The sequence below is a fragment of the Mytilus californianus genome, unplaced genomic scaffold, assembly GCF_021869535.1.
Source record: "Mytilus californianus isolate M0D057914Y unplaced genomic scaffold, xbMytCali1.0.p SCAF_1, whole genome shotgun sequence".
In the NCBI taxonomy this organism is placed as follows: Eukaryota; Metazoa; Mollusca; class Bivalvia; order Mytilida; family Mytilidae; genus Mytilus; species Mytilus californianus.
Window position 1 is genome coordinate 57,370,091 of NW_026262581.1, and position 60,948 is coordinate 57,431,038.

A 60,948-nucleotide genomic window follows, 5' to 3' on the forward strand; every position below is an offset into this window, starting at 1 on the left:
AGTCATCTTAAATTATGTTTGAATTCTTTACAAATTGTTGTTACAAATTAGCAAATACGTGATTGCAAGAATATATGGCCATATTAAATACATTTTATTGTTACATATGTAAATAGTTCTATCATGCCCACGGGGTATAACCGCCGTACGATTGATTCCGGAAGTTAATCGCTGCATCGCGAGGTTGGCAGATAGACCATCCTAAAATTTTCACCGAACTTCAAGACTAATTGACGTACTGTTCAGTTAAGTATTAAATTTTTATAAAAACATAGTTTGCTGATCCTGACAGCATTCTATATTACTAGAAGATACCCGCAAAATCGCAGTACAATTAGGCAAGAGTTGAAACAAAGCAAAACTCAATTTTCGCGGGTAGTACGCCGACTGAGCATACACGAAAGCGTATAAGACACGGATTGATAAAGGTCTTCGAATTTTGATATTTACTAAATAAAATTGTCGTTTTCTGTAGAAAGAAGATTGTTTCAAAGAAAAATAAGTTCTACAAAACACTATATGTATACGTCATGTCACAAATATTTCCGACTTTGTATGGTTTCAGAGGAGTTGCTGCTCAATGAAATCAGTCTCTTCCTTGAGTAGTATAGATTTATATTACACGAATACAATGTGACTTTTTTTAAATATTACTTGTAATGATCGTAGGCTATGCGTACCCGCAACCGATTTTAAATAAATCGTGTGTCATGCAAAAATAAATCGTGTGTCATGTGAAAATTTTCAATTAATCTAGGACTTGCATGAATTATTCTGTAATAAATAGGAAACAATTTTATTAAGTCTACCTCGTTGGAGGAAACATTTAAAATTGGAATTTCTTGTACTTGGAGTCTTTTTTTACTCTCAGTCGTTTACTAGCATACTTTTCTCCAACGACAAAGAGTGCGATATCCGGGGATTCCCGTTCTAAAAATAAATAGCGATTGTCTAACGATCGAAAAATCTAACGATTCGTCTACGTATGCTTTATGAAACGCACGTAAACGTAATCGTTATGTAGTCGTTAGTCGCACGCTAATATTAACGTTAGTCGTTATTAGCGATTGTTTTATGAAACGGCAGCCTGGTGACGCACAAAATGTAGAAAAACATTTGGACACAAAACTTGGTCGATATACAGATCAGTTGTTACTTCTTTTCCTCTTCGTTGAACAATAGTCTTGGAGACAGATTAAAATAAGCAATGTTGCTTGTTTCTGAATCCCATTGTTTATACTGTATTATATTATATAGCATGATTTGACTTATCGAATAAAATATTGTTTAAACCAATAATCTTCAAGATCAATTCCTCCTTTGAACTCACCATGCGTCAAATTTCATCATGCAGTTTCACCATATCATGTGCTGCGTTTCAACTAGATTTGTGTCCCGCCACATATAGATAAATTGCATTATCTCTTTTAATCTGAGAAAATGATGGTCCTCCATTGCGCAGAGTGTGGAATTGCTTTCATTGACAATTTCGACGGAAACAATGTGTCAGGACAGGACCCCTGACTGGAGGACGATATATCATGTAATTATTGCCCAGTTGACGGTTTATAGTATTGGCAAATATCTGTCGGTGATAGGTTCCAATGATATGTTGAGCAAATTAATTTTGCAAATACTGAGAAGGGCGTACATAGAAATAAGAAGATGTGGTATGAGTGCCAATGAGACAACTCTCCATCCAAGTCACAATGTGTAAAAGGTAAACATTTATAGGTCAAAGTACGGCCTTCAACACGGAGCCTTGTCTCACACCAAACAGCAAGCTATAAAGGGCACCAAAATGTCTAGTGTTAAACAATTCAAACAGGAAAACCAACGGTCTAATCTATATAAAAAGCGAGAAACCAGAAACCAGAAACACTTATGAACCACATCAACAAACTACAACCACTGAACAACAGGTTCCTGACTTAGGATATGCGCAATAAAATGCAACGGGTTTAAACAATTTAATACGCGCCAACCTTCACCCTAACCTGAAATAGTAGTGACATAGAAAAAAACGTAAAATAACAAAAATAACTGAAAGACACACTATAAAATACCAAAATGGCTTAACCCAATCAAAAAGACATATTAACAAAAATAAGAAACATACGTACACTGAACGAATAAATTTGATCTATGACACAATATAAATACAATATTGATAATAAAAGGGGAGATGTAAAACAATGTCAAAAAGACAACTATAACCTTGGACAAATTGACGTTAAATAAAATAATGTACACAGGTAAATTTTAATATAATAATTTTGTTGTTAGAGGTACAGAAATATTTTTTACAAAATAAATAAATTTGTTGTTCATAGTACGAGAACAGTACATATCCTGACATTGCATGCTAACCCCGGTCGTACATTGCGTGGACGGTCATGATATTTGTGGCGTTGGTTCGTTCTCGTAAACATTCAATGATGTGAATAGTTAGTTGATTGAAAATCTAAATAATTAAATATCTTTTTTTTGCAATCCACTTTCATGTTGTTGATGCATTTGAAATATACTCAGAATTAGTTTTGAATACAAGAATTGACGCCCTTGCTAACAAAACCTATAAAAAATTAATTTTAGCGGATCAAATAGAAAAGGAAATAGGTGGGTTCCATCTGTAAAAGTGAAGAAGGGTTTAAAGCTCAGATTTTGTACTATTGTTATGTGATTGGAAAACATTTTTCGCAGAAAAAAGGGGGTTCATCAAAGAGACCCACTTGCCTTTATCCGCGTATTTAGAAGCTCAGATATCTAAGCTCAAGTATATTGATTATGTAAGAATGAAAATCACAGCTGAAATATACACACTAAAGAAACTTTGTCGATACTGTATCTGAGATTCTAATTAGTTGTTCTAAAATCATGCAACTGTTTTATATAATCATTTATGTTGGGTTTTTTTTTGTTTTTCTTATCGTTTTGGTGAGAGTTTTGGAAATACATTTCTAATTAATTTTGGAAATGTTGGCAGAATGTGGTCAAGCAATTGAGAGATGAAAAGACTGAACAGCAGCAACTAAGTTACCAGCAGTGCTTGAATTATGATTTGGTATAGACCACACTTACCTATAACATCTTTTTTTTCTTCACCGTTTGATGGGAATAAAAGCAAAACGATTTAATGAAGCCGTCCTATCGTATGTCCGTCATTTACTTGATAATTACATTGCCACGATTGCCCCGAGACAAAATTGCAAATATAACAACAAACAGTTTCTTGGAATAAAATGCACTTATCATGTGTGCAAATTGGAACGACACTTTTTAAACGGTAGAATCATCAAATTTGGCAATAATTAACCTCTGGGGATAGGTAAAACAATTCAAAAAATTGTTGGTCTAGCTCTCCTGGTTCGGCATTACGAGTGACAAAATCCTGTAGGATATTATTTTCTCCCATAGGATTTATAAAAATAATCCTACAAGATTTTAAGAAATCATATAGGATAAAGTCATAATCCCGTAGGATATTTGTAATATCCTATGGGATATTAAAACCCCTTAGGACTTTTTTTATCATATAGGAGAATTTATCTCCTATGGGATAAAATTAATATCCTACGGGATTCAAAATCCTGTAGGATATTCAAAAATAATGTTAAATCCGATGGGATTTTGTTTTATCCTATAAGATTATCATGAAAGACTTAATCTCAGATTCAAATTCCCTTAGGATTATTTTTTTTACTAAGGGATTTATTTTGTCCTGTGGGATTTTTTTCTCTCCCATAGGATAATTTTTCTCCTATCGGATTTTTTTCTCTTCCTTCGGATAAATTTTCTCCTGTAGGATTATTGTTTTCCCTTAGGATAAACTTTGGATACATTTGTCCTCTAAGACAGTTTTGTCAGTTTAGTTGGTATTTTAAAAAATATATTTATGACTCCGTTTGTCCCAGTGTTTCTATATTTGATTTTAAAATAGTACCTTAAAATAATGCATCATGCACTCCAAATGTTAACAATACTGTGATGCTTGTCAATACAAAAAGTTTGTGTGGTCCAGAAAATGGAGCATCAAACATCAATACACATATTTAGGTTAAACAATTTCAAAGACATAGTAATGAACACTAAAAAATCAAAAAAAAAGATATTCAACAATAAATAATTAAAGAAACAAAAACACATCAATAACACCATAAGTCTAAGCGTACATCACCCCGAGCAAGCCAACATTTGAATGTTCACAGAGTCTGATAGACTACAAAAGTCTTGTGATTTACGTACTACTTAGATATTAAAAAGGACCATTAAATAAAGCACATTACACTGCTATTACATTCATGTTCAATTAGTTAAATAGATTAGACATGTTACAGTTTTTCTGTTATTTAAAAAAAGTGGAAATATTCTTAATTTATCGAAAGATACCAAATTGTGCATAAAGAACATATAAAACCCACAGCTTCATGATTTATTTCATCCAGTTTGAATTCTTAAAGTCAATAGTCAATAGATGAGAATTATACAAAGAATAAATTCCGTTCGTGGACAAAAAAATCAGAAAATAGACAAGTCGAACTAATCTACATGATGCGAAAAAATGAATTTAGTAGTATGAAATGAATCAAAAGACATTACAGGACAATATAAACCAACGATCAGTCGAGGAAAACAGGTGCTCCGAAAATTATATTTGTTCCTGCGCCATACATGTTAATAAAAATTAGGATACATGTACATTCATTGGTGATACATCGCATTCAGTGATGTAATTAAATAGCAAAAAGTTGCAGAACTGTATCTCCACAATTGAGCATAATCCTTTAAACATGCATCTTTGTTAAGTTGTAGTCATTTATACTCACCTATTCGGATGAGAAGTGCATTTTGCCATGTTTCTGTCGTTGGGGTGCAGTCGGAATCCATCATGCATTCTTTTGCGAAATTATCATAACTTGCTGTGACACAATATGTATTGCTTGTACAAAGGCTAGAACATGCTACAGGAGAATCTGTTCTAGTTTTAATTGTTGAAATACTTGAAACAATTCTCTTTCCCGATTCTACTGTAAATTTCTTTTTATTTTCCGATATTCCATAGCATACTGGGTTTATTATAACGGCACCATAAATAAGTATGATGAGAATCATGCCAACCTTTTCCATCGGTAGTCGAGGCAGAATTAATTTCTTTTTGTATGTTTTTTTGCATCATGCGCAGTACATGTATTGATTTTTTGTCATGGATGGATACCCCATATTCTTTGTTGTTTCTATTACAATTATTTCAAGTAATTAAACTAACCAAATAAAAAGCAGTATAAGTAATTATATATCTATTTACATAAAAGATTTTCAACTGGATAAAAGAATATTTAGTAGATTATTTGAATATTGACATTGACAGATTAAATCGGTTTAAGATGCAAAATTGCTACAAATTGCGAAGAAAACGGCAGTCCTGAAAAATATTAACGCTCTCCAATTAGACAAATTTTATGAACGTTTATGAAAAGGGATATAATAGGTTTATATGTAATTATTCCGTTTCATAGGATCAATACCTTTGTAAAGCACATTTTTAAAATTACAATAAATTTGCAGGATAATAAGAATCCAAACTGAACATTGTTTTTATCGTTCAAACAGTCATTGCAATTATAACCAAGATTTTTGTTGTTTTTGCTGTTTATAAAATGAAGATTCAGGTCGGGATAAAGTTTTACAATTTAAGTAGCCTTTCACATATCAACAATGTAATTTTTGAAGTGATACACCACAAAAACGGTTGATTTTTATATTGTACTAATTGTCGAACATTGTGAAATTGATAACAATTCTTCCAATACTGCTAGATCATGAAACAAAATTGATTTCATATCTACATGAATATCCAAGATCATGGAGATATTTCCCCTTTCAAACTTTTCATAGTGCTATTAATATAATTTATAACTTCAATAGCCATGGGTAAAAGTAGAGGTTATGTGGTTGTTTTAAATATAATTTTGCAAAAATAAAAATATGTAGGCTTTTACCTATAAATCTTTTTTTGCTCATTCGTAGGTAGATTGGTATTTTATAAACGGTCCAAATAGAATGTATGAGATGTAACAATATTAGGTTTGGTGTTAGCGGTTAAAGTTTGTTTCCAAACTGAATTTAAATCATTTATTTGGAAGTATGTAAAGCATAATAAAAGATCAATTGTTAGTGGAGGTCCTTCTCGACGTTCTCGGATGATTTGTTATTGATTTGAGGTTGGTTTTGTTGGTTGGACCAACCAACCTAGTCACATTTGCTACATATCGATTGGTTGGTTGGTTTGGATGGATGATAGTTGTGTTGATTTTTTTACGATCATCGATAGAATTCAACTTTTTAATTACTTTTCAAAGTTATAGTTTCTTAATATTTCAATAATCAATAAACGGACAATTTAGAAAAGGTATGTTATATATCTTGACAGTACCGAAACACTGAATATTGAGCTGATGATTTGCGACTAACAAACATCCGGCACAGGTATCTACCGTGTGCTATAATAACGAAAAGAACACTTATGTTATGCGTCCGAAGCACTCTTCTAGAATTACCTTCATCAGGAAAGCTCCAAGCATACTGTTCGTTATGCATTCTATATATCATAAGGATTGTTTGAGGGTCAGCAGAAGCCCGCCTCCGGATGTGGGATTTTCTCGACCCATTGGCGAGCTTGGGCTGTTTTCTGCTCTATGGTCGGGTTGTTGTCTCTTTGACACATTCCCCGTTTCCATTTTCTATTCTAGTCTTATTATGATATCTACTGCACGCCACCAATTTTACTACACCAGTTATGCATTCGACACTATATGTCTCTTAATTGATAAATATTTAATTTTACAATTTATTTTATTAGACGTCCTGGTCTGAAAACGTAATTGTGATGTTAACTAAAAAAAAGTACAATCATCATCTTCCTATCTCGTTCTTGTTGAACAGAAATAATTATAATTTGGTACAATAAACAAAAAATAATAATGAAAAGGTAAACAAAGCATTCCAACCTGCATGGCGGCATTGAACTTTGTTGCCTCTTGTTAAAACAAAAATAAGTACCAGAGCCCGACAGACAGTGATGTATTCAACTATAGGTCCCCGTATGGCCTTCTACTATGAGCAAACCCCATACCGTATAGTAAGCTATAAAAAGCCGCGGCATGACAAAATGGAAACATTTCAAAAGAGAAAATCAATGGTCTGGTGTATTTAAAAAAACAAACAATAAACATAACATAACACAACTATGGCAGACAGCAACCAACGACAACCAATCAATTACGAATTCCTGACATTGGACAGGCACATAATGAAAGTGATGGGATTAACTGTCATGTTTTGAGCGCTAAACCCTCTTCTCTCCCTGAACAGATGCGTAATAGCAAGACCTAAGTGTTAAAATCAGTTGGAATGGGATTGACACCTATGATCGTCACGAAGCACAAAAAAAAAATAACAAACAGAGAAAAGGCACAAACTTCAAATCTAAGAGCACTCGTAGTTACTGAAAGCTAGCTATAGTTCAACCATATAATTGAAATTTATTAATTAACTGTGTTACCTAGACTTAAATATGTCCAATTTTATTGAGGAAAACAGGATGGGGGATTGATTGGAGGGGCAGTTATTGGCTGCGGAGAAGAAAGAGAAAACAATCGGTTAAGAAGAAATGAGAATTTCGAAACCGGGGCAGCAAAAAAGGAGAAATATAAAACCCAAGTTTGTCCAACCTTACCAAATTAACATAATGAACTAGTTTCACAACTTGTTTGATTCCTTCATGTAATTTTAATGAAAATTTGATTTGATAAATAAATGATATATATTAGAAATTCGGGATTTATAATGATACAGGGGGAGGGACTATGGGGGCTCAACATGGGTCCTGTCCTCAAGCACCTATGATAGTAGTTTCTGGTAATTCATATCACTGTTGCAAGATTTTCTGTCGTTTTTTTTTCCTTTGTTGATATCAAACCACAGGAAAAAAACAACATCAAGTTCATGCCAAATGCACAAGGCTTATATCGATTAACAAGATATTATATACAACTTTACTTTTTATATTTCTTTTAATTATTTCATAGTAATCTATAAAAAAAACATTATTCAATTAAAGATGAGTCTTACATTTTATCCAACTAGATTTCCGTTTGGTCCAATTTTAACATATGGAGATGAACATGTTTTTGCTGTATCATTCCAAATAAGATTAGTTGGACAATTGTTGACAAAAACATCTCCCCAAAGATCGCATTGATAAAACTTGTGTGGATCTGGATGTGGGTGGAATAAATCATCTAAGCTGTTTGCATTTACTCTGCAAAGACTAGCTGGATTTCCGGTACCAGTGCCAGTTCCGGTTCCGGTTCCGGTGCCTGTTCCAGTTCCGCTCGTTACTGGGGCCATTGTGGTGGTAATAACTCCTCCTGGTTTCAAGTCATACACGCAAGATAATCTTTGTTGATTCCATACCAACCCGATGTTACATTGTAAAATCATTGCTTTTCCGAGTAGATCGCATTCGATAAATTTAGTTGTATCAAGAGGATAAGAAAAATATATAAGTCCTTGTGCGAGGTTTGCATTTGAGCATGGATTAATAGCCCCTGTTTGTGGTGCTCTTGTGGTGGTTGTTGGGGTTGTTATAACTGGCTGTATAACAACAGTTGGTAATACATTGCCACGGGTACAGGAAGCAGTAGATCTGTCGTATGATTCTCCTTTTGGACACTGAATAATGTACATTCTCCCGAACAGGTCGCATTGTATGAATTTAGTACCGTCTGTTGGATGAGGTAGATAGATTGCTTTCTGAGGATTATTTTGGCATGGGTTTGGAATATTTGTCCATTGATCTGCAAAACAAAACATGAATTAAAAAAAACTTTTCTTACTCTCTTTTATTTTATTAATATGTAAGTTGTCGGGTGGTTTATTTTCAAGTTCAGTTGAACTGACGATTGGTATACCAAATAATGTCCTAATTTGTTATCTAGCTTATTATACGAATATAAGAAGGCTGTTGCTAATAAAAGAGTAACCGAACAATAAAACATTGAGACATCTGGAAGTCACCACAAAGGTGCATGCAACATTTGACAAGCATGGACAAAAGAATATTTGGGGGTACGCCAATGAGACATCAACCAATGGACATAAAAAAAACAAGCAAAAGAGAAATAACGACAACTGGTCTTCAACAATTAAAGTAAGATGTATATGTTACAGTGAATTTGTATAATTAGAGATTATGTAGAATCCAATAGTAAAGTCAATAGTAATAACAAGTATATATAATCCCTGACAATGACCAGTGATTATACATAATCACTGAAAATTTTATGAATTATTTTACAAATTCCCTGATATTATTTCAGGGATTATCAGTAATACAATTAAACAAAAAAAAATCCTTTGTTTAATAAAAATAAATCATCTTTTGATTATTGCCTACCCTTTTAAATCTTAAGAGGACAATTTTCATTCCCTGATCATTTATCGAATCTGAAAGGAACAGTTTTTCCAGTGATATGGTATTTAACTGTGTTGAACCACATTAACTTATAAACAAACATGTATTAAACATTGAAATTACTAATACCAACATTCTCAATAATATTAATAGTGACATGCATTTATTGTTTGTCCAAAACAACGTCAAATGCACATTCATGTGATGAAGGCATCTGTTTTATGTTTTCTATGTTACCAATGAACAAGAAATTCAAACTTAGCAATATGTCACTAAATGAACAAATAGAGGAGGCAAACATTGGTTGTAAAGATTTGATACCGATTCCGCATATTGATCACGGAATGGAAGACAAAAAAAATAATGACCCTTGTACATGTATAGACTAAAAAGGATATTGCCTGGCTACGAAGCAAAGAACTTTGCTCAGATCTCACACAATAAATTAATTGGAGGTGGATGATTCACATTTTTGTTCTCTTCAACGTACAAATGTACAGTAAATCAGATTCAATATATGAAGGACAGGTTTTTTTTATAAAGTGGATATCGTTGCGAAAAAACAGAAAAGCAGAGCATGAAAATGGTTGATTGTTAAATCTGCAATAGAAGTTGTCATCTAAATTTTCAATGCGATTTATATCAGAGTATTGTGCTTAACATTTTAATATTTATACTTCTAAAAATGTTTAAATATGATTTTATAGAATGAATTATTTTACTTTTATGAACTATCTCTTCATTCCAGTTATTATGTATAATCCCTGACATTTTTTTCTAGTGATTATGCATAATTCCTGAAAATTTTATTGATTATATATAATCACTTAAGTTACCAGTGATTATACATAATCCCTGAAAATTTCAGGGATTATACATAATTCCTAATTATACACATTTACTGTAACATATATACAATACAGCAAAAATTATAACGCCTTCGCGTTTAGACAAGAGGTGAATAAGTTTAACAGAAGCTACGATAGATCTAGCATAGCACAAATTCCACAAGGTACGAACATATAAAGAAACAACCACTGTCACAGTGTTCTTCATTTTTTGTTTTTTAACATTGGTTTTCTCTTTTGAATTGTTCAACATTTTTCATGCGAGGACCTTTTATACCTTACTATATTGTATGAGTTTTGCTCATTGTTGAATACCGTACGGTAACCTTTAGTTGTTTATATCCTCGTGATTCGGTCTCTGTTTGATAGTTGTCTAATTGACAATCATACTGGTCTCTGTTTGATAGTTGTCTAATTGACAATCAGAATGGTCTCTGTTTGATAGTTGTCTAATTGACAATCATACTGGTCTCTGTTTGATAGTTGTCTAATTGACAATCGTACCACATCTCGTTAATTTTATGCTGACGCGTTTCTCGGAACCTCTTTTTGTAGAAGCACTTCAAATTTGGCATCCTTCACCTAGGTCGACTCATTTTTAAGAGATTCTTCATTGATATATTCTTGTTCACCTCATTAATATACATGAAAGATTTGCCACTTAAAGTTAAGCAAACAGTCAATTAGGAACCATTCATTTGTTCTTTGCAATCACGAGATTTTAATTTAGTTTGCATCATAGATTACTTCGTAGATTTCTAGGCAACGAACAGGAAGTAGGACTAAGCTAGTTAAATTGTCATAAGGCTTAGACAAGAGTCTGAGAGTGAAACTTCAGACAGTGGATATTCCAATAAAGGTTTTGGAAATTTTGAAAACTATCACAAAGTCAAGTTTGTAGTTATCCTTCATGCTTAATATCATTCAGGTTGCACAGTTAGACGTTTTGGACGAAAAATATTTTAAACGGCAAAAACACGAAGATCATACAAGTAAGTGTTCAATTTAGAAAAAAACGTAATTCTTAATTGTGAAGATTATACATTGTAACAACTGTTTTTATTTTAACATATACTAGATTTCGATTATTTTTTTGTTGTTCAGGCGTATGTAAAGTCCGAGAATTGAAAACAGTAAACTGCAATTGTGATTGTAAATAAATAGATCAAGAATCCCTCAAATTTCACATTTTATTTCTTGTCCTTTTTTTTTTAACCATAAACAAAGCTTGAGTCAGGGCAATTGTGTCAAAGATAAGCCAGATAATATCACAACCATCAAAATAGACTAAATCCTCAAATGAATAAAATGAAACTTTGTTAGGACTTAAAGAGTAATATGGTAATCAAATCACACTGATTTTTAGGAAGCAATTCAAACAGAAGAAAAAATCAAAGTACATGTATGTATGTAAAACGGAATGCTTGATTAAAAACACCGTTTAATATTTGGAAAAAAGAGAAACATCCAAAATTCATACAAATAGCAGATATATTTCATGATTTTATTACCATCTAAATCCTGTCAGACTTTAATATAACATTTTATTTAGATGTTCTCAAAAGAATTTGCTAGCCGACTGAAACCTATTTATACTTTTTCTCTATATAATGTCAGTTGTTTCTAACACGGGAACTCTAGTCACCGACCATACGTGGTCCTGTTAAGAATATGAAATACTCGATAATCACTGTTAAGTCGAAAAAGAGAGGCTTATCTTTGGTCATGATACCCATTCTACTTGCAGTCAAAACATGTTGACAATATATGTTCGTCCTTATGTTTATTTGTATGGTTAAACTTTTTAAAGTTCTAAAAATCCAGGAATTACTTTTTGTACTAGATGAAGTATAAAAATAAGAAGATGTGGTATGATTGCAATAAGACAGCTCCCCACAAGAGACCAAATGACGTAGACCAAATATAGGTCACCGTACGCCCTTCAACTATGAGCAAAACCCATTTCGCATGGTAAGCTAAAAAAAAGACCCCGAAATAACAAATGTAAAAAATTCAAACGAGAAAACTAATGGCTAGATGTATGTACAAAACAATAAACAAAAAGCAAATATGATATACAGCAACAAACGACAACCACTGAATTACAGGGTCCTGACTTGGGACAGGAACATATAGAATGTAGCGGAGTTAAACATGTTTGCTGGCGCCAACCACCTATATAATTAATGCAAATAATGAAGACAAATGTGTATTTTGTCGCCAAATAAACCAAATAAATTAAAATTTTTAATAAAAATTAATAAAAATATACATCTATTTCAATCTACTGTAAACTCTCAGATATAAGTGGATTTTTTGTTATAGTTGTTACTGAAATGCTAATGCTTTATTTACCAAATTTGATCGATAAAGACAGGAAGAGTCGTGGAGAAAATGAAGAAACTAACAAGCAAAAATGACATAGTTTAACAGACAAGTTGCTACCGTAAACGTCATTTCACATGGAAGGTGTAACTACACATACCCGTGAAGATACTTGAAGCTAACTAGCAACAAGTCAGAGAGATGCCCTCTTTTAGATTTTCTGTTAAGAAATACAAATAAAATGAATTACTTACCAATGCAGTTTAGCTGTCTTTTAGCTAAAACAAAACAAAAATATACGGTTAGAATATAATCTAATTTCCATTAGTCAGATACCGATTTGTAAGGGAAAAAAATGCCATATTAAAGAAACTGTTCCTCCATGGCAGTTTTCAATCTTAAATGTGGCAAAATGATATTTTCAGAATATATATCGAACTATAAATTGCTTGCTATTGCATTATAGTTTTGCTTGTTTGAACGAACATATGCAAATACAAGGCATTTATTTTTTTAATATTATTTTTTTATTTATGATAGTGAAAACTCTTTGCAATATCCAGAGGTGCGTAATTCTGTTTTACATAAAATGTATTCGTTATTTATATGCTAAATCTCAAGACGTTCTAGCATTTCTAGTAAAGTTTGATATTAAATGTGTAGAATTGAAAAAAAGTAAAATGCAATTTGTTTTATAATGCTTAGAAATTATGACTCAATGTAGTTTGCAAATCAGCAAACACAGAATTGCCCTCTTAATTAAAACAATAACTCGTTTGTTTTCTATTTGATTAGTTTGATGATGTTTTAACATTAGCAAGAAATATTATAAACATTAAAAAAGCCTACCTCTGATTGCTAGAGACCCCGCAACAAGTCCCAGCAGGAGGACTACAGCCTTGAGTGAAACCATACTGATGTGAGCCGTTCAGGAGATGGACCTAGTGGACAGATGAAAGGAGAATACCCAGTATTTAACAGGGTAACGTGACAGTTCATGAGATTGCTTATCAGGAGCTCTCGCTGCAACACGTCATACAATGGACAGACGGATATAGGAAACAAACTTATCTTATTTTAATGTTAGCATAGTTAAAATTGTTAGCTGTTGTCATTTCCACCCTGTAGATATAAAGTAAGTGGTAAATAAATTAAGATAAAAACTTTGATGTAATTGGTAAATTTTTGATACGATTAAAGTTAAATTTATCTAGAATAAGTCGAATAACAGGTGCGGTAACGTTAAATTTCTCATTCTTTAAAATCCTTCCGGAGCTCGGTTGTCAACTATCGCTATTATTTTTCATTAACACGGACATAAATTCTACGAATAATTGAAATAAATTCGATCTTTTTTTTTCGAGAATTGTTTTTTGATGCAAAGCTTTCATTTCCAAAACAAACTGATAGGTTGAACGGAGTTCCGATTCTTTCGAATACTTTGATGGGAGGTTGCATAACTTGCTAATGGGTATAAAATTGACCTATTCTAGTTCGGTTTAGAATTTTATTTGTTTAACAATTAAGATTTTTTGACGTATAAGTTGGCTCTTTTTTCCAAAACAAATTGTCCGTGACTAAAATTGACCTAATAGTTATAATGAAATTTTCATAAATTAATACGAGTATTTTCATTATAGGATATTTTTAAAAGACTCAAAGAAATATATGTTAAGCATATATAATAATGATGGTCTACTTTCACGATTCCCAATTTCCAGCAAAAAAAAATCCAAAAACAGACAGAAGTTCATTTAGAGGCCGCGTATAATGAATCAAGGGTGTAGGTTTTTTGCAGTTGATTTTGTTTTTACATTTAAACAAACACGTGGGTGACATTTTCAAATCGCTTTGTGTCTTAACCTGTCATCTATTAACTTTGTTACAACTTCTGAAAGTTTTCGTGGGAAGATCACCGTTTCTGTGATTTCTAAAACTAAAGGCTTATAAAGAGTGCATGACTGCTCATCATGATTTATTCCCCATGCCAACAATGTCCACTTTTCAATCCTGTTATCCCTAAGGTTTTCCACGATTGGAACGGAATGAGATTAATTTTAACAAATCTAAAGACCAACAAATAATTATAAATAAACTAGAGGCTCTCAAGAGCCTGTGTCGCTCACCTGTATTTACTGATGCTTGGAAATCATGTAAAATAAGGTTAAAATCATAATTAATAGTATTAGATATTAGATATTATAATGATATCTAAGATAATAACAAAAAACAGCAAAATTTTTGCCAAATTACTAACTCAGGGGCAGCAACCCAACAACGGGTTGTCGGATTCGTCTGAAAATTTCAGGGCAGATAAATCTAAATCTGATGAACATTTTTCCCACCTGTCAGATTTGCTCTAAATGATTTAGTTTCAGAGATATAAACCAAAAACTGCATTTTACCCCTATTGTCTATTTTTAACCACGTCGGCCATGATGGTTGGAAGGCGGGGTCATCGGACATATTTTTTAAACTAGATACCCTAATAATGATTATGGCCAAGTATGGTTAAATTTGTCTCAGTAGTTTCAGAGAAGAAGATTTTTGTAAAAGATTACAAAAATTTATGAAAAATTGTTAAAAATTGACTATTAAGGGCAATAACTCTCAAAGGGGTCGACTGATAATTTTGGTCATGGCGACTTATTTGTAGATCTTACTTTACTGAACATTATTGCTGTTTACAGTTTATCTCTATCTATAATAATATTCAAGATAATAACCAAAAACTGCAAAATTTCCTTAAAATTACCAATTCGGGGGCAGCAACCCAACAACAGATTGTCAGATTTGTCTGAAAATTTCAGGGCAGATAGATCTTGACCTGATAATCAGTTTTACTTATGTCAGATTTACTCTAAATGCTTTGGTTTCAGAGATATAAGCCAAAATCTACATTTTACCCCTATGTTCTATTTTTAGCCATGGCGGCCATCTTGGTTGGTTGGCAGGGTCATCGGACATATTTTTTAAACTAGATACCCTAATGATGATTGTAGCCAAGTTTGGTTAAATTTGGCCCAGTGGTTTCAGAGGAGAAGATTTTTGTAAAAGTTTACGGACGACGGACGACGGACGCAGGACGACGAACGACGGACACAAAGTGATGAGAAAAGCTCACTTGACCTTTCAGGTCAGGTGAGCTAAAAATAAGGAAATATGTTGTATGATTGCCAATGAGACAACTATCCACCAAAGTTCAAATGAAGTGGATGTAAGCAATTATAGGCAACTGTACGGCCTTCAACAGTGAGAAAAAGTTTGGTTCAAACTGGTAATACAAAAAAATTTATTATGAATGTGATTTCAAAGGAACATAATAAAAGTCACTGTTAAAAGGTTTTAAAAATTTTGTAGATCTATGCAATTATCTTGGTCAGATCATATCAATTATGTTGCCATTGAAATTGTTTCTCCATTAGCATGATTAGCGTCACTTTAGAGAATCGAGAAATATCTAAATCATTATGCAAAAATTCTTTTTTACTATGCATATATTCGGTGTAAAGACTTTTTTTTTAAATATCCCTAAATATTTTACATCGATTTGAAATTGTAAATTCAAAGAAGATTCATGATTTCTTTATTGGTTGGTTTTTACTTTAACGTCTACTGGCAAATAGTTTATGCAAATTCATTTGAGCCATACTAGAAACAGGTGCAAATGAATATCCCATAAGGAAGGACACCCCCACCCCTCCTCCAATACCGTTACTATGATAACTCTTTTTCTTCATAAGATGTTATTTTCTTAAGTATCGATCGGATGGGCTTAGTCCTAATACATTTTCTATGAAGAGACGTGACAAATTTATCTTTGAAACTATTGTAATTGATTTTCCAGATATTAACAGTAATATACCGTGTTTAATCTGCATACAGAGTATATGTGTCACGAGAATATGTGACCTGACTATTAGAAAAGAACTTTATAATAAAGAATAATTATGTAAATTTTGGAAATAATCAAATTTGGAGTGCAAAAATACTCGTTAGATGGTTTAAATAAATTACAGACTACTAATGGAACTTTAAATTCGGGGGGCCTCGGTGGCCGAGTGGTCTAAGTAGTTACTTCTGTAATCACTAGCCAGTCAACACCGAGGTTGTGAGTTCGAACCCCGCTTGTGCGGGTGCACTCGACTCCAATCTTAATTGACTAGGATTGTCAGTTTTCCTATCGAAGGTCGGTGGTTTTCTCCGGGCACTCCTCCACCAACAAAAACTGGCCGCCACGAAATAGCCTAAAAGCGGTGCTTAAAAGTGGCGTTAAAACACCAAAATCAATTAAATCCGGTTGAAAGTTATGACTTTTCGACTCTCTATGCTTCACTTTCATGCCATTTTATCAAACAAGAGTTTTATTAATTTATTAGATAGTCCAAATGTTGCAACTCATATAAAGCCTTCTTCTGTAAAGAAAAAAGATGAATATGTAAGATATCCTTTCTTGAACTATGATGAGATGATTTCAGCTGCACATTTTCTCCTTTATAACATCTACGCGCGATTTTTTTTTTTTTTTTTGGCAATACATTTATCCATAAGTTGGAGGTAATCCTATGGGAACCATTTGCATCCCTTTAATAGCAGACTTGTTCCTGTATTGTTATGAAACTAAGTTGAATTTGAATGTCCTTTTGGTATCTTTCGCCTCTCTTTTATGGCAAAATTTAGCAAAGATTTGCCTTAATCAATTTACAGTGACTTACTTTGTACTATTTCTATCCACATATTGCACTCAACTCAAAATTATCCCCCAAGTGCTGCATGTTTCATCAAATCATCCCTAATTTCAACTTGTTTCATCAAATCAGTCTCAATTGCAATTTGTTTCATCAAATCAACCCAAATTGCAATTTGTTTCATCACATCTCTTCAACTGGTCAGTAATTTTACAAAAGCTGCTGTAAACAACAATAATAAATATTTGTAAGCAATCTTCGCTAGTCCATGCCGCGAATCTTTCTTAATCGGCGGGCAGACCATCAACAATGGGCATTCTTTCGGTAAAGAACCAAATTGACGACGAAAGAGATTTTTTTATTCACTGTTGTTAATATTCCTTTTTTGAACACTGATTTTCCTATTACGTCGTGTATATTTTTCAACTCGGTTGCTATGCCCATGTCCATGAGAAATTATAAGCCAGAATTATCGTTACCACAAATTACTTAAATTTGTAGCAATAGTTGTTTATTGATGTTCAAATCTCGTAAACTAATTAGAAGATACAAACCAAAATAAAAAAAACCCACAGTTTTGACATGAAGTCAAAACAAAGCAATACCTGATTTGACGAGTGGATAAGCGACCCCTTCTATACATGCATCACACGCCATGTGAATCCACACTCAGTCAAAATTCTCTGACAGATACAACTATTTGGGGAAACCACATCCTTCTTTTTTAACGGTGATGTTTTTTAAAGAGCTTGTAAACAATGAAAAGATAAGATCCATAATTACATATTGATTCTTTTGAATAAACGTATTTCTAAAGGTTATATTGATGTATCACTAATATTGTAGTAAGATTTTTTTAATAAAGATCTTATAGGTACGAAAGTTGATTTATTTAGATAACGCAATTCAAAATTAAACATGTATTTCTATTCAGTTGTTAACACTTATGGTCCAAAATAATATCGATACTTACGGTTTTGCATCACTAATATTGTAGTAAGATTTTTTAATAAAGTTCTTATAGGTACGAAAGTTGATTTATTTTTGATAAGGCAATTCATAACTAAACATGTATTTCTATTCAGTTGTTAACACTTATGGTCCTAAATAATATCGATACTTACGGTTTTGCATCACACAAGTTCATTTTCTTCTCAAACTGACTAAGCCATCTTTACATCAAATCCATGGTAGCGTTGTTGATGTACTGATTGATAAATAGTCTGGGAAAATTGGTTTATTTATCGGTTGACATTGGGCTTTGAACTAGCTTTCCGTATCTGTGAATACTCTTAAATGGGTATTATGTATCGGTTGTCTTTGTTATGTTATATGACCTGTCTAGTTATGTTTTTTGTTCGATGTTGTTACACTATATCATGTTCTGTTCAAAGTAACGGGGAGGGTTGAGAACTCACAAACATACTAGTATTAAATTCAGCCACATTTTGTATGTGCCTCTACCAAGCAAGGAGTCTGAAATCCAGTGATTTTCTATGGTTGCAGTCCACCCCAATGTTTTTTTTTCATTATTATTGAAGTATAAATCAGGCTGTCGGTTTTCTCTTTGGAATTATTCTTCACTTCATCATACAAGGGCCTGTACTAGCTTCGGTTGCTCTGCGGTATGGGTTTTACTTTTTGTCAAAGGCCGTACGATGACCTGTAATTGTTCACATCTGTCCCCTTTAGTCTTTGATGGATAGTTGTCTCTTTGGCAATCATACCACATCTCCTTATTTTTATATTCATATACAAAAAAATGTATGTTAAAGCTTGCAGTGATTATGCAGACTTAAATATACCTCTCAAAAGAGCTAAATCAAGGATTTATCTCATTATATTTCGTGTTTGACTGGTTACCGATCTATAAATACGCGGACATTATCGAGTGCAAAATAACATCCCTTATCGCTTGTTATAAATTCATTTCTTGAATGAATACTCATAAAAATATTGTTTTTAGAACATAAATTAATAATATGAAAATGTTTTGTCGTTAGAAATATATGTATAAGTAGAAAATTAATAATATGAAAATGTTTTGTCGTTAGAAATATATGTATAAGTAGAAAATTAATAATAGCTATGCATACGTACAGAAAAATTGTGTTAACGCATGCGGAAGAATATCTCAAGAACGTTTTGCGGGAAAATATAAATGCCTGCTCAAATCCAATCTATTATAAAAATCGAATTATTACAGAAGAGTGTTCACCATGCACTTGCATTGCACTATTATTAGAATAGTAGAATAGAATGATATACAAATGGATGAAAACTATATATACATGTAGCTGTTATATACAAATATTAATATAATATTACTACAATATTATACTGGTTATTACGGTGAGGTTGAATTCCCTGTCATTTATTCATCATCCACGCACGAACTTGTCTCAGAAAAGAATATATCTCTGTACATTAACCTCACTTTCAGGTATAGTGATGTGATTTACTTTCTGAGACAAGTGCTTGTGATCATCCACAATCAGCCAGCTATTGTACAAATAACAGGACTGAGGTTACCAATAAGTTTTGAATTATTTGTACTTGTTCAATTGGATAAAGTGTTCATAGTGTAAAGATTCAAAATTAGGATAAAACAATATAAGAAATAAGTACATTGTCGGAAAATAAGAATATGAATCAGGTGAAAATCTAGGTTGGTCTCGCTTTTCTTTCTTTTTTCTAAAATCCGTACAAATAAATATTATATTTTCCAACAATGTATATATGGTACTTTTATGTAATAACCTTAAAATGGCAGTTTTTAACCATTTTTGCTGCAATGTCAGAAAAAATATCAACCTTTTGGTATGAAATTATTAAAAGGCAAAGTAAACCTCGCCTTTCTAGTTCTAAGCCTTAAACTATGATGTTATTTTTTTCTGGCATTAACCTTATATTGTTTAATACATTTATTTGTATATAGTAACAATTGACAATGTCCCTGGATTTTTTATTTTAACAACTTTCATAATAAATCCTGCCAGAATATTTTATTTTGAAATATTACATTAATACCTTCCTGCATTCGTCAGTTTTGTTATTGAAATAACTTTTTTGGTCTTTTGGAAAATGTTGTTTGTGCTGTATTTAGACCCCTCTACCAAGAAATTTGTTTTGCATGCACACGTATAAAAATTGCGGTTTTTATCCAACGCAATCATAGGTTTGAACGTTGTTTTCAATTTAGACTTGTATATAATTATATATATATCCGTCAGTTTTGTTATTGATTTATTTATATTTAGTTTATGGTTCATTTTTTGTTAAAGATGCCTCAGTTATTCATGTGATTGTATTACTTTCGTAAAGCCGGGGCATGAGTGAGCACTTTAGACATATTATTTTGCCCCGTCCAAAACCTTGTCTCCGTGTTAATTAGTCCGTATATTTGTCTTCTTTTGTTATTTGTTGTTTTCGTTCTGTGTGCTTAAATCAGGAACATATATATTGACGTTAGATAGACTGTTCCCAGCTTAAATCAACCATTAATTGTATAAGTCGATTGGGTTATGGTTCTTTATATCGATAGCATTTAGAAACAGCTGCTTTGTACTATCAAAAGCCAGAGAATGAAATTCACTTATCATACAATTGTATTACAATATGATATTTGATTTCGGTCCCGTCATAGATTCGTGTTGGAAATCCATACAAATAGCTTCTTCACCAAAAATAGATGCACATTTTAAACAAATATTGAATTACAAATGACACTCTGACAATTTTGAGTTTTTTGCTACTAATCTTAAACCAAGATGGCTTCACTGTGGAAAATAGTACAGCATAGAACTTAACAAAAAATACATAGAAAAAGCTCAGAAACCATTGTGTAGGGCACCACCATACATTAACTCTCTGAGGACTGTCAATCAATACTAAAACTAATCGAACAATTACTATCCACACTGATCTGTGTCTACACTTGTTAATGTTAAAAAAATAAAGATATATTATATAGGGCGGCCTAGATATATACATTAGACTACTAATATTATTTCTTTAAGTAATTGTAAAAAAGGTGTAGTGGATGATTTGGTGTATCAGGACTTGCATGGCCAACAGCATCGACGACTTTCAAATTCGTTCATTTTCCCGCACCGATGTCACAATGCTAATGTTATAAGGTCACAGTAAGAGTTGATTGTTTAATGACGCCGTTTACGCTGATTAACTGGGGTCAACCGGCGTAATTCACTCATTAAAAAGAATTTTAAATTGGTCTATAGGCATTACTTTTTATATGAACAACAGAATCAGTTCTATAGACCTTTTGGGTCTTAATATATTATTGTCGCCAAAATAAAGCAAGATAGTTATTGTACATATACATGTTCCGGGCAATATGAGTATTTGGACCATACGCGTATGGTCAAGACCATATGCGTATATACTCATATGGTCCGACCATACGCGTATGGTCTGCTTAATAAACACGAGGAACGTTCATAAGGTGTCCCATAAATTTAGAGTTCCTAAAAATGAAATTTTTACTTATTCAATCATATTGTAAAAATCATTGTTACATGATTAATGAAATAAAGTGAATTTTACTTACAAGTAAGAAGTATAGTAAAATCAGTTTTACATGGTCATTATTGATTTGTCCTTACCTTTGTACGAAACGCAATATGTCGACTTATGAAAAATTTCTTAAATATATCAAATTGTTTTTAGTTATTTAATGTGTTCTTGCTCCTATTTGTACGATCTTATCATAAAAGAAAAATCGTATTAATAGAAGAAAGAACACAATAAATAAATGAAATAAGTTGAGATTAGAAGAAATTTTGTTTCTCAAATAATAATTCAAGCACAAAACAAAAAGAAAAAAAGGTCCATGCCCGAACGCTCTAAATTGATTCTAGCGAAGGCAAAATAACTGATACACCAAGATTCTGACAGTATGTAATTTAAAAGACAAAGGAATTCAGTTAGTAACTTGTGTCGTTTTGGGTTCGGAGAATGAGCTGTGTGCTCCTGCGGAGTAAGTTATAATTTATTTTAAAAAATACCTATATTGTCTAAATACTGATATGGTCCGGCCCCTTCATAACCAAACGAGTATAATACCCATATGGTCCGACCATACCATACATGTATGGTCGGACCATACAGATATACGCATACGGTCATGACAATACTCATATGGTCCGGATATATATATAATAATTTTCACTTACAGGTACTACATAGAATGACTTATTTCGGAAAACTGATGTACGTTAGCAGCATAAAACACAAATCGCCTAATTTTATTTTACTGTTCCTAGTAATAATATTTCAAGAACATCTGTACTTCACTTCCAGGTATTTCACGCCTGAACAACTATTCGCAAAAGTGGCATCTGTTGCACTCAGTGTGCACTGTGAGTTTCCATTGCATAATGTTTTCACTTGGGTATTTGCCGTGCTTGATGAACATGTTTGTACCAAATTGGTGGCAGGGCTCACCACACATAGGTTATCCTCTCTTATTCCGTAAAATCCTTCGGATATGATTAAAGTTGACGGGGAGGTGCATCTTATCGTTGCTGACATGTCTTTACAAATGATCATGCTTGATAATGCTAAAACAGAGGTAAATGTTTTGTAATATATCTATTAATGCCTATATTAATTTTATATCAAAATACCGAATCTTGCAAAACAGAAAAAAAATAAATGTGGATAGTGTCCACATGTGGACACAGATGATGCCCCCGCTTGCATATCATATAGTTATAAAGGGACATAACTGAAGAACGGTAAAAGTGACGCTACCCAAATTTGAACTTGATCTGAGTTTTGTGGTAATAAGCATTGTGTGTAAGTCTCATAATATTTGGTTGAGGCTAACTTAAGTAGAGAACAGAAACTAAAAATTCAGCAATTTTTCTATTTGTAAACACTCATAACTCTAGAACGGTTGTGTATAAGTTTTACAACATTTGGTTGAGACAAACTAAAAAATTCAGCAATTTTTATGTTTATAAAGGGACATAACTCTAGAATGGTAAAAGTGTTGCCACCTAATTTCGTACTTAATCTGTATTATGTAGTAATGAGCATTGTGTATAAGTTTCATAACATTTGGTTGAGGCAAACTCAAGTTAGAGAACTGAAACAAAAAAATTGTACTTGATCCTTACTGAGTTTTGTGGTAATGAATATTGTGTATAGGTTTCATAATGTTTGGCTGGGGAAAACTTCAGTTACAGAATGGAAACTAAAAAATTTTGCAATCTTTCTATTTATAAAGGGGCATAACTCAATAATGGTTAAAGTGACACTACCCAAATTCAACTTGATCTGTGTTTTATCAGTGGAAGTCAAAATTAACCATTGCATTGTATAAAGCAATGATTGTAGTTGATTCAACTATAATCATGGTCAAAGGAAGATAACTCCAATTTTAAAAATATATTATATAAACTTGATATTTAGAAGAAAATAAAAATTTTGCAATTTTTCCTTTTATAAAGGGGCATAACTCTAGATCGGTTAAAGTGACACCACCAAAATTCAAACTTGATCTGTGTTTTGTGGTAATAAGCATTGTGTATAAGTTTCATAACATTTGGTTGAGGCAAACTTAAGTTAGAGAACGGAAACTAAAAATTTTGCAATATTTCCTTTTATAAAGGGGCATAACTCTAGATCGGTTAAAGTGACACCATTAAAATTCAAACTTGATCTGAGTTTTGTGGTAATAAGCATTGTGTATAAGTTTCATAACATTTGGTTGAGGCAAACTGAAGTTAGAGAACATAAACCAATTTCGGGACGTACGGACGGACGTACGTACGTACAGACGGACAAGGGTAAAACTTAATGCCCTCTCCGCTACGGCGGGGGCATAAAAACATGTTTCAAAACAAAGTTCATCATCAGCATATATTTTTTCAAGACGTCTTTGAATATTCTTAACAGATTGATTTACCATTTTCTTCTTAAGTCACCATGCTCTACATTTTATACTTCATCGATTTCAGTTATGAACACTGGACACTTTTAATTTGCAAAACACTCATTTGCAAATCCGCCGCCGCCTCTCCTTAGAGCTACAGTGTCGTGTATATAACCAAAATGTGCGGAATTACATGGGATTCAATAAATTCATTGCTTTTCTGCTGTCATTATTATATATATTTTTTTATTTGATTTAGAAAAACATGGGATTTTCAATATCCCATGGGATAAGGCAAATCCCATGGGATTGACCATTATCCCATGGGATTTTGGTTAAATCCCATAGGATTTTTTTGGGTCCCATGGGATAATTGTAGTCCCATGGGATATTTGTTGTCCCATGGGACAAAAAAAAATCCAATTAATCCTATGGGATTCAAATTATAAATATACAGTAATGTGTATGTTACAATGAATTCTGTTTGGTAGTAAATTGTTTTAAGATGAATCTTTTTAGTTGAATATCTTTTTTTCCTTGGAAATGTTAATGCAATCATATTGTTCTATAATTGTTCAAAACTAAACTTTTAATCAACAAAGCAGATAATGTAAGTATCAATATATGTTTATTTAAGAATTCTAGAATACTTTTTTGAAACACAATTTTTTCCCATTTGGAATCAATGAAAACTCTATTATTACGCTTAACATACTAGTAGCTTTTTACATAAATCTAATTTTGTTTCAGGATATCCCTCCATCCAAAAAATTAATAGTTTCTTATCATCCAGCATTGTGTGATCTTAATGTATAGTCCACTTTTTGGCCATTCAGCACAGAACATTGTCATTATTGTGGTTTAATATCTTTAGATATTTAATAGAACTTCGATGCATTGTCTGAGTGATGAAAATAATAACTGATCTGACATTTGTCTTTGAATTTATTCTGGTCTTGTTTCTGTGTTTTCTCCTTTTATTCTAAGTGATGAATTTCAATCCTTCTGAAAAAGAACCAATAAAATCCGAAGTTATGCATTATAAAAAATTGTTTGCATACATGTAGCAATAACATATGATTTTCAATAAAAATAGCTATGCGGTATGGATTTTACTGATTGTTGAAGGTTGTCCAGTGTCATCAGTTGCTAACCTCCTACATCCTTTGGTCTCTGATGGAGAGTTGTCAGATTAGCAATATACCACATCTTCCTATTCTAATATTATATAACAATCAATTTATGTATTCTTCTTTATAACATTTGGGTATTTTCCCCAGTTATATATATATATATATATATATAGATCAATGTTAAAACTTTAGGCAATTACAGTAACATTCCATTTTTCACAAGAATTTGCAATATATTATACAAAACGCCAACAATAGAAACAGCACTTCTTTAAGCTTCTGAAGTTCTGAAAGAGTTCCACTTGTGTTTTATTTCAATGAGAAAATACCTTGAACTCTTTTGACATGTTGGAAATTATAACATTGATACAAAAAATTATATTGTTTTTTTTTCTTATTTTTGTGTTGTTCGGTTGCTGTCTCATTTTTATATATGGTTATACATATATCCTAAATCTTCTTTTTGTTAACACTTAATTATTAATAGTAAAAATGGGATATTTTTTATTTTGATAATCTCAAAACATTATTTTTCTATCAAATAACTTATTTCCAAGTTCACAAAACACCAATGTGTCAGATATTAATTTTAAGACGTGTATAAACATGATCAACAAGCAGTTGATAGGATGTCATGCAAAAATCTCACTAATATTAAACTTTCACAAAAACTCCATACTCAGCGAGTACTATTAAAGTTCTTAGTACAGGACAAATTCCTAGTACAGGACACCATGCCTGGCAAACACTAGCATGTGTCAATGTCTAGTCAATCATGTAATCAGGCTCAAAATCTTAGTTTGGCACTGAATTTAAAAGTTCACCACATAATGAACATGTGTATGAAATTCAACTTCATGGTAAGCTATGTACCTTAACCTAAAACTTTAACCTAAGAATGTATTATAATTTCACATTATGACATTTCTATGTTCAGTGATCCATAAAATCAGGGTAAAAACAGTAAATGTGGTGTATAATGTATAAACAAGAGTGCACACGCTGAAATGTTGCGCCTTCTTTACTAATCATTGATATCATGTTGATAGTCCTAAATATAAAGCTTTACTACAACTATCACATAAACTCAACATGATCCAAGAAAATGAATTCAAGGTCATATAAACCCGACAAGAAATACATGTACACCTTACAATCATTCAATATACTAAATACAGTTGACCTATTGCTTATAGTTTCTAAGAAGCAGACTTAAACAAGAAAACTGAACATTGACCATGGAAATGAGGTGAAAATCTGATGAACCATGCCAGGCAGACATGTACAGCTTACAATCCTTCCATACAACACATATAGTTGACCTATTGCTTATAGATTAAGAAAAACAGACCAAAACACAAAACCTTAACACTGAGCAATGAACCGTGAAAATGTCAAATAAAACCTGCGAGACTGACATGTACATCATAAAATGTTTCCATACACCAAATATAGTTGACCTATTGCATTTAGTAATAGAAAAAAAGACCAAAACTCAAAAAATTAACTTTGACTACTGAACCATTAAAATGAGGTCAAGGTCAGATGACACCTGCCAGCTAGACATGTACACCTTACAATCATTCCATACACCAAATATAGTAGACCTATTGCATACAGTATAAGAAAAACAGACCAAAACACAAAAACTTAACTATAACCACTGAACCATTAAAATGAGGTCAAGGTCAGATGACACCTGCCAGTTGGTCATGTACATCTTACAGTCCTTCCATACACCGAATATACTAGACCTATTGCTTATAGTATCTGAGATATGGACTTGACCACCAAAACTTAACCTTAAATATAAAAAAGAAGATGTGGTATGATTGCCAATGAGACAACTCTCCACAAGAGACCAAATGACACAGAAATTAACAACTATAGGTCACTGTACGGCCTTCAACAATGAGCAAAGCCCATACCGCACAGTCAGCTATAAAAGGCCCAGAAATGACTGTACGGCCTTCAACAATGAGCAAAGCCCATACCGCACAGTCAGCTATAAAAGGCCCAGAAATGACAATGTAAAACAATTCAAACGAGAAAACTAACAGCCTTATTTATGTACAAAAAATGAACGAAAAACAAATATGTAACACATAAACAAACGACAACCACTGAATTACAGGCTCCTGACTTGGGACAGGCACATACATACAGAATGTGGCGGGGTTAAACATGTTAGAGGGATCCCAACCCTCCTCCTAACCTGGGACAGTGGTGTAACAGTACAACATAAGAACGAACTATAAAATGTTTTGCTGAGCGCAGCCTGATACGACCACAGAGGTCGATCCCTGAACAGTTGGGGCAATTTGGACACAATATTCAAGCTTGATACTGTCTGAATTTGGATTGTGATCAAATTTTTGACATAATATAGGTTTCTGATACAAAATGAATGTGGTCAAAGATCTTAAAAATCTATTGCGCAATACTTTCAATTGAAGATTTCTTCTTGAAACTTTTCAAAAAATTTGAAATTTCAAAAATATTGAAGAAAAAAAAATTGGGATAAAAATCCCCCCCCCCCCCCCTTGGAGTAATTACCCTCAAACTCAATCCAAGCCTTTCCTTTGAGGTATGGAACCTTGTAGTACAATTTTAGAGAGATCCATACACTTAAACACAAGTTATTGTCTAGAAACTAGAAAAATGCTTGTTTTTGGCCCCTTTTTGGCCCTAATTCCTGCATGTTTGGGGCAATTACCCCCAAACTCAATCCCAGCCTTCCCTTTGTGATATGGAACCTTATGGTACAATTTCAGTGAGATCCATACACTTACACACAAGTTATTGTCCGGAAACTACAAAAATGCTTCTTTTTGGCCCCTTATTCCTAAACTGTTGGTACCATAACCACCAAAACTAATCACAACTTTCCTTTTGTGGTATTGAATCTTCTTGTAAAATTTCATAGAGATCCATTCACTTAAACTAAAGTTATTGTCCGGAAACCAAATGTGTCTTTGGACGACGACAACGCAGACGACGACAACATCATAGCATTATACGAACCCAAAAAAAATTTTTGCAGTCGTATAAAAATCAGTTGAAAGAGGCTTAACTCATCAGATAGATAAAAATACTACAAATACAAGTGGACGTGGCCGGGTACTTGTACATCCAAACAACAAAAAGACACTAAGTACAGATCTGAGAGTACTCGCAGTTACTGACAGCTAGTTCAAAACCACTAACAAATAATAAAAAAAATCATGCATCTATGACTGTTCTTGTTTACTGATCCATGAAATGAGGTCTAGGTCAAGTGAAAACTCTCTGACGAGCATGAGGACCTTGCAAGGTACGCACATACCAAATATAGTTATCCTATTACTCATAATAAGAGAGAAATTAACATTACAAAAAATCTGAACTTTTTTTTCAAGTAGTCACTGAACCATGAAAATGAGGTCAAGGACAATGGACATGTGACAGACAGAATTCGTATCATGAGGCATCTATATACAAAGTATGAAGCATCCAGGTCTTCCACCTTCTAAAATGTAAAGCTTTTAGGAAGTTAGCTAATGCCACCGCCGGATCACTATCCCTATGTCGAGCTTTCTGCGACAAAAGTCGCAGGCTCGACAAAAATACATGATCATTTTAAAGTACTAAATTTTGAGTATATACATGTAAACCACAAGTTACTAACTGAAGTTCATGGTGAACTGTAACCAAAAACTTTAAGTGAATACAATTTAGAGAAAGACAGATGAATGCACAAACACTATCAAAACAGAGCATAAACATGATAAAACTTACCGAACAAGATGTTTTACATTTATTCTTCAGAAGCAGGAAAATTGAAGTGTTTCTTTTCTTTCTCTGCCCTCCATGATATAAACTTCAAATTCATTCATGCAAAATATGAAAATCTGCAAAAGTAGGACCTTGTATCTCAGCTTATCCACATTTTGACTTTTGAACTGCATTGTTCTTTTCATCTTGCTGGCAACCTAAACATGAAAAAAATGATAAACACATAATTCTGGATAAACTTCGTGTATTTATTTTTGTTGGTACAAACAATTTTTTCCAACTTTAAACGAAAACATCATCATTAGAAAGGACGTCATACTAACCTCCGAAATATTTAAACAAACCAAAATTAATACTTGATTAAGATCTTGTCATAAATGTATAGCATGGATACCTCTTATTTTTGAAGAACATATGTCTATTGCATACTTATATTCCTTTGTACAAGAGTATGCATATTAATATTAAAGATTGATTCTGAGGACTTTAAAATCAAAGGCGTAGTGCCATTATCCCCTGAATTCATTACACTATACAATGCCATAAGGCTACTCCAAGTTGTATGCCAATCTTTAACATGTTTAATTAGCATTTATAAACATGAATTTTTGAACTATAGGAGTTACCCTACTGGAGTTTGGATCTAGGTCCATTCGCCCTGATTCACATTCAACCTTAATTACTTGTTAGCCTGAATAAGTTAATGTCTGTTTGCCCTGATTTTAAATTTTATTTTGTTATCTTGATGTATAATGTTTATTTTTGAGTGGAGTATAGTAAAGTTTGTAGAAATTTTGCTCAATATTTATATTGTATTGCTACTACCAGATAATTTACATTATTTTCCTTTGATTTGTACTATAGAATACAGGTATAAAATTTTTAATATAATACAACTGAAGACGATTTTACAGTGGCGGATCCAGAAATTTTCATAAGTGATTGCCTAAGAGGGGGCCGGCTCCTGTCATGCTTCAGTGATTCCCTATATAATCAACCAAATTTTTTCAAGAAAAGGGAGCCCCGAACTCCTGTCCCCCCCGCCCACTAAATCCGCCTCTCCTTTAAAAAACAACTATAAACCATTATAAACTGCATGTATTTATCTTAATTGAAAACAATTTCTTGAGTTTCTCATTTAGCGGATCCAGAACTTTTCATAAGGGAGGGCCGGCTCCAGTCATGCTTTAGTGATTCCCTAAATATTCAACCAAATTTTTCCAAAGAAAGGGGGCCCGGGCCCCCAACCTCCCCCCCCCCCCCCCCCCCCCCCCCCCCCCCCCCCCCCCCTCCCCCCCCTGGATCAGCCTATGATATATGTGTTTATATATCTCTCTGATATCCCATTTCAAATCAAATGTGTATTAATAAAACTTTACACTAGAAAAGTAAGGGATAGTTACTCATTTGGGAAACTTTCAAATTCACAGCATGCCGGTGCCCGTGTTTTCATCACCCTCGTTGTATTGCGGAATAACGATTTAGGCAAATTGAGAAAAACATCATGTCTGTGGTTGATAGTAGTGTGTGTGCATTAATTTTCTATACCTTCTTATTTAATATTTTTCCAATTTTGAGTACTGACGGCAAGTGTTGTAACGTATAGTGTACCAATGTCTTGAGACCAATCAGGGGAATATAAGTAAGGGGGAAGGAAACCAATGATACTATGCTTGGAAGATTTCGTTCGAACCTCTCTGGGTTTGACTATAGTTTATGAGAAAATATCAGAGCTGTTCGAAAAATAATTTGTGTCATGCTATTGGTTTAAAAGTTTTGACGGAAGTATGACAATAAGGTATAACATGAATATTTATATATTTGAACTCTGTTTTTCTATCACTAAAAGGTCAATACACAGTTTTGTTTATCTAGGCGGCGTATTAATCACAACCACGCGCCACCGTCGTTCCTCCATTATACTGTTGTAGATAGTATAACCATTATCGACAGTGTTTTTTTTTATTAATTAATTTGTTTTTTCTGCTTTTTGCTTCTTATTTTTTTTTTGTGTGATCGAATTAATAGAAGATAGTTTGTCGTTAATCTGCAATACTTCATGTACACCTTATACTTGGTCCGCGGTGTATTCGACTGACTGTTTCATTTTACCAAGGATTTGATTTCACTATACAAATCCTGGATTTTACCATAGATGTGTGTGTTTTTTATACAGCTATGATTTTACGTACGGTTGTTTTTTTTCTCTCTTGTTACACTAGTCCGGAAACGTGCGCATTATCCTTTTTTTTCAAAGGTTTTTGGTGATATTTTCATTTTTCTTTCTTTATTTTTTTTTGGGGGGGGGTGCATTTGATAGTAAAAACGGTATATAGAAAATAAAATATAAGAAATAGTAAAATAAGCAATGAAGATATCAGAAAACAGAAATAGAAAGTATTGACTCCGAGGTCATAAAATGATTGGGCTATTATATTATAATTCATGCAATTTAAATTTTATGACTCCCTTTCTATTTCTTTTTAATAATCGCTGTAGCCGTAACCTTTGATATTGGTATTGTGTTTGAAGTTTAACACACGGTTTTCATTACCTTTATGGTTTATTTCTATTCAAAGAATTTGTCAGTTTAACTGATTGTATTTTTTCTCATTATGAATTTAAAAATTTGAATTCTCGGTAGGATATGCAGATATACGAATGAATATATTTTGTATAAATTCATGATTTCCCTTAATACGTTATTTCATGATCATATCTTACTTTTTTAATACACGGGTTGGCAAGCGATCCGATAGGTATTTATTTTTCTTTCATTGGATAAATAATCCTACTTATTTGTATTGATGACGAAAAGGGATGTTACCACAGATGTAGGCCAGCCCTACATGCATTTGCTCCAGTTCCAATGTGTGTTTTCAAAATACTCTTGAAGAGTAATATATATGCATTGCTTTACATCATATTTTACCCTTTTTTCATCTTCAAAATGTTTCATATACCATTTCCGTTGCTGATCCAGGATTTAAAAAAAAAAGGGGGAACCACTAAAAAACATCAGGAGTGGGGTCTACAGTCTATATGCAATAGACATGTAGTCCCATAAGGGTGGGCGGGTCCACTTGTCTACCCATCCCCTCACCTCAATCCAATTATGTATGGATTAAGGGAGAGGGCGTAGAATGCGTACGCCCCCTTTAATTGGATAATATATCATTGTTTAGCATTAAATCGTACAAGCAATTCTGGACCGCCCCAAATCTTTACAAATTCTTTTGATTCTTGTTTTGAAAACACACTATCAGAATCGGAAAAGAAAATAAAATATGAAAGCCAGCAACCAACGACAATCACCGAAATACAGCAGCACATGTGTTGAAGACCCAGTGGCGGATCCAGAACTTTTCATAAGGGGGGCCCGCTGACTGACCTAAGGGGGGGCCCCGCTCCAGTCATGCTTCAGTGATTCCCAAATAATCAACCAAATTTTTCCCACGAAAGGGGGGGCCTGGATCCGCCTTTGAGACCCATTGGTGTGGGTCTCATTGGGGTCTAAGCGTGACGCGGGATTGCCGATTTTTTATAAGCGTGACACGTGAAAGTCAAATTATTGAAATAATAACGGGAAATGAAGTCTAGCGGGATACGGGAAATGAGAATTGCTTACGTACATAGTGTAGGCGGGATACGGGAATATGTCAAAACAGTAAGCGGGATCCGGGATCAGAACCACCCAATGAGACCCCCATTGGTGGCTATGGGCTGATTTCTACACTTTGGTCGGGTTGTTGTCTCTTTTAACACATTCCCCGCTTCCATTCTCAATTTGATCCCCCATGACATGGGACAAACGCATACAGAACCTGGCAGGGTTAATAATGTTTGTTAGTGCCCAGTCCTCCCTGTGACTCGAGACAGTGGTCAATTTAATCCATGACCCACTCTTTGTGACATTTTAAAGATAAACAAAACTTCGTCAGAAAGACACAACAAAGTATATAAGTTCAGCACTGATCCTGATATGAAGCTGTTATCAGTCACAGCAAAACGGTAAACTACAGGCTCAATGCGCCTAAATTGCTGATCTTTTTTTGTTTCAACTCGTCTTTTATTGACATACAATATTTAAGCAATATTTTACACACCACTAAGCACCATCGATCATGTCACTTTGGTTTGAATTGGTTCAGTAGTTTCAGGGAAGCTTTTTTAACTAGACAATAGTCTCTGTCACTCACTTGGATCTACATAAACTGTTATCACAGAGATATGTCTCGCCTTTTTGTAATTTTGATAATGCAAATGTTGAAATTCAAATAGCAATACTTTCACAGGTAAGTTATGCAAATATTCAAAGTCGATGAACCATGACTGAAGGTACATGGCTAAACAATCTCCATGGAATGAGATGTGCCAATGCTAATACAACTGCATACCAAATACCATTGACTTATTAAAAGTCGTTCCCTTTAAACAAACCTAAACACAAACATTAACTTGTAAACTATGTAAAAGTTTCAAAGTCAATGAACCATGATCAGGGGTGGGGCTATATAATCTCCATGGAAACGATACTTACAAATACCAATACATTTGCATACCAAATATCATTGACTTAACATTAGCAGTTCATCTTAAACTGATCTAATCACAAACTAATACATGTAAACTAAGCAAAAGTTTCAAAGTCAATAGACCATGTCTGAGGGGGCGGGGCCAAATATTCTCCATGGAAATGAGATGTGTTAATGCTTATACAACTGAACACCAATTAACATTGGCCTACCACTCATGGTTCCCCTTGAACTGACCTAATCACAAACTGATACATGTTAACTTAGCAAAATTTTCAAAGTCTATAGACCATGACTAAGGGGGCGGAGCCAAATAATCTCCATGGAAATGAGATATGCCAATGCTTATACAACTGCATACCAAATATCATTGACCTACCACTAGTGGTTCCCCATAAATTGACCTAATCACAAACTAAAACATGTAAACTAAGCAAAAGTTTCAAACTCAATAGACCTTGACTGAGGGGGTGGGGCCAAATAATCTCCATGGTAATGAGATGTGCCAATGCTAATACAACTGCATACCAAATATCATTGACCTACCACCTGTGGTTCCCCTTGAACTGACCTAATCACAAACTAATACATGTTAACTTAGCAAAAGTTTCAAAGTCTATAGACCATGACTAAGGGGGCGGAGCCAAATAATCTCCATGGAAATGAGATATGCCAATGCTTATACAACTGCATACCAAATATCGTTGACCTACCACTAGTGGTTCCCCATAAATTGACCTAATCACAAACTAATACATGTAAACTATGAAAAGTTTCAAAGTCAATAGACCTTGACTGAGGGGGCGGGGCCAAATAATCTCCATGGTAATGAGATGTGCCAATGCTAATACAACTGCATACCAAATATCATTGACCTACCACTAGTGGTTCACCATGAACTAGACCTAATCACAAACTAATACATTGTTGACGCCGCCGCCGTTGACGCCGGAAACAGCATACCTATGTCTCGCTTTTTGACTCCGTCAAGGCGAAACAAAAATGTATTTGCATCTTCAAAAATGACCACTCTCTTACATTATAGACCCCATTCTAATTCAGCACTCATATCTTATTTGTAAATCAATGCATATTGCTGATCATTTTGGCTGGTTACAGTTTCTCTTTTAAACTACTATTGAATTTGCCCAAAATGCAAAAATTGATTAAATCACTATTAAAGGGTAATAATTCCTTAAAGACTCATCCAAAAGTGTTTGCTGTGTACGTACAGACTGACCAGAATAAAAAATCAACAATGTTTATACTAGGCACCATAAGAACCATTCACCTCAAGTTTGGTAAAAAGTTTACAATGGACAACAAGTAAGTTTATACAGTAGTTCAGTGGCTTTATGGGGATGTGAGCTAAAAGGTTTACAGATGACAAACAATGAACTGAGTATGAAGACACAATTAGTCACTTTTACCAGATTAGCTTAAAAAAAAAAGGATTCTCTCACAACTCATCTATTTTTAATGTGTGTATATGTCAATGTATACATTGTTTATTGTATTAATTTGAGTATTTTCTTGATCCAAAACAAACTTGTTTCATAGGTGGCTTTCGGTTGTTGTCTGCTCTTTGGTCGGGTTGTTGTCTCTTTGACATATTCCCCATTTCCATTCTCAATTTTATTGTTTCATAAGTTTATGACACTTGCCTTCCTCATGTCAGGTCAAACTTGATATCATTATGATGCCAATGATGATTCCAACAGTCTAAATTGTTATCAGGTCAAATATTTGCAATATTACAAAGCCTTAATGCAGATTTTTTTTTAATTTGTTGGACAAAATGATATATTTTCAAAGGGAATAAAAACAAAGAAGGCAAAAACAGCATTATTATTTAAAACATATAAAACTTCTGTATCAGACAATTACTTTATTTTTGGATATATTGTAATGTATGTGTCAGAATTAGATCCTATCAAACTAGCTTAAGCAGTAAATTTTTTTTGTTTTAAATATGTACTACTTTCCAGTATGTTCTTTTTCGACTTTACCCGATTGAGTGGTGTTACATCTTACAAAGTCTATCCAAATTATTTTTGCAAAGAATTCTGCTAAAGCCGGTGCTAGGGGCTGTCTTCAACTTGCAGTAAAGTGAGAGTTTTTTTGCTCCGACTTGAGGTCTCACTGTGACTTTGAGATGAAGAACAGCAATAAAAGCACTGTTCCTTTGCTTTTTTGTTGTGCATTTACTGATTTTGTGTCATGGATGGATACTTCATATCCTTTGTTTTTCTATTAATATTGAAAATCTCTAAATCCAAGTCACTGCACCATATCCTAGGGACAGGTCCTCAAAATAGTTGTCAAACTGATATGTACTGATAGTAATACAACTTTATATTAAATATCAATGATCTATCACAAGTAATACCTGTCAAACTTACTAACTTAAGCAGCAAACTTAACAATTGTTGATGCCAGAGCCATCATCGCCAGAAAAGGAACCCTTATGTCTCACTTTCCCGGACTTTCATCGCAGGCGAGAAAAACATATATAGTCGATTGATTATAGCTTCTCATACAAAGAATAAAATTATTAATGTTTAAATAACTTATAAATAAAAAGTCAAGTGAAGATAAAGTCACATATACATGTACATAAAACTATTTAAGCTTAGTTTTCAGAATGAATTCAATTAATTTGCTTTCATACACTCAAATGGAAAAAAAAAGTTAGGTCTTTAAATAGGAATATAGAACTCCTTACACAATTTATTCCTTGTGAAGAAGCTAATGAGGAATTGAAGAAATGAATTAATATCAGTCATTTCTTATGATTCAAAACAGCATCTGTATGTAACTCCTTCTTTCCACTACACAAACTTCCACAATCAGATGAGTCTCCTGCAAAAATTGAAATTGAGAGATGAAATAAAGAATAAAACATTTTATAGCAGTAAAAGGTAAACTGTTTTATCAAAATCAAAACATAAAAACTTTATTTTAATTTAACTACAAATGGTACAGTGGCCAATTACAATGCAAAATATTAATACCGATTTAATTTTACTATTGAAATGTCCCCTATTCAAAAAGAACAAACAAATTTACCACTGTGAAAACTCACCTATTTCACCAGTACTATAAAGACTGTTTAATATCTTTATCCAATCAGTTTTTCCCACTTAAGTGACCAACAGTGAACAAAAATCTGTAAATAAAAAAAAAATTGAAATATTACACTACCAGTAATATTCTTTGAACTGGCAAAAAGTTTTTTGTTCAAATAATGTTCTTTCATCCATTCTGTTATGTCAGGGTCTTGTATAAGGTATGGGTTTTACTCATTGTTGAAGACCATTTGTTAACTTATAGTTGCTTTAATCCTGTCATTTAAACTCTGTTGGATAGTTGTCTCATTGGCAATCATACCACATATATCCTTATTTTATACAATACTTGTTCTGTGCATTTAGTATATGAAATTGTTTGAGAAATTGAAGAAATTGATTTTTTTTTCTCCTCTTAAAATAACTCCGGGTTTTTCTGTGTAAAATGTTTATATATGGCAATGGTATTATGAAACTACAATGTGTTTGAACTGTTCTGTGTAAAATTTAAATTAAATAAAACATGACAATATTGACAGATAGTTTCCAATGTGGCACATATTTTATCTGTCCAAGGACAATTATATATTACTTGAGAAAAATTTGTTGGGTTCTTATATACTTCTATGTATTAAATATCTTACAAAATGTAGTCAAGAAATCCCTAACAATGTAATTTCCCTATAATATCTATTAACAAGCAGCATTATCCATAACTCCTGTAAAAACAATTTGACAGCACAGTTCCAAGACCTTGCTGGTATTAACCTTTGATAATGATTTTAATAACTTCTGACACCAAAAAATGTACAATGTATACCTACCATCAGATGGACGCAAGGTACAAAATATTCTATATCCCCCATCCAGCATGGGTCAAGAAAACAACAACCACATTACCCTGTACAACATGCATGTATCACCAACTCCTGGGGGTATTGCCTAACCTTAGAAAACCAGGTTTATAATAATTTGCCAACCCTGTAAAATTCAATGGCAAACTTTAGATGTTATGTAATGTGAGTATGAACACTGCTTTGTGCTAGACAGACGCACTTTAGCCACTTAGTCAGCTTTTTAACATGCCATTTCTACTGTAAACATTCTACAGGAAGACATGAGCGGCTTAAGGTATCAGACATTTCACAGAGATGGATTTTGCTCCCCCCCACCAATGGAGCTACATTTATGGTTAATTAATATATATGATACAGACTTGTTTCACTCCAAACATTATCTAGCTTTGGGGGTTTTCAACTCTAGGATCTGCATCAATTTAATTATTGTCCTCAGCTGACCAAGTATTTACTCTAGTTACCCCTCAAATCAGAGGGTGCTTAGCAGAGAAGCAGCAAAACCATTTTTCAAGTCAATAGATTGACTTGGCCCCAGATCCAACTTATAACTTCCCATGATTCATGCCTGCACACTACAGTTTAGTTACATTTTGTACCTGACATTACTACAAGACATATGAGGCAGTTCATGTACATTGTACATATACAAACTATATATATACATGTTTGTGTAAATGTAGAAGCAGCCTGCACTGTTAGCCACTAATCCAATTCCCCAGACTAGTAAAATTTTATTTGGACTAGTTAATTTTCGCAAAACTTTGTTTAACTTTAGACACATAAGGAAAATGTCTGAATATTTGCCTTCGGACTAGTAGTTGGAAAAGATTTTGGTGCAGACTGTCTAAGAAGAGGAATGTACAATATGTATTTCTATTAAATAATTAATTGCAATTTTGCTATATATATACATGTAATATATGAGCTTTTCTATTGTGGTAATGTGAATAAAAAAGATACAGCCAGGGTATATATCAATGTATGATGAGACAGCAACCATATGACACAACTAAATGACATCTAGGCCCTACATGTACATATAAATGTGGGATAGATGATCAGACGTACGGCACATAGTCATCAATATTATGATGGAGTGCGGAAACTGAAAGAAGAAGAAGATGGACACATATATGATAGCCAAGGCAGCTGACCTTGGCTATGGATTATACCTTCAGATAACTACCAGACACACTGCATAACTCAACATCCAAGCTGAACATGTATATTGTTTTGTACATCATGCATGTTAAACACTAATTATTGCATTACATATGGTTGTAAATTGCAAATCACTTTTGCTTCTGAACATCCTTTTCAGAATTATGGACTATTTCTAGAGTTGGACATGTACTGGGTGGTAAACAATTATTGACGTTGTGTTTCATTAGCATATCAATAAAATAACAACATGCAACATGTGCAACTGAAAACTCGTTATTTTGTTTACCGATCTTACTTTTTCAACATATAATATCAAGTAACAATAATATATCAATTATATTTTAAGTTATAACTTAAAAAAATTTGAAAGTATATCTTTTATACGCCAGAAAATCGAAAAAGTTGAAATCCCCATTATCTTGGGATTTCAATTTTAACATTTTTCAATAGCACAACTTTTTTGCAGTCAGATTTAACATATTTGCACCGTGCGATTATAATAGGCATATAGATAAATCGAAAGATCATGATCTAAAATAAATTATGGCAAAGTAACAAGTCATTCTTCTTCATACGATCTGCATAACCAACCTTTTTGTAAACACAAAACTAGATCTTCCCCGGATCGCCGCCATGTTTGCATTAGATTAATGAGTTCTTTCCCCTTACTGGACCAATGTGCTATTTCAGGGGAATATAAGTAAGGGGGAAGGAAACCAATGATACTATGCTTGGAAGATTTCGTTCGAACCTCTCTGGGTTTGACTATAATTTATGAGAAAATATCAGAGCTGTTCGAAAACTAATTTGTGTTATGCTATTGGTTTAAAAGTTTTGACGGAAGTATGACAATAAGTTATAACATGAATATTTATATATTTGAACTCTGTTTTTCTATCACTAAAAGGTCAATACACAGTTTTGTTTATCTAGGCGGCGTATTAATCACAACCACGCGCCACATCGTTCCTCCATTATACTGTTGTAGATAGTATAACCATTACTGACAGTGTTTTTTTTTATTAATTAATTTGTTTTTTCTGCTTTTTGCTGTTTGTGTGTGTGTGTGTGTGTGTGTGTGTGTGTGTGTGTGTGTGTGTGTGTGATCGAGATAATAGCAGATAGTTTGTCGTTAATCTGCAATACTTCATGTACACCTTATACTTGGTCCGCGGTGTATTCGACTGACTGTTTCATTTTACCAAGGATTTTATTTCACTATACAAATCCTGGATTTTACCATAGATGTATGTTTTTTTTTATACAGCTATGATTTTACGTACGGTTGTTTTTTTCTCTCTTGTTACACTAATCCGGAAACGTGCGCATTATCCTTTTTTTTCAAAGGTTTTTGATGATATTTTCATTTTTCTTTATTTTTATTCTTTGGAGGGGGGGGGGTGCATTTGTAAAAACGGTATATAGTAAAATAAGCAATGAAAATATCAGAAAACAGAAATAGAAAGTATTGACTCCGAGGTCATAAATGATTGAGCTATTATATTATAATTCATGCAATTTAAATTTTATGACTCCCTTTCTATTTCTTTTTAATAATCGCTGTAGCCGTAACCTTTGCTATTGGTATTGTGTTTGAAGTTTAACACACGGTTTTCATTACCTTTATGGTTTATTCCTATTCAAAGAATTTGTCAGTTTAACTGATTGTAATTTTTCTCATTATGAATTTAAAAATTTGAACTCTCGGTAGGTGGTACTTCGCTACGTGATCCTTTCACAAAACACAAGCTAGGATATGCAGATATACGAACGAATATATTTTGTATAAATTCATGATTTCCCTTAATACGTTATTTCATATCTTACTTTTTTAATACACGGGTTGGCAAGCGATCCGATTAGGTATTTATTTTTCTTTCATTGGAAAAATAATCCTACAAGTTTATTTGTAATGATGACGAAAAGGCATGTTACCACAGATGTAGGCCAGCCCTACATGCATTTGCTCCAGTTCCAATGTGTGTTTTCAAAACTCTTGAAGAGTAATATATATGCATTGCTTTACATCATATTTTACCCGGTTTTCATCTTCAATCAATGTTTCATATACCATATCCGTTGCTGATCCAGGATTTAAAAAAAAAGGGGAACCACTAAAAAACATCAGGAGTGGGGCATACAGTCTATATGCAAGAGACATGTAGTCCCATAAGGGTGGGCGGGTTCACTTGTCTACCCATCCCCTCACCTCAATCCAATTATGTATGGATTAAGGGGGAGGGCGTAGAATGCGTACGCCCCCTTTAATTGGATAATATATCATTGTTTAGCATTAAATCGTACACGCAATTCAGGACCGCCCCAAATCTTTACAAATTCTTTTGATTCTTGTTTTGAAAACACACTATCAGAATCAGAAACGAAAATAAAATATGAAAGCCAGCAACCAACGACAATCACCGAAATACAGCAGCACATGCGTTGAAGACCCATTGGTTTGCCAAGGGCTGTTTTCTGCACTTTGGTCGGGTTGTTGTCTCTTTTAACACATTCCCCGCTTCCATTCTCAATTTGATCCTCCATGACATGGGACAAACGCATACAGAACCTGGCAGGGTAAATAATGTTTGTTAGTGCCCAGTCCTCCCTGTAACTCGAGACAGTGGTCAATTTAATTCATGACCCACTCTTTGTGACATTTTAAAGATAAACAAAACTTCGTCAGAAAGACATAACAAAGTATATAAGTTCAGCACTGATCCTGATATGAAGCTGTTATCAGTCACAGCAAAACGGTAAACTACAGGCTCAATGCGCCTAAAATGCTGATCTTTTTTTGTTTCAATTCGTCTTTTATTGACATACAATATTTAAGCAATATTTTACACACCACTAAGCACCATCGATCATGTCACTTTGGTTTGAATTGGTTCAGTAGTTTCAGGGAAGCTCTTTTAACTAGACAATAGTCTGTCACTCACTTGGATCTATTTGCATCTTCAAAAATGGCCACTCTCTTACATTATAGACCGGATTTTAATTCAGCATTCATATCTTAGTTCTATTTGTAAATCATGCATATTGCTGATCATTTTGGCTGGTTACAGTTTCTCTTTTAAACTATTATTGAATTTGCCCAAAATGCAATAAAATGCTCCGCTGGGCGCAGCTTGATACGACCGCTGAGGTCGAACCCTGAACAGTTGGGGCAAGTATGGACACAACATTCAAGCTTGATACAGCACTGAATTTGGATTGTGATTATATATTTGACACAGCATAGGTTTCTGACACAGTATGAATGTGGTCTAAGAACTTAAAATTTTTTAATTTACCTATTCAAACCATATCATTATTATTTGCTTTTATATATAAATCAGAAATAACCAATTTAAAATGGAAAATTTTAAAGAAAAAAAAAAATACCTCCCCTAAATTTTTTGAACCCCCTTATGATTCACCACCCCCAAACTCAATCACAGCCTTCCCTTTGTGGTATGGTACCTTGCAGTACAATTTCAGAGAGATTCATACACTTGAACACAAGTTATTGTCTGGAAACTAGAAAAATGCTTGTTTTTAGGCCCCTTTTTGGCCCCAAATTCCTAAACGTTTAGGGCAATTACCCCCAAACTCAAACCCAGCTTTCCTTTTGAGATATGGAACCTTGTAGTACAATTTCATAAAGATCCATAAACTTACAAACAAGTTGTTGTCCTGAAACTAGAAAAATGCTTGTTTTTTTCCCCTTTTTGGCCCCTAATTCCTAAAATTTTGAGGCAATTACCCCCAAAATAAATCCCAGCCTTCCCTTTGTGGTATGGTACCTTGCAGTAAAATTTCAGAGAGATCCATACACTTGAACACAAGTTATTGTCTGGAAACTCAAAAAATGCTATTTTTGGCCCCTTTTTGGCCCCTTATTCCTAAATGTTTTGGGCAATTACCCCCAAACTCAATTCAAGCTTTCCCTTTGTGATATGGAACCTTGTAGTTCAATTTCAGAAAGATCCATACACTTACACACAAGTTGTTATCATGAAACTAGAAAAATGCTTGTTTTTTTGCCCCTAATTCCTAAAATTTTGAGGCAATGACCCCCAAAATCAATCCCAGCATTCCCTTTGTGATTTGGAACCTTGTGGTACAATGTCAGAGAGATCCATACACTAACACACGAGTTATGTCTGGAAGTTACAAAAATGCTTATTTTTGGCCCCTAATTCCTTAACTGTTGGTACCATAACCCCCAAAATCAATCCCAACTTTCCTTTTGTGGTATTGAACCTTATGGTAAAATTTCATGGAGATCCATTCAGTTAAACTAAAGTTAGAGTGCGGTAATCAATGTGTCTTCGGAAGACGACGCCAACGTCATACCAATATACTACCAAAAATATTTAAATTTTGCGGTCGTATAAAAATTGATTAAATCACTATTTAAGGGTAATAATTCCTTAAAGACTCATCCAAAAGTGTTTGCTGTGTACAGACTGACCAGAATAAAAATCAACAAAGTTTATACTAGACACCATTAGAACCATTCACCTCAAGTTTGGTAAAAAGTTTACAATGGACAACAAGTAAGTTTATACAGTAGTTCAGTGGCTTTATGGGGATGTGAGCTAAAAGGTTTACAGACGACAAACAATGAACTGAGTATGAAGACACAATTAGTCACTTTTGCCAGATTAGCTTATAAAAAAGGATTCTCTCATAACTCATCTATTTTTAATTTGTGTATATGTCAATGTATACATTGTTTATTGTATTAATTTGAGTATTTTCTTGATCCAAATCAAACTTGTTTCATAGGTGGCTTTCGGTTGTTGTCTGCTCTTTGGTCGGGTTGTCTCTTTGACATATTCCCCATTTCCATTCTCAATTTTATTGTTTAATAAGTTTATGACACTTGCCTTCCTCATGTCAGGTCAAACTTGATATCATTATTATGCCAATGATGATTCCAACAGTCTAAATTGTTATCAGGTCAAATATTTGCAATATTACAAAGCCTTGATGCAGATTTTTTTTAAATTTGTTGGACAAAATGATATATTTTCAAAGGGAATAAAAACAAAGAAGGCAAAAACAGCATTATTCTTTAAAACATATAAAACTTCTGTATCAGACAATTACTTTATTTTTGGATATATTGTAATGTGTGTGTTAGAATTAGATCCTATCAAACTAACTTAAGCAGTAAACTTTTTTGTTTTAAATATGTACTACTTTCCAGAATGTTCTTTTTCCACTTAGCCCGATTGAGTGGTGTTACATCTTACAAAGTCTATCCAAATTATTTTTGCAAAGAATTCCGCTAAAGTCGGTGATAGGGGCCGTCTTAAACTTGCAGTGAAGTGAGAGTTTTTTTTGCTCCGAGTTGAGGTCTCAATGTGACTTTGAGATGAAGAACAGCAATAAAAGCGCTGTTCCTTTGCTTTTTGTATGTTTTTTTGATGTGCATTTACTGATTTTGTGTCATGGATGGATACTCCATATCCTTTGTTTTTCTATTATTATTGAAAATCTCTAAATCCAAGTCACTGCACCATATCCTAGGGACAGGGCCTCAAAATAGTTGTCAAACTGATATGTACTGATAGTAATACAACTTTATATTAAATATCAATGATCTATCACAAGTAATACCTGTCAAACTTACTAACTTAAGCAGAAAACTTAACAATTGTTGATGCAAGAGCCATCGTCGCCAGAAAAGAAACCCTTATGTCTCACTTTCACGGACTTTCATCCCAGGCGAGAAAAAAATATATACTGTAAATTCTGAAATTATTGCGATGTTTTTATTATTGCGAAAAATGCGACAGGGTTATAATCGCAATAATTTAAACTCGCATTTTGAAATTTTTTATATGAATTAAACAGGATTTTTCTCAATATCGCAAAAATTTAAATCGCATTTTAGTCTAAAATGACAAAATCGCAATAATAAATGCACGCAATAATTTCTGAATTTACAGTAGTCGATTGATTATAGCTTCTCATACAAAGAATAAAATTATTAATGTTTAAATAACTTATAAATAAAAAGTCAAATAAAGATAAAGTCACATATACATGTACATAAAACTATATAAGCTCAGTAATCAGAATGAATTCAATTAATTTGCTTTCATACACTCAAATGGAAAAAAAAGTTAGGTCTTTAAATAGGAATATAGAACTCCTTACACAATTTATTCCTTGTGAAGAAGCTAATGAGGAACTGAAGAAATGAATTAATATCAGTCATTTCTTATGATTCAAAACAGCATCTGTATGTAACTCCTTTCAACTACACAAACTTCCACAATCAGATGAGTCTCCTGCAAAAATTGAAATTGAGAGATGAAATAAAGTATAAAACATTTTATAGCAGTAAAAGGTAAACTGTTTTATCAAAATCAAAACATAACAACTTTATTTTAATTTAACTACAAATGGTACAGTGGCCAATTACAATACAAAATATTAATACGGATTTAATTATACTATTGAAATGTCCCCTATTCAAAAAAAACAAACTAATTTACTACTGGGAAAACTCACCTATTTCACATGTACTATAAAGACTGTTTAATATCTTTATCCAATCAGTTTTTCCCACTTACATTAAGTGACTAACAGTGAACAAACAATCTGTAATTAAAAAAAAATATTGAAATATTACGTATACACTACCAGTAATATTCTTTGAATTGGAAAAAAGTCTTTTGTTCAAATAATGTTCTTTGATCCATTCTGTTATGTCAGGGTCTTGTATAAGGTATGGGTTTTACTCATTATTGAATAAAATTGAGAATGGAAATGGGGAATGTGTCAAAGAGACAACAACCCGACCATAGAACAGACAACAGCAGAAGGTCACCAACAGGTCTTCAATGCAGCGAGAAATTCCCGCACCCGGAGGCGTCCTTCAGCTGGCCCCTAAACAAATATATATACTAGTTCAGTGATAATGAACGCCATACTAAACTCCAAATTGTACACAAGAAACTAAAATTAAAAATAATACAAGACTAACAAAGGCTACAGGCTCCTGAAGACCATTTGTTGACTAATAGTTGCTTTAATCCTGTCATTTAAACTCTGTTGGATAGTTGTCTCATTGGCAATCATACCACATATATCCTTATTTTATACAATACTTGTTCTGTGCATTTAGTATATGAAATTGTTTGAGAAATTGAAGAAATTGATTTTTTTTCTCCTCTTAAAATAACTCAAGGTTTTCTGTGTAAAATGTTTATATATGGCAATGGTATTATGAAACTACAATATGTTTGAACTGTTCTGTGTAAAATTTAAATTAAATAAAACATGACAATATTGACAGATAGTTTCCAATGTGGCACATATTTTATCAGTCCAAGGACAATTTTGTTTGGTTCTAATATACTTCTATGTATTAAATATCTTACAAAATGTAGTCAAGAAATCCCTAACAATGTAATTTTCCCTATAATATCTATTAACAAGCAGCATAACTCCTGTAAAAACAATTTGACAGCACAGTTCCAAGACCTTGCTGGTATTAACTTTTGATAATGATTTTAATAACTTCTGACACCAAAAAATGTACAATGTATACCTACCATCTGATGGACGCAAGGTACTTCTACAAAATATTCTATATCCCCCATCCAGCATGGGTCAAGAAAACAACAACCACATTACTCAGTACAACATGCATTTAATACCAACTTCTGGGGGTACTGCCTAACCTTAGAAAACCAGGTATATAATAATTTGCCAACCCTGAAAAATTCAATGGCAAACTTTACATGTTAACGTTATGTAATGTGAGTATGCAGTGGCGGATCCAGAACTTTTCATAAGGGGGGGCCCGCTGACTGAACTAAGGGGGGCCCGCTCCAGTCATGCTTCAGTGATTCCCTATATAATCAACCAAATTTTTCCCACGAAAGGGGGGGCCCGGGCCCCCCAGGGCCCCCCCCCCTGGATCTGCCTATGGTATAAACACTGCTTTGTGCTAGACAGACGCACTTAGTCAGCTTTTTAACATGCCATTTCTACTGTAAACATTCTACAGGAAGACATGAGCGGCTTAAGGTATCAGACATTTCACAGAGATGGATTTTGCCCCCCCCCCCCCCCCCCCCACATGGAGCTACATTTATGGTTAATTAATATATATAATACAGACTTTTTACCCGTTTCACTCCAAACATTATCTAGCTTTGGGGGTTTTCAACTCTTTGATCCGCATCAGTTTAATTATTGTCCTCAGCTGACCAAGTATTTACTCTAGTTACCCCTTAAAGCAGAGGGTGCTTAGCAGAGAAGCAGCAAAAACCCTTTTTCAAGTCATAGATTGACTTGGCCCCAGATCCAACTTATAACTTCCCATGATACATGCCTGCACACTACAGTTTAGTTACATTTTGTACCTGACATTACTACAAGACATCTGAGGCAGTTCATGTACATTGTACATATACAAACTATATATACATGCATGTGTAAATGTAGAAGCAGCCTGCACTGTTAGCCACTAGTCCGATTCCCCAGACTAGTAAAATTTTATTTGGACTAGTTAATATCTGAGGCAGTTCATGTACATTGTACATATACAAACTATATATACATGTATGTGTAAATGTAGAAGCAGCCTGCACTGTTAGCCACTAGTCTGATGCCCCAGACTAGTAAAATTTTATTTGGACTAGTTAATTTTCGCAAAACTTTGTTTAGACACATAAGGAAAATGTCTGAATATTTGCCTTCGGACTAGTAGTTGGAAAAGATTTTGGTGCAGACTGCCTAAGAAGAGGAATGTACAATATGTATTTCTATTAAATAATTAATTGCAATTTCGCCATATATATACATGTAATATATGAGCTTTACTATTGTGGTAATGTGAATAAAAAAGATACTGCCAGGGTATATATCAATGTATGCTGAGACAGCAAACATACGACACAACTAAATGACATCTAGGCCCTACATGTACATATACATTTGGGATAGATGATCAGATGGACACATATATGATAGCCAAGGCAGCTGACCTTGGCTATGGATTATACCTTCAGATAACCACCAGACACACTGCATAACTCAACATCCAAGCTGAACATGTATATTGTTTTGTACATCATGCATGTTAAACACTAATTATTGCATTATGGTTGTAAATTGCAAATCACTTTTGCTTCTGAACATCCTTTTCAGAATAAGGGACTATTTCTAGAGTTGGACATGTACTGGGTGGTAAACAATTATTGACGTTGTGTTTCATTAGCATATCAATAAAATAACAACATGCAACATGTGCAACTGAAAACTCGTTATTTTGTTTACCGATCTTACTTTTTCAACATATAATATCAAGTAAAAATAATATATCAATTTTATTTAAAGTTATAACTTAAAATATATGAAAGTATATCTTTTATACGCCAGAAAACTGAAAAAGTTGAAATCCCCATTATCTTGGGATTTCAATTTTAACATTTTTCAATAGCACAACTTTTTTGCAGTCAGATTTAACATATTTGCACCGTGTGATTATAATAGGCATATAGATAAACCGAAAGATCATGATCTTAAATAAATTATGGCAAAGTAACAAGTCATTCTTCTTCATACGATCTGCATAACCAACCTTTTTGTAAACACAAAACTTGATTTTCCCCGGATAGCCGCCATGTTTGCGTTAGATTAATGAGTTCTTTCCCCTTACTGGCTATTTACAAGTGCGATCGAGGAATGCAGGGGAAAGAAACTTATCAATTATGTTTATTCTTAAGACAAAAATGAGCAGCCGTAAATTGAACCGTGTCGAGGAGGTTACTGACACGTAATAGGGCAGAGACATATATACACATATGTGTATATATGTCTCTGTAATAGGGTCATCTCTCGAGAACATTAACTAGTACATTGATAATTTACTATGCAGTCAGTATCCCGAAAAAAAACGTATGGATGCAAAACGCTTCAGTAGTGGTTTCGGCTGACTACTAATACGTGCACTTTGTCTCAAAATATCCCGGCAGCGTTAAAGTTGAAGTCAGGATCTTGGGAGGGGGGGGGGGGTCTTCTTTTTCTGTGTTCTTTATTTTTTTTAGCTATATTTCTACAAACTTACACTTTTTGATCATTACTCTCTTTCCTCATATTTTAGCATTTCATTATTCTTTAATCTTTATTGTTTGCACGTTATTCTCTATTCTGTTAACCCCCATCCATACCCTCTTATGTGGACTTAAGCTTTCGGTAGTTTATTTTATCCTATTTCTGTCTATGTGAATGTAAATACTTTATTTATCACAAAATAAAAACTTACTAAATATTTTTTTATGAAGTCCGCACCAGTTGCGGATCCAAAAAAAGTCATAAGGAGGCACTAACTGTCATGCATTAAGAGGGGGCCCGCTTCAGTGATTCTCTAAATAATCAACCAATTTTTTTTCCAAAAAAGGGACGGCCCCCATGTCCTCACCTTAATCCACCTCTACCCCTTCCCACTTCGTATCATTGAATTCAGATTCAAGATCTCTCTGATTAAAGTAAGTAAGTAAGTCACATTTGCTTATATCAGGTTTTTGAATTAAACTGGCGGATAGTTGTTTCATTACCAATCGTACCACATCTCCTTATTTTTTATATATACGAAAGCTTTATTCATATTTTTAGGTGTATTGATGAATGTGTAAAGATGCAGCAATTGTGTAGATACATTTTAACATACAGCACAAGAGATGCAGATTATATAAAACTTATAAGTCGAAGACATACTGACAACGCCATGGCAAAAACTTAAAAACGACCAAATGACGTACAACAGTCTATAAAACTTAACTATAGCATACAAAACGCAAACATTTCAAACACATAAGAAGCACCCAGACAGTCAAATAGAAATTTAAAGAATAAATAATTTGTAAAGATTTTCAACTAGGCCTACAGCTATATTTTCTTATCATCTAACAGTAAACATAGGTTCTGGTACTATGTGATAAGTCATTTTTTCATGCAGACCCAGTTTCATTGATACCTTGAACTTAAAGTGGTTTTATGCATATCAGCCCAGATTGTGTGTGTAATTTTATTAAACAATTCAACAATACACGTTCTAAACAGGTTAAATTCAATTTACAAATTTACAAATTCAGATCTACTGGCATTCAACACCCAATTACTTACTTGCTGTATATTGTCAATCCCTCAACATCGTGAATACGCCATGCGAGGTGTTGGCTATGTTAAATACAGGGTGGCGGCTTCGAAGCGTAGAAAAAAATCCAGGTAAATGAAAGTGTAAAATTTTGTTGTTGAAAATTTTAAGTACTAAATTCCTAAATTTGTACTTAACTCCGTTCTACGGGTAACATGGTTGTTTGATATGAAAATAGGATAAAAAGCATCCGGAAAAATTATCACATTATATGTATTCGTAAATGGATATGAAAAAACTTAACAAGGAATAAGTATCGGTAAACGGACAGAAAGTCGCAGTACAAAAGTTTAAATTAATTATTTTACAATTGTTTAAATATATGAGAGAAAGTTCTTGACGAATTGACTTTATTTATAGATGGTATTTAGTTGAGGAAATGATTAATTCGCTTTCAAATAGTTTTTTTTTTTTATCATTAACTTATAAAAAGGAGACATTTTTGACAGCATGAAGCCAGTTAATTACCAAACCACTTTGGCAGATTGTTTTCTTAACAATCATTGTTCAATATTAATATTCAAAAATAAATTTTGTTTACAAGTCCGTTTCCTTTTAAAAATGTTTCAGAAAAATACTGAAACGTTTTTGAAATTAAGTTTATTCAAAGAAAAAATATCTCAAAAGTAAATCGTGACTCAAAATTTCCTAATGAAATTGTTAGATTCCAAATATTTAGGAGAAGATTGTATTTGTACTTTATGTAATGGTGGTGATATTGGAGACGCGATTCATTATATTATAGCAAGGATTTGTACAAATCCTTGATTATAGAATGTTCGGCAATAGACGAAAGTAGACAAACCCTATTTAAACGGGGTTTTGATCTCCAAGGACCCCACATTTTACATCGAATAAGATCTATATTTTTTAACGTTTTCAAATGAAATAACTTGAATTGAAAATTTCCCGACTATGTGAAGATTTCTTATATTTCTAAATGGCTTCAATTATTACATACAAAACGAAAAAAATAACTTTTTTTTGTAAAAACAATATTCATGTATTATTATAATTTTTCCAAGGAAACGCTTTCTTTTTTGTTTTTGTTTGCAAAGTTTACTTGTATGTGTTTATAACCATCACCAATCAGTCCTAATTGTTAAAGATCAAACGACCTAATCAAAATGATGATTGGTATTGAATATGATCATCGGTTATGCATGACGTATCCCAAATAACTTCTTTAATGTTGGTTTGATTTTTACAAAACCAAAATTATAAGATCAATAAACAGCATGCGCCATGAGCGCATGATACGCCCGTCGTCTTGTGTGTGAATTTTTATGCAATAAGCATAAATAGTTTCTGACATACGGCGTGACATGCGAAAACCCCCCTTTTTTTTTTTACAAAAAACTCAATATCTCTAAAATAAAACAACGCTCACTAAAACCAGAAGTCCATTACTAGACGTAAAACATATATACATGTCCTGAGTGACTTTTTATGTCCTGTCTGCACTCAGGAGATCCTGAGCGGTTTTTAGACGTACCGTTAATTTATAGGCATATATTTGAAGCTGTTCTTAATTATGTACATTATCTATAGGTATACATGTATCAGACAAAAAACTTTCCAAAGAACTTAGTTCTAGTTATCTTAGGTCCTAGTCACAGGCACTTGTCTCAGAAAAAAAAATTTCCTATATACTTTAATGTTATATAAGGTATATAGGAAACAAAATTCTGAGACAAGTGCCTGTGGTCCTAGTGTGAAATAAATCCACTGGGAATTGGCCTTTTTAAACACAACTATATACACGTTTTCTCAAGGGTTTGTGCATGTAAAGTGAAATTATGTTTACTAAATGCGTAGTTACATAAGTTTATTTGCTACTTTTTTCTTCTTTATTTTATATAAATGATTTTTTTTTTTGAATTTTAACATTTTTTTCTCCGAAAAAATTTGTAGTGTTGCAATAGGGAATGGACACAGATACTTAACTACATTTAACGAAAGAAATTTTGTGTAATGTCATCAATCTGTATTACACATAGACAGGATGTTCTCTAGATAACTATGGTATATCTAATACGTTATAAACACCCCAGGGTACACGCACTGTCGTAATGGAAAATTACTGCATGCTTTAATTACCTGTAATCAGCCATGTAACAAATCAGTTGACTGACCATGTCATTACAGTTTAAAAAGTTTTTCCTCAGATCAAAACGGAATATTCATTTTAACTTTAAAATTTAAAACTTTACAAGTATACTTTGACATAATTATGAAGTAAAAGAATTTAACAATTGACTAATCGGATTTTTCCAAAGATTAAGATACAATTATATTTATTATTCTGGGACTGACAGATATATCACAGGCACTTGTCTCAGAATTTTATTTCCTATATACCTTTATTAAAGTATATAGGATTTTTTTTCTGAGACAAGTGCCTGTGAGACATATACATGCACAAGTCCCAGACATATATAATTGTAAATCAAAATGATTTACCTAATTACTGGGAAATAATATAATGTTTCAGTTATGTTGATGTCACAAATACACATGAATTATTTGATGATGCATGCTGGAATTTCTTATCTAAATGCATGACGGTGACCACAGACATATATATATATATATACATTTACTGATTCTATAATTTCTTGAGAAAAAAAAATCAGGAGGGAAGTCAGAGGGAAGTGAAACAAACATTTTAAGCTTTTATTAAAAATTGTTGGGAAGACAATAAAATACGACACTGAGTTTTGAAAAAAAGTTTATGATTGGTCTTGTTTTTTTTTTAATAAAGATGCCCCCTTTTTTTTTAGCCACACCGACGAATGGAGAATTCCAAATAGGGTCACAAGGTCACATTTTAAAACTTTTTCAGTCGCCCAGTCTCAAAAAGCAATTTTGACTAGCATTGTTTTTAGTCGAATTATATTTTTGCAGGTGCACTTCAATATTTATTTGATAGGGGGTGTCGCTGGGGTTCTGTTACCCCACCCTTTCCATATAATTTAGATCTTAAAAATGTATACCTTTTCATATATTGCGTGAGTAAAATTGTAACCTTTTCCCATATTGATTGGGTTTCGTGGGGTGTGTTGGAAAAGTGGAATATTTAAGGCTAAGATTCTGTGTGTAATGTTTACTTACGGCGAGACTTTCGGCTGTGAAAAAATGACAGGGCTTTTCATATACAAGTAATTGGAACTTTATCGACCTTATCATATATTTCTGATAGTTTTTCCCTGCACCTATTCCCATATTTTCAAGCAGGAAAAAGTGACCTATTCCAGCGACACGTCCTATCATCTTGTATATAGGAAGTGCCCCCCCCCCCCCCCCCCACCCCCACCACACACACACACACAAATGTATAATACCTTAATTCAGGAGCACAGTCTCTCTTTACCGTAAATAACTTCGAGATTAATATGTAAGTTTACTTTGCTAATCGATGTTCCTGTAATTCAGATTTATATTTATTTGTGAGACCCCGTCACTATTTATATTCACTCAAAGAAAGGGGTTCTCCGTTACTGGGAAAATCTTATCTGATTCAGGATCAATTTATCGGTTACACTCCCCTATCACCAGTGATTCTTTGTTGTAAGCTGACATTCTGAAACATGAAAAAAGGTATACTGTTGACTATCAATTTGCATGATTAGTTACAGATGTCGACTCTGACTACTGCAAAAGACAATAATTCAGTTCAATGATTTAGATTGAATAGTGGTTCGGTTAATCCCCTCTTCCCCAAACAAGTAAGAATTAGGTTACACCTTTTGGTAGTCCAAATAATTATGACGTCTTGCAAGACTATTTTAAATTTTTTTTTCTATCTATCTATCGTCATATTTCCGCACTCAGTCACAACTTTGACTATTACGTGCCCAGAAAAAAGTTAAAATAGCCTTGCAAGACGTCATAATTATTTGGACTAATCTTTTGGCAAATATGGTCGTACCACAGGGGTTTGTTACAATTTACCGGGTTTTCTATCCTTACGAATCATGAAAAACTAACCAGGCCAGGTGATAAAAAATCTGTTTCCCCTTTTTATCCCACCAGAATATCAAAAGGTTGTCTCCTTACACCTACATGACAAAAATATATACAAATATGGTATCATGACAATGTGACGGCTCTTCAACAGAAACTTAAGACGTAGAAGTTAACAACTATATAGGTCACTGTACAGATTTCAACAATGGGCTAAAAAGGCAAACTGCGTAATAAGCTACAAAAGGCCAAAATAGATAGACAATATCTGACAAGGGTAGAAATGTCCAGAATGTTTGAAAAAAAAATCTACTGTCCATTTTAGATCTTGGGTAAACTCCTTATATTATACTGCCTGGTCTGGTGGTAGTGTGTTCACCTCAAGTGCAGAAGGTTGTTTATTTTTAACCCAACTGAGTAAAACCAAAGACTTTAAAGTTGGTATTTGCTGCTTCTCCCTTAAGCACGCTGTATTATTAAGGTGTAAGAGCAAATACTGGTTTGTTCAGAGTCAGAATAATGTGTCAAGGTAAGGTGACATTTCTCTCAGAGAACTAGTGTAAGAGATAAATTAGTCCTGGTAAAAATAATGAAAATTGTCTGGTCAGACAAATATAACTAGTATTAAAAGTCCATGGATACAGAATTTACTAGTATATTTAGTCCGATGTCAGTAATTTATGTCCCCAGACTAATTTTCCTAGTCCATGACATCACTATTCCGAGGTAAAAATGTCCAGTTTTTCTAATACTGGATGCATCATGTCAAGTATATTTGGTGTATGAAAATTTTTAAGGATGTATGTTTGTCTGGCATGTTTTATTCAACCTTGACCTCATTTTTATGGTTCATTGCTCAATGTTATTTTTTTTGTTTGTTTTTTGGTCACTTTTTCTATTTCCTTATTTTCAAATTAGCAATAGGTCAACTATATTTGGTGTATGGAATGATTGTAAGGTGCATATGTCTGACTGAGAAGTTTCATCTTACCATGCTTACCTTGACTTTATTTTCATAGTACATTGGACAATGTTTAGTTTTTGTGGTTTGATCTATTTTTCGGATACTGTTAGCAATAAGGCCCCTATATTTGGTGAATGGAATGATTGTAAGATGCACATGTCTGTCTGGCATGTTTTATATGACCTTGACCTCATTTTCATGGTTCATTGGTCAATGAAAAGTTTGCATTGTTTTGTCAGTTTATCATATGCTTTAAGCAACAGGTAAATTATATTTGGTGGATGTAACGATTGTAAGGTATGCATGTCTGTCTGGCAGATTCATATAACCATGACCGCATTTTATGGTTCTTTGGTCAATGCTAAGTTTTCTTGGTTTTTTCATTTTATCTGATATTATAAGCATATGTCTACTTGTTGGTGTATGGAATGACTGCAAGGTGTCATATAAAAATAACAAGATGTCTGTCTGCCAAGGTTAATATTGCTGTGACCTCATTTTCATAGAATATTGATAATATTAAACAGCAAAAATGATGAGCAAGACAAGATATACAAATGATCCAAAATTGTCAGTTGCCTACCAGTACTAATTATGTGATAGTAGTTATTGTCATTAAATGATAATGTTTACCCTTTAATGTGTAGGGCAAGGACATTAAAGATAAAGGGAAACTATAAACAAAAGAAATTATCAACAAAAATAGATTTACAGACGTCAACAAAGCCTAAATGGTAAGTCCACTTCTATAAAAGTTATTGCCCTTGAATAATGATTATTATGAAAATAAGATGTGGTATGATAAATAAGAAAACTATCCACCAGAGTTCAATTAAGTGGATGTAAGCAATGCAATTACTTATTAGAGGCCAATGATGACCTGTAAATAATGAGAAAACCCATACCCTATACATGATATAGTCATCTATAAAAGACACCACAAACAAAATTTGGAACAAAACATCAATTCAAACTTCAAATATACCAGACTAATTTATAAAAAAAAACAAGATGAAAAAACAAATATGACGTACTTGAACCAACATCAACCACTGAACTATGTACAGGCTCCATATTTTTTACAGGCAAAATATGGCAGGGTTGATATAAAGATAAGAAGCGGTATGATTGCCAATGAGACTTTTCTCCAATAGAGATCAAATGACATTAAATTTAACAAAATTAGCTCACTGTACAGCCTTCGACAATGAGCAAACCCTATACTGCATAGTAATCTATAAAAGGCCATGAAATAACAAATGTAAAACAATTTAAAAAGGGCATGGTGTCTATCCATGCTCAACATGCTTGGGGGAAACACCACAACGGCGAAAGCTAAGTGCCTGATTTTTGCACAAAACAAAAAATAAAAAACAAATATGATATATAGCAACAATTGACAACCACTGAATAACAGGCCCCTGACTTGGGACAGCCACTTACAAAATGTGGCATGGTTTAACATGTTTGCTGGCGCCAAATCCTCCTCTAATTAAGGACAGTGGTGTAAGTGTCAGTTCATTTAAATATAAAAACTATAAAATTAGTTGAAAAGGGCTATTTTCTGCTCTTTGGTCAGGTTATTTTGATACATTCCCGTTTTCATTTTCAATTTTATTAACTCATTAGAATGCAACAAAGCAGAAAAACAGCTACCAAAAACACAGACCGGATGTGGCTGGAAATTTATTCTTTCCCTTTAACAAAAAAGACTCAACATACAGATCTATTAGTACTGACAGTTACTGACAGCTAATTCAAAGCAAATATCAACTAATAAAATAAACATTTTGTGAGCACCCAACCCACCCCTAACCTGGGACAGTGGTTTTAATAACAGCACAACATTTGAACAAACTGTAAACATTTGTTGCAATTGGCTTAACTCAAAAGACTGCAACAAGGCACAAAAAACAACTAATATGAAAACCATAGACACAAAGCACTGAAATAAGAGTTCTTACAATTTTAAATATTCAAATGAAAGTTTTATCAAAATGTACATAACATGATAAAATAGCCATTTTATTGCTGTATTTCTCTTCATTTATAATTTTTGAGTTTTGTGTATTTGTAGGTCAGACATCTTGGTTTTCATGATCATCATTCAACAAGTCAATACTGAACAGAAAACTTAAAGTTGATATTTTTCTACATAGTGTGACTTTTTTATTAATTTGAAATGGAATGTGTTTTTTTCCTACATAAGAAAGAGGAAATTTCATCATAATGACTATAAACAAAAAGGCGTCATATCATCATGATCATAGATGCACAAGAACTTAATCATGTAAATGCAACAACATAATTATCAATTGAAAGAAGGGAGGAATGAAAAAATATATTAGTATTTTGTTGTCCAAATGAACTTGCTTTGTCCACTCATTTAAATCACTTCATCCAATAAAGATGTACGGTGGAAGATTTTTGAAGAACAGATTGCAAAAGAGGTTTTGTCTTAGAATTGTAGGAATATTCTAGTGGATGAAATAATTTATTTACTTGACTCTTATATAGTGGACTGAATAATTGTACATAGCAAGCTGAAACAAGAAAAACTAAAACTTAACAGGAAAAGTGTTTATTTTATAAATTTGCAAATATAAACGTAATATTATGAACACCACAAAGGTATAAGATTCAAATCGTTTGCATATTCATGTATTGCAATGGAACTATAACAAAGAAAACTTTAACTCATGAAAAGAGTAAACTATTAACTGTGCTTTGTAAATTTATTCAGTCAGAATATGAAATATTTTTTTCAGTTCTATTTTTCATAATAAAACAAACAAAACAAAGATTTCAAATCAATATTTTTTTCTTTTATTAAGACATGTCATCATTTTATTTCAGTTAAAGGATTTTATTTTTTGACTTTAAATAGTATTATACTTTCCAAAATAATGATAATCTTTATTGTCATATAAATAAATTAAAAACATGTTTGTGACAAAATGAAAAAAACCAAAATACACTCATACATGTCATATATATATTATAAACTTTTTACTACCAAACAGAATTCATTGTAACATACACATTACTGTATATTTATAATTTGAATTCCATAGGATTTTATTTTGTCCCATGGGATATTAAAAATCCCATGGGATAATTATAGTCCCATGGGATTTTTTTTGTCCCATGGGACAACAAATATCCCATGGGACTACAATTATCCCATGGGACCCAAAAAAATCCTATGGGATTTAACCAAAATCCCATGTTTTTCTAAATCAAATTACAGAATATGTATAATAATAACAGTAGAAAAGCAATGAAATTATTGAATCCCATGTAATTCCGCACATTTTGGTTATATACACGACATTGTAGGTCTAAGGAGAGGCGGCGGCGGATTTGCAAATGAGTGTTTTGCAAATTAAAAGTGTCCAGTGTTAATGCATTGCGTATTCAAAACAATGGTTGAATTTCATTGAATATTCACTTTCGCAAACCCCTCATATGAATTCCAGGTCGTAGCATTCTACAACGTATTTGACCTTCATTTCAATGGTATTTTAAAAAAATTAATTTGTTAATTGCAAAGAAAACCATTCCATGGGTCATGGTATCTGTATCTTATTTTATAGTTGATTATTCCCAAAAGTTTAGAATATTTTGTTATTTCGATCCTGTGCATATCAGTTCATAAACCGGCCCTTAAACCATATATAAATCGGCACTGGTACAATGTATCATCCAAATACTCCAATATCAGCACAAGAAATATGACTAGGACAAATCTGCAGTACTACATATGCAAAAGCCAATGTTTTCGTAACAAATACGTGATAAACTAACTTCTAACACACTATGACAAACAGTAACGAACTGTATTTCTAAGAGAAATTTTGAAAATTTATTGAAAAATTCATTTGTATTTTTGGCTATCATATGGTTCTTGATTTTGGCTCCAGATGGATGATGCAGATGCAATAAATTGATAATATATTTTATGAACTAGAAGCTAAAATGAGATTGTATCGCTCACCAGGAAACCTGCAATGAAGGTCATAGAAATTGAATGACGGGAAAACATGTTAGCCTTGATTGAACGACTGTAATAGGTTCAAAAGTTGTCCAACCAAAACGGGAAACAGGAGAAAAAAAAATACTTACTATACGAACATTTACCTTAAATCAATCAATTCAGTATCTGAATGGAGCGCTGACAACGGAGAAAGTAAGTCGGCTACTTAATTTTGGCTTTACAAAATTTAAACTTTGAGCGTAACCAAAGCCATATACAGCTATCTTACGCTTTAAAAATTGTATCTTTGATGTTTATAGTAACAAAAATTGCGATTCTGTATATATCATAAAATGTTCACTACGGCAATGACAACATTGATAGCTATATCGGGTCATCTACATGATAAATCTGTCATTTATTAAATCCATAGATGATAATTTTAAAGAATTTGGTATTTGTTTTACCCCTATGCTTGTTAGTCTTGACGGAAACATATCGGAAATGGATCTACACTGGGGTAATTAAGGATATTAAGTTCAGTTCCAATTGGACTTATGAATTTAGATGAGATTGTTTTTTTAAGTTGACAGACGCAAACGTGATTGCAATAGATCACACTACTTGAAGCTCCATGTGTTATGTGGTTGGGGTATTGAAGCTTCAATGGTCGGTCAAGGGTTAACTTAATGTTTTACTTTAAATTGGTAATGAATGATGTATCACCTATGTATACTTGTATATATTGATGATATGTTAACCTAGATAAAATATATTTGACCTTTTTTTACCTTTTATTTCAAATCCATATATTTGGTCCAATGTTCTAGATTATTTTTTGGACTAAATCTCAAAAAAGATAAAAGAAATGTATGAGGGGTTAAAGATGATTGAAAGGACACAAGGGATACATTTATATGAGACAGTAACTTTGCAGAAAACATTAATTTCCGTTGTAAATATTTCTTTAATCAGATTAGAAGAGAGGCGAAGGGACATTCAAACTCATAAGTTGAAAATAAACTGACAACACCATGACTCAAAAAGAAAAAGACAAACAGACAAACAGTGCACAAAACAACATAGAAAACTAAAGACTGGGCAACACGAACCCCACCAAAAACTTGGGGTGATCTCATGTGCAGATCCTGCTCCACATGTGGCATCAGTCGTGTTGCTCATGTAAGTACAAACCGGTGATATGTCTAATTCGCTATGTCACGTCCAGGCAAGGGGACGAGATTGGAACATATCCGTCGTCATCTGTGAAACAGATTTTCAATAACAGTCAACCAACTCGTGATGGCGTCCGTAAAATTTATGAAAGAATGATTTCAACTTCAACACTTGAAACTCTTGGTTTAATAGCTTCCTTGTTAGCAGCAACCCTCTAACAAGGAAATCATGATAGGAAACACAAGTCCTGGAACATCTTATCAACTGATAGATATATACTATGTATGAAGGCGCTGCTGGAATGATGCTACATAGAAATGGAAAGTTCACAATTGAGAATCTGAAATCATTTTTTTTTGTCGTAAAGTTTTGCTTTCAACCGACCCTCATTGTCAATTTCTAGATGTAAGTCATGATATGAGGCAGACTTAACAGTATCTGTTGTATCCTTTATCTCAAGTTCGATGGGATAGAGAGAGAACATGTCTATAAAGCGGAAAGTGACATTAAAGGATACTGCTAACTTCTATTCTTTCTTACTAAGAAGTTCCTGTATGAAGTCAGCCTCATATGAATAAAGGAACAAGTCGGCAAGAAGAGGAGCACAGTTGGCTCCCATGGGAATGCCGATTGTTTGTTAAAAAAACGTCCTCCAAACGTAACAAATATGTTGTCCATCGAGAAATCAAGCATCTAGATAATGTCAGTATAAGAGATTTTTTTTTGTTTGAATCAGAGTGATTTTTTTACAAAGTACGATTTATCTCTCAAGACAAGAAACGTGTATGTACGTAAGCCATTCCTTTTTAAGAAACAAAGCATGACCAACTCTTTCAATTTGTCTTTTAGTTTGGAATGGGGAATACTTGACATGTGTAAAGTGTAGAAAAATCAAATGTTTTAATACTATTGCAAGATGAAAGAGTCT

The 60,948-nt window shown here is 33.2% G+C and overlaps 1 protein-coding gene and 4 long non-coding RNA genes across 6 annotated transcripts; 1 reads left to right on the top strand and 4 right to left on the bottom strand.

The window, feature by feature from the left end:
- Window positions 1-8,050: 8,050 nt before the first annotated feature.
- Window positions 8,051-13,614, bottom strand: LOC127722118 (uncharacterized). Its single transcript, XM_052228965.1, has 3 exons — window positions 13,498-13,614; window positions 12,903-12,926; window positions 8,051-8,858 (listed from the first exon to the last, which is right to left on the bottom strand). Exons 1-3 carry the CDS (start codon window positions 13,559-13,561, stop codon window positions 8,134-8,136), a joined length of 813 nt encoding a protein of 270 aa, XP_052084925.1. The 5' UTR covers window positions 13,562-13,614; the 3' UTR covers window positions 8,051-8,133.
- An 11,530-nt stretch (window positions 13,615-25,144) lies between these two features.
- LOC127722145 (uncharacterized) lies at window positions 25,145-49,966 on the bottom strand. 2 transcript variants are annotated; one of them, XR_007991684.1, is made up of 3 exons: window positions 49,908-49,966; window positions 29,148-29,341; window positions 25,145-25,242 (listed from the first exon to the last, which is right to left on the bottom strand). It is a non-coding gene; the product is annotated as an uncharacterized LOC127722145 (long non-coding RNA). The 2 variants fall into 2 exon arrangements; XR_007991683.1 differs by lacking the exon at window positions 49,908-49,966 and adding an exon at window positions 30,693-30,846.
- LOC127722139 (uncharacterized) lies at window positions 36,195-36,841 on the bottom strand. Its single transcript, XR_007991682.1, has 2 exons — window positions 36,765-36,841; window positions 36,195-36,541 (listed from the first exon to the last, which is right to left on the bottom strand). It is a non-coding gene; the product is annotated as an uncharacterized LOC127722139 (long non-coding RNA).
- Window positions 44,716-48,442, bottom strand: LOC127722134 (uncharacterized). Its single transcript, XR_007991666.1, has 3 exons — window positions 48,364-48,442; window positions 45,282-45,371; window positions 44,716-45,058 (listed from the first exon to the last, which is right to left on the bottom strand). It is a non-coding gene; the product is annotated as an uncharacterized LOC127722134 (long non-coding RNA).
- Window positions 49,967-53,608: 3,642 nt separating the features above from the next.
- LOC127722148 (uncharacterized) lies at window positions 53,609-57,588 on the top strand. The gene is made up of 3 exons (XR_007991685.1): window positions 53,609-53,666; window positions 55,516-55,602; window positions 56,946-57,588. It is a non-coding gene; the product is annotated as an uncharacterized LOC127722148 (long non-coding RNA).
- Window positions 57,589-60,948: the final 3,360 nt, after the last annotated feature.

Coding starts and splice junctions, on each gene's coding strand:
- LOC127722118 (XM_052228965.1), bottom strand. CDS start 13,561: ATGGTTTCACTCAAGGCTGTAGTCCTCCTGCTGGGACTTGTTGCGGGG. Junction 12,927..13,497: donor GGGGTCTCTAGCAATCAGAG/GTAGGCTTTTTT, acceptor GTTTTGTTTTAG/CTAAAAGACAGCTAAACTGC. Junction 8,859..12,902: donor AAGACAGCTAAACTGCATTG/GTAAGTAATTCA, acceptor TTTGTTTTGCAG/ATCAATGGACAAATATTCCA.